We start from the raw sequence: 72,089 nt of genomic DNA, 5'->3' as shown, positions 1-72,089 counted from the left end.
TCTCATGGGTCTGCACCATTGGAACCCAACAGACATGGCCACTAAGGCTCAAACAATCACCAGACCCATCCTCAGCCTAAACAACCATACCCGATAAACTGATAAAGGCAGAAATACACTGCAACGAATCATGGTGCCAAACCATGCCATCTTCCTTAACCAGGTCCTTAGAATCCCCTAAATTTTCCTCGAGTCAAGTATAGATCCTGTGTTTCCAGTAGTACGGGCCCAATACTACCTTCCAAACCTATCGATACTTTCCTTAAGAATCATCTCGGATCCTCTAAGTAACTACTCATGTCCACATTCGTCCTATCCATTCTTATACACCCGTTCTAAAATGAATACCCATCGCTAGACAGCGCAAGCCAACCCACTAAACCACATCCTAGGCTCTCATAGGTTCCCGACCTCACCCTGCCATCAGCTGCTAAAGAACTCCTAATAATGTTTGTTTACTACTTCATGAATACAATCACATGCAACAAAGCTTAGATAATCCTTCGAGTAAAAGACTCATCCCTACAACGGTTAGAATCAAACAAGAGTTGCACAATAGGGTCAAATCCTTCACTCTAAGATTATTTAACTTATGCAACATGTGACTTAACATAATCACTTAATAGTTAACTCACATCACCAAGGGTCCCACAAAGCACAAAGCAAGCATTATTCATGCAGTAACACTCCAAGCCACAGCCAAACAGAGGACACCTCACGCTCATTTCCTACCAAAAAAGATTCCATATCTAGTATAACATCCAATTCCTCTTAGGCTACAAGGCATCACATATCAGGCCATTCCATCCAATCATCTAAAATCCATACTAGCATGCAATTCTAAAAGCTCAAACAATAAGGCATATAAAGGCATCTCTCCTACCATAATATTATGCAATCATGAGTAGATCCTTAGTCCTAATCTAACATGTGCTTCTCATATCATAGCGTAAAACATATAACATGTATGGGTATTTTAGGAAGACTTATTTGAGCTTGGTTGATTGCATGCATCTTACCCCTTTTCTTTTTTTAAATTTCCTTAGTTAAAATGTTTCTTTTTATGGAAAATCTACCAAATCCTCGATTTGAGTTCAGGCACACCCGAGAGTATGCCCGAATCCCTCAAACCAAGGCTCTGATACCAACTTCTAACATCCCAAAAATTCAAATAAAATTTTCGCTTTTAAATTCATTTCAATTATACCGTAATCATATAAAAATAATCGAGAGTATATAATAATAACATATTATCATAGCACAAAATCCCAAAATAACGTGATGCGGAAAATCATAGGTGGATGTAGTGTGATCAGGTCGGGCCCTTCCCTTTTGAGCTGGAAGTACTAGAAACATAAACAGAAAACCATAAGCACAAAGCTTAATGAGTTCCCCTAAAATACCCCATACCATACAAACATACATTCAAGCATATATGGGTGCTTGAAATCCCCTTCGGTCTATTTCAACCGGATACAGTCAAGCATATCTGGGTGCTTGCAATCCCCTTCGGTCTATTTCAACCGGATACAGTCAAGCATATATGGGTGCTTGCAATCCACTTTGGTCTATTTCAATCGGATATCGTCAAGCATATCTGGGTGCTTGCAATCCCCTTCGGTCTATTTCAACCGGATATTGAGTCTATTTCACCCCTACCACTACCACGTAATATCATAACAAAAGAATCATAGAGTCATCAAGCAAATACATGCATAACTGACAATTGTCACGAAGACAATCACCATACTACATCATAATCTAGTGGCCGACATTGGTGCCTTCGACCCACGAATACAGTGAAGGAAACTCACCTCAGATTGAAGATATCAATTCACACTCGGGCTGCTGACTCGTAAAATCCTCTCACTAGATCACAAGTATAAAAATCCTAATTAAAAATTAGGTCAATAATCTAACACGAGAGCCAAACCCTAAATCCTAGCTTTAAGGGAAAAAGTCACTTAATCCTTGTCCTATTGGGCCTAACCCACCGAGGCCCACATACAAATAGGCCCAAGGCCCAAAAGATATGCCAAGTCAGAAATGGGTCCAAGTCTAAAAGCCCATCACAGAAATACTCACGGCCCAACAAGGGCCCAAGGCCCTTAAACCCCAAAACAGCCTGAAATAAAGCCCAAGCTCCCTTCTGGTGAGTACGCTCAGCGTACTTTCAGTACGCCCGACGTACTCACGGACTTCGTACCCACGAGACTTCTTGAGCGTACGCACGGTGTACGCCTAGGTAAGCTCGGTGTACGCTGCAAATGGCCAAAGTCCACTTTCTAAGGTCTTAATCAGTTAAGACCTAACGTCCCATTTTAGATCTAAGCTTATTAAAGTGTATTAAGCCATAAAGTTGAAAATTTTATACTTTTGAATGTCTTAATGGGACCCAAAATCCGGTTTTTATCCATCTAAACCCTTAATATGGACATCAACTTAAGCATGATTCATCAACCCCCATCAAGATGATATTTTTATGGTCCAACCAACCAAGATCTAGTCTTCAAGTCTCAAAGGGACCAAAAGTGCATCTTTTCCAACTTAATCCATTAAGTCCAAGTCTCAAACTTTTAGATCTGAATTAATATGATGTTTAAATGGATAAAGTTTCCAACTTTATCCATAACAAGGTCACAAACTTTCAAGATTTAAACTTTATTCACTAAAGTGACCAAAAGCTCATAACACCCAAGAGTAGCTAGATCTATCAAATGCATCATCAAGATTCAAACTTTATACTTATATAAGAAAGATCAAGGTGAACAAAGTCTGGATCTACAAGCTCCAATGCAACTAACACTTCTCCAATGAGTTCCTTCTTCTCCAAGATGCACCAAGAACACTCCAAAGCACTTAAAAACACCTTCTTTTTGCTCACAACGTTCAAACTAGGGTTAGGGTTTCAAGGAAGGGTGTTGGAGAGGTGGAGGCTAAGAATGGAATGGGTTTGAGGAAGTTAAGGACCTTAAATAGGGCTCAAACCATGAAAATAGGGTTTGGGCACTGATCATGTACGCCCTCATACTCCAGGTACGCCCAGTGTACTCCATGAATGCCTAGTACGCCCAACGTACTCCATTTATACCTAGTACGGCCAGCGCACTCCAGGTATGCCCAGCGTACTAGACTAAGCCCCAAAACCCTCCTAACTTCAGACGGCCATAACTTCTTCGTTCCAACTCCTTTGTCGACGATCTTTATATCCACAAAAGGGTAATGAGAAGCTCTACAATCCTATAAACTCTCCTTGGCCAAAACTTTCTAAACTTAAATCCAAAATTAAAAAAAAAAGGCCCGAACTATCACTTTACGGTTATACCCATGGGCTCCAAAGCACCAACCAAACTCTCAGATCACCTAATATACATTACCCACATCCAAAGGGGCCTAAATCTCTCTCTCCCCCACGGCCCGATGCCTTATGATAATTGATCTTTGGTTCATAGCCTCGAATTATGAAACGATTCGAAACACGGGGTTACACTAAGAATTTGCCACGTCGTAGTAGCCTCGCGACAAAACAGTTGCAAGACTGCCTATCGCCACGTTATGGTAGCCAACCTACCATGTTCTGACCAGTTTAATGAGTTACGCTCTTAATCCTTCAAGCTACACATTCATACTTTCCAGAAGGCTTTCTTACACCCAATGAATCATAAAAATCAATGCTTTATAGACATGCATGTGCAATGCATGTCTTTTCCTAAACTAGGTGAAAATGAGGTCAAAACCTCATGCATGGAGCCAAAAATCAACCAAACCTCAAATCTAGATGATCAGACCTCAAAGGGACCTCAAGGAGCCAAAAAGTTGCCAACTTTATGGAATCCATCCACTCAAACGATCCCAAAAATGGAGAAAAGTGCATAAAAACCTAGATCTAGAAGAATACCAAATAAAGATTTGAACATGTGAACTTACAATGGTCTAAAATATGTGCAATAGGATTGTAGGGAAACTTGCTTGCTAGATCTTTGCCCAAAAGGCGCCTTCTTCTTCTTCAATACCACCAAAAATCTTCAAGGACTAAAAAAATTGAGGTTAGGGCTTGATTAGGTCGAAAGGGAGGTGGTGGAGGCTGAGGGTGAGCAAACTCTAGCCATCACATCCCTTAAATAGGGCTTAGTGCCTGAAAAAGTAGGGTTTTGTATGTAGGCTGCCACCACGTCGTGGCCAATACCATGTCACGTTGTGGTGCGTAAATGAAAGGCGTGATTTCATCGGGTGATTCTATGTCATGACGACTATACCACCACGTCGTAGCCACCAAGGATCTCATATTTTTAAGTCTTAAATGCTAAAATCACACGAGAAATTATACCTGGAACTTGGTGTTACAATTCTCCCCCACTTGAACTAGATTTGATCCTCAAAATCTTCATCTGAATATGGATCTTGATAGTGTCAGCACATCTCTCACTTGGGCTAACAAGTCCACTATGAGCCCTTCATGTGCTGCCATTGTACCTTGACTAAGGGCACCACCTTGCTGTGCAAGGTCTTTATCTTCCTATCAATAATCAACACTGGTATCTCCATATAGTTAAGGTGCTCATCGAACTGGATGTCATCTAATGGGACCACTGTTGAACCATCCACCAAACATTTTCACAGCTGAGAGACATGGAAAGTGTTATGAATATGATGAAGCTCCTCTTCTAAATCCAACAGGTATGCCACCTTGCCCACCCTGGACACAACCCGGAATGGTCCGATAAATCTGGGGACCAACTTGTCCCGATTCCTGAAGCATATACCATCCTTCCAGGGTGATACATTCAGCAATACCATATCCCCAACCTGAAACTCCAACTCTGATTGTCGCCTATCATCATACCTCTTTTGTCTGATCTACACCGTCTTCAACCTTTGTATGATCTGTTAGATAACTCCATCATCTGAAGTACTACCTTGGTGCTCCCCATGACCCTATCGCCGACCTCGCCCTAACATACTAGGTTCTGATACCTCCTCTTGTAAAGAACCTCGTAAGTAGGTGCACCAATGTTGGAATGATAATTGTTCGTATATGAAAACACAGCTAAATGGAGGTAGGAGTCCCAGCTCCTGCCAAAATCGATAACACATGACCTCAACATATCCCCAAGCGTCTAAATAGTATGTTCGCTCTTTCCATATGTATGTGGATGATATGTAGTACTGAAATGTAGTCGAGTACCAAGCTCATCGTGGAACCTCTTCCAAAACCGAGAAGTCAATCGGACATGTCGATCAGATACAATGGAGATAGGCACACCGTTGCGAGCAATGACCTCTCGCACATAGATATCGGCCAATTTCTCAGCTGAATAACTCTCCCGAATAGCAAGGAAATTGGCACTCATGGTCAGATGGTCGATAATCACCCAAATAGCGTCCAATCCCTTAACCGTACTTGATAATTTTGTGATAAAATTCATGGTGATCTATTCCAATTTACACATAAGAATCTCCAAAGGTTGTAACTTGCCGTGAGATCTCTGATGTTCGGTCTTGACCTTCCGACAGGTCAACCACCTCTCAACGAACCAAGTTATCTCCCTAGTCATACAAGGTCACCAGTAACTAAGCCTCATGTTTCGATACATTTTTGTGGCTCCAGGATGAATTGAGAACTTGGACTTGTGCACATCCTCCAACAATGTCTGGCAAACCCTACCCGAAACTGGAGCCCAAACTCGTCCACACTGGGTCAATAACCCCTGATTGTCGACAATAAAGTTGGAAATCTAATCACTGATCCTCTCCTTCTTCCAATTCTCCCTAATTCCCTATACTTGAGCCTCCCTGATCAAATCCATAAGTGGAGAGATGGTCATCCTCAAACATAAGTCGCGGCTAAGCACACTAACCGCCTTGCGGCTCAAAGTATCGGCGACCACATTGGCATTCCTCGGGTGGAAAAGGATCTCACAATCATAATCCTTAACTATGTTAAGCCACCTACGCTGCCTCATGTTTAGATTTGGTTGTTCCATAAGATATCTCAAACTCTTGTGATCCATGTATATAGTACAACGAACCCCATAAAGGTAATGTCGACAAATCTTGAGGGTAAACACCACTGCCCCCAAATCCAAATCATGAGTCAAATACCTAGCCTCGTGAGGCTTCAACTGCCTAGCCCTGGCAGCAGAACAAAATGTTGAATAAAGTGTGGTACCCTCGCCATAAATGGTTAGTTCTCCCCCACTTGGGGTTCGAACCATCACTAGTTGCTTCTCATAATCAATCAAGGCTCCAAATTGACTCAACCAATCAATACCCACAATCACGCACACGTCCCCCATAAGGATGGGAATCAGATCAATTGGGTAAAGCACCTCGAATATCTCCAAACTACAGTCACGAAAGACGCTCGAAGTGGAAACCTTGTTTTCATTAGCGATGGAAACTCGCAAAGGACACTCCAACTCCCCGAGGGATATATTGAAACTCATACTGAAGGACTAAGATACAAATGGCTGACTCGCATCCGAGTCGAAAAACACTACAACAGGCAATGAATTCACTAAGAAGGTACCTAATAGAAACATAATTTTAAGCATATATAAAATATCGTGACAAAAATATAAAGAAACACATACTAGTAACGACGTTCGGTGCCGCCCTGGCCTCCTATGAATTCAACTGAAACTCACAACCTCTGGCCTTCGGGGCCTCGGCCCTTGCCTGGCGGCCATCTGTGATCCGAAGAGTAGTAGGGGTCGGTGCGTGCACGGTCCTACCAGCAAGCAATGGAGAGTTGGCCTTCAAATGGCCAACATGGTCATAATGGTAACAAACTCGAGTGCTCTGTTGTGGGGGTTGCTGTTGCTACTACTAACGAAACTCTCTAGCAAAGTGGCTCTCCCTGACACACTTGTGGTAACCAGTAGCTAAATGGCAAATACCTTCTTATGCTTTCCCGCACTTGCCACAAGTGCGGGCCTTCTGGCCTCCAGATCGAGAATCAGTGGGCTTGAACCGCTTAGTTGCAGGCTAAGTCTGAATTGGGGGTCTACCTCTTCTTTCTTTTCAGAGTCTCAATCTCAATCTCCCTCTTCTGAGCAAATGATTGCAACTCTGATAGGTAACAATAATGTTGAGTTGACACAAACTCCTGAATATTAGTCTTGATCATGCTCGATTATCGTGCCATCTAAACCTGGTCTGAAGCAGCATACTCGGGGCAGAAAAGGGCACTCTCTATAAACATCTCGGTGATCTTTCTCACCTATTATCTTGTCTATTTCAGCGACAAATACTCTTGAGAAAATAACTATCTCTCAACCGGTAGAACATACTAAATATAAAACATCTATGTGAACTAATCCTAAGTCATTACGGCCCGCTCCGCGGTAGAAAACCCATGAGTCGTAAATTTCCACCAGTCCTTCGCCCCCATGTGAAGAAGGTTTTGTTCGAACTTCACCTTATGGGTCTTCGCACACGAACAAGTATAGAAACACCCCTCAACGTCAGATATCCACCTCATGGCCACAATCGGGTCTATGACCCCATCGAATTTTTGGGGATTCATGTTACTAAGCTCCCAGTATAATATCGCCCCTCCTCTCTAAAGTCTTGCAGCAATGATAGACGCAGTGGCTGTGGCAGCGATAGCCTCCGTGACAGCAGCATAGCGTTCTTCAAACATCTCAATCAATGTGGTCTTGAAAGACCCGAACACCTATAGGATCGCCTCCATGATTTCCAAAGTCACCTAAGTAGTGATCAACTCTTGGATCTCGTCATCGATGAAACCGGGTCTCTCATGACCATCAACACCCGAACCGGAACCTCTCGCAATCACCATACTGAAAAATAAACTTGAACGCGTTAGAAAATCGCATTATACCAATATACATCACTAAACAACTAATCACCCCTCGGAACTCGTGACTTCCTTGACACACGTACGAGTCATGTGCTTCCAATAGTACGGGCCCATACTGTCTTCCACACTTACCCTTATTTGCCTCAAAGGATAGCCACGAAATTCCCAGACCATGAGGCCCAAAACAACTAGGGTACACATACACCCTACACTCACTCTCTCAAGAGTAGTTACTAATTCATCACTTCTTCTAGAATTCTATCAATCACATGCCCAACCCATAATACCTTCACTAGAACTGTGATCGCCTCACGTATGCTGATCATACATAACGTCAGATTCGATAGTCAGATGAATCATCGATTCTACCCTAATCCCACAACCAAACAAGGACAAGGAGTAAGGCTAAATCAAGCATTCTAAGGCTATAAAATCCTAGTCATGTACAATCATGATGCATACACTTAGCAACTACAACAATAATGTCAGTTTCATGTAAAATAAATCAAGCAATATCCAAGGCTATCAGGCATCACAAATCAGGAAATTCTATCTTGAAATTTCTAAAGATCCCTAGCCTATAAACTAGCATGCAATTCTAACACTTAACATATCAACAATATACATATAAATTGTGTGGGTATTTTGGGGGGTAGCCTTTCTTTGAGCTCCGACTGAATGTACACATCACATCCTTCCCTTTTTAAATTTAATTTTAGAAAAACCTTTTGAAAAATCTTTTGCAGATCCATAGTTTGAGTTGTGAATCGCACGAGTGTTCATCCATATCCCTCAAACGAGGGCGCTGATACCAACTTGTAACATCCGGAAAAACACGATAAAATTTTTTATTTTACAAAATACATTTTCATAAAACCATATGTCATCAAATTCATTGTTTGAAAACATAATCATAAAATTAGATTATCAAATAACATCTCTTAAACATAAATCCACTGTATGATGTGTAAAATCACACCTTCGCCTTCCTCTGATCCTCTGAAGTACCTGAAACATTTAAATCCACAACTGTAAGCCAAATCTTAGTGAGTTCCCCAAAATACCCCACACAACAATACACATACAGTACATACACACACACGAGCCTATAGTCTGATTAGAACGCCTTGCAAGGCCTACAGTATACCTAGACCCCCCGGGTATCTTGGCTTACAACATAAATCAGGACCGCCTTAACTCAACCACAACATGTAGACATATGCAAACAAATGAACAAACAATAACCAACAATACATGTAATCAAAACAAATCTACCAGACTATCAGATCATTCCAGCATAACAACATCCTACACATAAGGATACATACTATAGTACAAAGTATAGTGAGAAACTCACCTCACAGACTAGCAGACAACAACACAGCTCTCACGAAGCAAAGACGGGTGCTACAAGCCACATATACAACATTTAGAGGTATATCCTCTATCTACAATCTAAATTCCTCAGGTGGACCAAAAGTCAACTTTGGTCAAAATTCAATGGTCAATGGTCAAAGTCAATAGTCAAAGTTCATTCAGCTGGTCACCACGTCGTGGCCAAGCATTTGCCGCACCGTAGTAGCCTCGCGAAAAATAGTCTCAAGACTGCCTACCACCACGTCGTGGTAGCCAACCCACCACATCGTGGGACCTATTTTGACCAACTTGATGAGTTAAACTTTTAATCCTTCAAGTTAAACATTCATACTTTCCAGAAGGCTTTCTTACACCCAATGAATCATAAAAATCATTGCTTTATAGATATAATGTGCAATACATAGCTAGGTCAAAATTGTGAAAGTAAGATCAAAATCTCATGCATGAAGCCAAAACACAACCAAACCTCATATATGGATCATTAGACCTCAAAGGGACCTCAAGGATCCATAAAGTTGTCAACTTTATGGAATCCATCCACTCAAACTATCCTAAACATGAAGAAAAGTGCATAAAAACCTAGATCTAGAAAAATAGCACATAAAGATTTGAATTTTTGGACTTACAATGGTTCGGAATATATGCAATAAGATGGTGTGGAAACTTGCTTGTTGGATCTTTGCTCAAAGGGAACCTTCTTCTCCTTTAATACCACCAAAAAGCTTCAAGGACTAAAAATGGTGGTTATGGCTTGATTAGGTCGAAAGAGAGGTGGTGGAGGTTGAGGGTGAGCAAACCCTAGCCACCACATCCCTTAAATAGGGCTTTGCACCCGAAAAATTAGGGTTTAGAATGCAGACCGCCACTACGTCGTGGCTAATACCATGCCACATTGTGGTGCTTAAATAAAGTGTGTGGTTCCATCTAGTGATGCCACATTGTGGCGACTATACAACCACATCGTAGCCACCAAGGATCTCATATTTTTAAGTCTTAAATGGTAAAACTCACAATGTAACATCCCGAGATTCTGTAGGTATTTCCGAATCCTCTCTTCTATTATTATTTTGTCATTTGTTGTCCCTGGGGTTAGAAGAGTCGACCCATGACGAGCCTAAGGGCTAAAGTTGCAACTTTGAGAACAAGACTAGTACGCTAAGCATACATAAGGTACGCTAAGCATACTAGGCGCGCCCTAGTACGCTGGGCGTACACTTGTGTACGCTAGCGTACTCGTGTCAGATGCAAACCCTAATATTTAGGGTTTAAGTGTTATATAAACATCCTTATGAGCTCAAAACCCTCCATCACATCAGCCCCCATAGATTTGAGCCATTTTCCCTAAACCCTAACCTCTTTCTTGAGTGTGTGAGCTAAAAGAGTGTGCTTTGAGTAGTTGGAGAAGAAGGTCTTCCATCAAGAAGTTGGAGAACAAGCTTGTAGATCTGAGGTTTCCTTGTGCTCTAGAAGCTTCAGGAGGTAAAAAGCTCCAAACTTTATTCTTGTATGATGTAGATCTTTCCATGCTAGCTTTATGGAACCATTTCTTGTCCCAAAAGTCCCAAGTTGGTGCATGTTATGATTTGAACAAGATAAGTTGTCCTTTCAGACCCTAGAAGGGGTCCTAAGTGATAAAAATAATGTCCCAATGGTTGAAAGTGTCCCATGCATGTAATAGAAAGGTCTTAATGGGTTAAGACCATGTATTAGGAACTTTCTGGACGTCCAAAGTCTTAAAGTTCAAGACTTTATGGTTCTAAGGCACTTTTGGTCGATGGATCTGGAGTTTGGGCTTAAGTGCTTAAGCCATTAAGCACTTATTAGGGTTTTGGTGAAACCTTGCGTACGCCCCCAGTAATTTCTGTACGCCCAGCGTACTGAGTCAACCACTCGGATGGTGGTCAACGCAAAACGGAAGTACGCCCAGCGTACCAGAGGAGTACGCCCCGCGTACGCCCTCTGTTGGGCTTTTGACGAATTGGGCTTCGGCATTTGGCCGCCTTTGGACTAGTTGGAGTTGGGCCTTGCTGGACGTTCTGAATAATTGGGTTTTGGGCCAGTTTTGATAATGGATCCTAGAATAAGGCCCAATTAGGGAGTTGGGCCCAATTGGGAAAATTAGGCCAATAATGGGCTTTAGATATATGGACTTTTATGATCATGGATTTGGCATCGGGCCTTGGCCCAAATTGGAGAAAAGGAAAAATGGACTATGTGGACTCTTAGTCAAGATTGATATCCCATGTATTGACTTAGTGTTTGTTATTTTGGATAGTTCGGGATTTTCGGTGAGTCGGCGATCGGGGACTTTTAGTCCAGTTCAGCACTACTTGTGAGGTGAGTTATCCTCACTATACTAAGGGGTCTAATGTACCAAGGCCGGCCCATTGGATTGATATCCTAGTAGTTATTGATATGCTGATTATGCGTTAGATATGCATGTTAGTTTGATATGCTAGTCTGGTAGACTGTAGGACTACCTGTGATACTGTATGATTATCTGTATGAACATTATCTGTTACACGTCGACATATTATGTGGGTAGGGTTGAGGTTGCATTGCTCCGTGCGGTGACCAAAAAACCTTGGAGTATGTCAGATATGAGTTGAGTGTCAGGGAGAGCATGCCAGACTCATACTGAGGACTCCTAAGCATTCCAGATGCGAGCTGAGGGCCAGGGGAGCATACCAGACTCGTACTGAGGGCTAATCATTTCATTACAGTCCAAGGACTGAGGGAGCAAGCTAGATATGAGTTGTGGGCCTGTGAGGCAAGCCAGACTCGTACTGTGGGCTTAGGGGCAATCCAGTCTGTAGAGTTGTGGACCCATTACATGTTGTTATTATGTGTACTATTTGTTATGTATCGGTATTTTGGGGGAACTCACTAAGCTTCGAGCTTACAGTTTCAGTTTTGGTTTCAAGTACTTCGGATGATCGCGGGAAGGCGAAGGCGTGATCGTACAGCTCCTCATATTTTATGATTTTGATTTCTGGGATACTCTGACATGAAACTATTTTGAAAACACTTTGTAATAATTAATGGTTTTTAATCGGTTGAAAAAGTTTTAAATTGGCTTGAATTTTTTTGATGTTACACACAAGATCAATTATACCTGGAATTTGGTGTTACAGATGGGTCATGTGTTTGAGTTTGTTAAAGCATGGGATATGTTGCAAAGAGATCCAAAATTGACTAACACTCCAACATAGACAAAGGTTTAATCTAAGAGCTATCAAAATTCGAGTTCAGTCGACGTTTCCGACGCATGGAATCACATCGAACTTAACGCCGACATCGATGAGATTCTAAATGACATCGAAGAGATCTCCCCATTACGACGCCCGATAGGATGCAACAAAGCGAAGGAAGTTGACAGAAAAGCTAGGCATATGGCGGAAGTTGAAGCAAAGTTCCAGGAACACAATTTACTTCAAAATAAAAACGATTTATGACATGAGCATTTGGATTTCCTTCATAGGCAATCACGAGAGGAGAAAGAGTGACACGAGCAAGAAAATATAACGAAGGATTTGGCAATTCTTAGGTCTAGCGAGAAAGGTTTGGCACCCGAAGATGCGGAAGTGCTACGTGTGATGAAGACGAAGATCCAGGTAAAACATTTGGGCAATTAGGACTATCGTTTTATGTTTGTATTTTTTCATCTTGTAACGTTTTTTTAATGTAAACTAGATGAGTGACCCCGCTTCGCGGGGTCCGGATTTGTGAACATTTTTTGGTCCTACATGTGGGAGATCTGGAGTGAACGTGTAATGGGAATTGGAAACCATCGGTTGAGTGTAAAACGGATCATGATCCTCACTTTTTTTTGTGCAATTGTTACACTCCAAATCGAAGTACTTAATAAACAAATATTTACTTTTTGATGCATAAAATGATAATAGAGTAAGCTACAGATTGGGTGTATGGTGATTATCCCTCCAATTCTGGTGAAATCAAGTGGTAAAATCCCACCTTCATATTACATTAAAAGTGAATAATTAGAAGCAAAAGAAAGAAAAATACATTTCAGAAAATTACAAATAAACAATGTGGGTTAAATGCAAGAAAAAGCAACACACTTCTAATTTTTTCCAATAACCGCATTGAACTTTGAAAATATATATAATTTGGAACGGAAAAATCTCCAATTCTTGATTCCATTTACCTCAGTATTTCGACTTTCATCAGCTTACTACAGATGTATTCATTTGAATTCCAGTCCCCTAAAAGAGTTACAAACCAAAAAACTATAACCTTGTGCCAAACCAATAAGTCATGTATATTCGGATAACAGGTAAGATCATAAAAATAAAATTTATGGAAAAACTGTGTAAAAAATTAATATTAAAAAAAACATAAAATTTGGAAGACAAAGTATTAGTATTCAATTTGGATAAAGGTAAATGAACAACCAATCAGTTAAACAGACCCATGAACTAACTTACCTCTTGGCAAAATCCTTGTACACGGACTGCCGCCCAAAGCCTTCCTGCAAGCATAATGGAAAAGAAAAAAAATTAATCTTAAAGATGCAAAGTTTTTCTAAAAATAATCTTGGTAAGCCGTCAAGAAATGTGCATTAAGAATCTAAAATATGTGATAACGTAATACACAATACCTTCATTTTTCTACCAAAATTGCTCTTTGTTTTCTTGTTCCTGTGTCTAGAGAATGTTTGCATACGGTCTTCAATGGTGAGTGGTAATTGCCCGAGGGGAGAATGAATCAGGTCTGTCATAAAACAAAAACACTATCAATAAGAAACAACTCAAGTTGGTCTTTTTATTGATTTTAGAATACCAGATAAGTTGGTGTTTTGCTTTACAGGACAGTGTTGTCGAGCAGTAACACAGGGAGCATAAAAAAAAACCTTAAAAATCAAGAACACATGATTGTTAGTGGTTTATACATCGTAGTTAAAAAAAATGAATTTTGAAGTATTTATAAACATAGGTAACTAATTACCGTTTTACCCTCATTCAAAAGGGTTCCTTTGGAGAGAATGATGTGTAGTTGATGATTGAGTATATAATTTAATTGGTGTTGCTGTTGCGTATGGGTGATTTCCATTGTTCTTCGTCACACCAATTGCAAAAATAACTTGGCACAAAAATAAAAACCCAGTTCATGGTTGAGTATATAATTTAATTGTTTAAGCCTTTGAAGCACCTGTTTTTGGTTAAAAGGTTGTCAACAACACATCTCCAATAAGCCCTATCAATAATACAAAAGCAGATAATTATCAATAAATGGAGTGAATAAAGTGTAAAAATTGAGTAAAAAATGATATAAAATTACCTGAAAAACACCAATGCTTTATCTAAATTCCACATATTTACAAGGGACACAGTAAAAGATCAACAACATCGTAGTGCTTGGAAATCCCTGCATCCACAGAGTACAACAGATGTAAGAAACATTAACATTTGGTTGTAACATTTCATCGAGCACTTGGTGTGCATCATCAAACTCACTTTCAAAAATTAGGGCCACTTGCCTTCAATGGAAGTACATCACAGATGCATGTGCAAGAATAAAAATACATGTACATAATATATATGGAATTAGTTCCAGCAAGAATAACGACATTAACAACTTAAGGACTTACATTTATTACAGAAGTTATGTTGATAGCATGGTATCATCACAACATTCTTGAAATATCTGTATATGAGATATACCTGGTGTATCTATACGGTATTAACCTTGTTAAGCTCCTTTTAAAGCTTCTGAAAAATGAAACCCCAATCTTTGTTGGTGACATCAGAAAATTTGTGTTGTATACTTCTCTAGTATCATGTTACCTTACTGTTTTAATAGTGATAACATGTTGTGGTTTCATCATCAAAGCTGGAAGTTTCTTTATTCTTCACTCACGTATTGGTTATTATTCCTTTAGAAATTAACCAATGAAATATTTGGTATAATCATCAACTCTGTTGCTGAAGGTTGATTTGACTAAATTATGAAACAATTAATTAGATGTCAAAATTAGAATTTCAGAGTTGAAGTGACTCAAATTACCTGAAGAAACAAAAGGATTAAATATGATTGAATCATGTAAATATATGTGGAGTTATATCATATCAGAGATATGGGACTTACCATTGTACTATGATACTTCATTCTTCATCCCTGAAACAACACATGAAATGCTTTCAAGTTTTGATATTGATCACTTGGGTTTTCGGTGTTAAAAGAAAGGGTATTTGGGTCATTATCATTACCTGCTACAAATAAGTTGTTTGTGTGTTACTCTGGAACCAGAAAAGGATCATGCTCCTAAACTGAAACATCGCATGCTTTCATTAGTATTAAAAAAGAAAAAAAAAAACAAAGCAAGACATTTCCTCAAACAGTTGGTGTTCATCTAAATTTACAATTTTTTTCAAAAAGCAAGCTTGTTTAGATGAACCTAAAGGATGCAGAACCAGCATCAATGTAAATATTTTTAGGAAAAAAAAAGATAATAACCTAGAAATTTAGTGGCCACCCTTGTCGAGCTCCAGGTGTCAAGAGAAAATGGTGATGAAACACCAACTGTTTGCCCTCCGTTACTCTTCCCATCTTACCTGTCAAACACCAAACAGTTGCCCGTTCACCACATGTTCATGATGAGAACATCAAAGCCATATGTCAGTTCCGTTTTTCCGTTCCAGTCAAGAACACAATAACAAACACCCATCAAACCCGATTGACTTACCTGGTATCGATCTGAACGACACCCAACATGCAGTCGGAACGCTCTACCACCGCCATGATAACCCACCTCTTTCTATCGGTCCTAGCAGCCTCCCCCGTCACGATGTCACAACGGAACAACCACGCTTTCTCCATTTGGGTTTGCTGCAGGACAAACCAAACAGAAGAGGAAGAAGTGGTGGAGCCGCCTACTGCCGCCGCTGAGTGTCGATCCCCATACCCCTGTTCGTCAATCACCATCGAGACCAAGTCTCTTTTCCCTTTTCCTTCTCTTCGGCCCCATCGGAGACCTTTTCTCCCCACTAATTGAACCCCGTCGCACCCACATCTTCATCTTCTGTCGAGCAAAACTCTACCGAAGACCACGTCTTCGTCACTGCTGCTGCTCGCGTCCCCCTTCGCTGCCTCTTCCTTTTGCCTCGTCAAACCCCAGAGATCCCTTCCCCACTACCTCTCTTCCCAAATCAAAATTTCATCGGAGCCCTTATTTACAGAGAAAGCTGCAGCGGATGATGCTTGCATCAATAAAAAAAAAACAGGATCAAGTAATATAAAAACAAACCAAAAACATAATCGAGACATAAACCCTTGGAAAAAAAAACGGAACACGAACCTGAAGCAGCAAGGAACGAAGCAGGGAAAGCAAAGACACTCGATGATTTCCTTTTGATTTTGGATTTTCTTTTATCTGGAAACACATGAAACACCTACTGAAAAAACCTGTTCGTCTTTCCCATTCCCTCTCAATTTGCGGTGTGGAAGGATCTGGAAGATAAACATGAAATAGAGTCACACAGCAGCAACGACGATGAGTGTACAGACAATACAATGATGACTTTGAAATTATTTGGTGTTATAATATGGTGATTATTTCATACGATGATGTTATAACACTATGAGTGATATGATATGTGAGGCAACATTTTTTTGGTGTTATAACAACATTTCCATACCCACTAGTCTTAGAGACATATTGCATACCGATAAGTTAGTTGACTTCATTCAATTGTTCTTGACACAAAATAATAATGGAGGCTACGAAGGAGACAAAGATGACAAAGCAGGCTAGTTTTATGTTTTATTTTATGTTTGGTGTATGTTTTAAGTTTGTGTAACAAATAATTTTATATATTAATAATTTATTTTTCTGCATTAATGCATTTGATACTATTTTTGTTTTTTAATAACAGGTTTTATGTGTTTTTTAGCTATTGTAATAAATAAATAAATAAAAACATTATTAGCGGCGATGACAATATCGACAACACTACTAATAGCGATGCAGAAGACATTAGTTGCAACAGTCTTTAGTCGCAACGGTATTAAAACGATAAGGGCAATAGTGGCCACACTGTCAACGACAACATATGAGTAACACTTGTGACATGTCGCAATTTAGGGACTTTAAGATGAAAATGTTGTCTCTAGTGGATTCTTGTGGTTGGGACTTAGTAAATCATTTTTGACCAAAATTATACAAATGGTATAAGTATTGTATGGATATTCAATTTCTCCTTTATTATTTTGTTAAGCATGCAAGGTGTGACCTACGGAACTGTATGTATTGTCCTACTTGAGGACATGGGCGGATTTAAGGGGTTCTCGAGGTGGCTGGTGTCACCCATCAAATTTTGCAGCACAATATAATTTTCTTGAGAATTTTCACCTATAAGATTTTGTCGTCCGTCACTACTACGTCATCCCTTACATATCCTTTACATCGTAGCACTAATTAAATTATGTTATTAATAAGTGTATTCGAAGAATTTAATAGTGACATAACGGTTGACAATAAAGGTTAAAATAAAAATAAAAATAAAATAAAAAATAAAAAAATATAAAACGTCAACATGATATTATTTATGCAACAATAGTTATAAAATGTCTAAATTAGAGGTAGGTACATGTGAGCATACGTGGATCTCCAAACATAAGAAACATTATCTTTTTCCGTATTTTTATTGTAATATTTTTCTACTACACTATGTCTTGTATACTCAGTAAACCAAAGTCAAAATGTATGAATCCTTTAATTATTAACATGTCATTTCCGGTTTTTTATTTAGTAATGGGAAATAAAACAATGTTTGTGTTAGGATTTTTTACACCTCCATTAAACGATGCCACTCGGAGTAATAAATATAAAACAAATAAGAACATAACAATTTATATAGTTCACACGATCATAATGATCAGCTACGTCCACAACAAACACGAAAGATATTTTATTATTTCTACCGAATCTGGGTCGATGATACATTATGTTACACAAATTCAATGAATATAAGTACTAGTTGTTTGACCTAAAATTGTCAATAAATTCATGTTTGATCTTGTCTAGCGGTTGTACGGTCAAAAGGTGTAACGTCCTAAAAATACAAGGTAAAAATTTCATTTTTCCAACAACCAAACCATTCATTCAATCATTCAAAAGATAATAAGAATATAATGTATTCTCAAAACATCAGAGTAAAGTCATAAAATAAATAGTGCGGAAAACTCCAAGGGATACGGTGCGATCAAATCGGGCACTTCCCTTTAGAACCAGAAGTACCTGAAACATTTAAACATAAAATCATAAGCACAAAGTTTAGTGAGTTCCCCAAAATGCCACATACTATACATAATATAACAAGTTTATTTCAACCACAAGTGAATGTTATGGGTCAAATCATAGTCTTCCAATCACTTCCTGCCATGGACCAAATCATGGTCTTTTCATGTAATGCCAAGGGCCAGATCCCGGTCTTACATACAAGTGCAAGGTCCAAATCCTGGTCTTTCATGCATTTGTCAGGGGTCAGATCCTGGTCTTTCATACAATTACCAGGGCCAGATCCTGGTCTTTAATGCAAGAGTCATAAAGATAACTAGCAGCCTACATAGTATAGTGAAAATACTCACCTCACAGACGAAAGGTTTGTGCTACACGCCACCTAAAGAAACACATAAAGCCAAACTTTAGTCTACTAACCAAAAATAGCAATTTCACCAAAATCCATCTCTCACGATCAGAATTAGCTCATTCTTCTTAAGCTTTCTTTTTTCTCTTAGATCCCGCAATACCATCAAAATGTGATCATGACATCATGTATTAAGAATCTATGAATAGGAACTTGTTAAGATAATAGAGTTAGATAATGTATGTACCTGAAGTAGAGTCACGTGACTTGACTTTACCATCTCTGAGATGTTTCAGGTAGTCTGGGTAGCTTCGCAAATGTCCCTTCAATTGACAATAGAAACATATGAACCTTTTAATATCAGCACATGGAACTATCTCAAAACTAGCCTTTCTCTTTACCAAACGATTAAAGGGTTTGACCTTGGTCGGTCCCTTTCCATTGGGAAGAGAAATCTTTTCTGGACCACCATTGTCACCATTGTCATTTTCCATGGAAATTTTGGAATTAGATCCTTCAAACACTTTTGCTTCACTTGTGTTCTTAAGCATTTTTGCTTCAGCAACAATCAACATATGTGTCAGATCAATTAGGGTCACGTCGTGGTTGCTCATATAAAAGTTCCCAATGAACTGACTATATGACTTAGGAAGTGAAAGGAGAAGCAAATCAATGGCTTGCTCCCTTGGGAAAACGATACCCAAACTATCCAATTTGTGAATGTACGATTTCATTTCCAGAACATGCGCATACACAGAATTTTCGTCTCGATGTTTACATGCCAATAGTGCTTCAGTAATTTCGTATATTTCGACTTGAAGGAATTGTGACGTGGGGAGAGACACTAAAGGAGGAGGAGGAAGAGTTGGAGAAGCGTGATATCCATTTCCACCATTGCTCGAAGAAGGAAACATTCTTTAACCTTCATCAGAATGTGGAAGATCATCTTCAGAAGGTAGAGGAAAACCATTTCCAAAAGAACGAGGAAGACCATTGTTGTCTTGACTAGACATATATAAAGGGAGAAGAGAATTCAAGTTATTTGATTTTAATCCTTAATTATTATCCCATAAATATAAATTAAGGCCAGGATCTATATTTTCGATTCGAACTTTGAAGAGGGATGTCGTAATCAAATTCGAATATATTTTCGATAGGTAAGCCTTTTACCAATTTCAATCTTATGAGACTCCTAGATCTTTTGAGATTCATTGAATCTAATCAATGGCATGTTTAATCTCAGAATATGCTCTTACTTTTGTGACTAGGATGCCGAGGATCACAAATAAGATGTGAATAACCATGCAAATTAGTTTGGCACTCTCGATGTCATTTATCATCTCGTTTTAATGTACCGGTTAACCACATACGCTCCATTAATCAACGATAATTTTCGAGACACCTATTACCATTCTTTATTAGTCCCCCATTAGTGCGTCGGTTAACCACACGCGCTCCACTAACGACTTATAAAGTGCAATGTGCAATTTCATGGACTAGCATACAAATTCACATTTTCCTAAAGTAACTAAGAGTGGAATTTTTAAAAATAGTTTAGTTACTTTATATCATTATACTTTTAATGAGGTTAATTGCCCTATCAAACCCATTCGGCTAACGACCCTCCACCATACAAGAAAGCGGTGGGTAAGAGTATATACCCAATGGCGGTCATTTTATAGGTCGCTTCTTTAAACTCCCCTTATAGTATGGCTTCGTGAATGAGGCGTACTAGCGACTTGAATGACTATTTTTATACATATAATATATATTAAACCTTTATATATATATATATATATATATATATATATATATATATATATATATATATATATATATATATATATATATATATATATATATATTGTATAAGGTGTATTTTAAAACATTTTAAAGTAGCAAGGGTTTAATGTATTAATAAATTAAGCTTTTAATTTAATTAAATTTAAACCTTTTATGGATTTATTAATTATCTTTTAAGTAATTACTTAATTAAATTAATAATAAGATCCATAGGGATGTATTTTAAACTTTTCAAAATACCAAATATTATTTGACATTAATTATTAAGTTAAATTAATATATATATTTATTATTTATACACTTAAAAAATCAATCATATTAATCACAAAACAATTAATCGCGTCAAATACTAATCTCCTAACTTCTAGTTTTTTATATTATTATCATAGATACATCAAAATCGGATTTGGGGATAAACATAGCAAGTAGATATCACATAAAAGTTGTTAAGGCAGATTAGACATAAAATCCCGTCCAGACTGAGCTCACGTCGTGAGCTGCGATAGATCCAAAACAGGTTTCTTTTCTGATTCACCAATGCGCAAATACATGAAAGACAACCCTTGGCTATGATACCACTGATGGGTTTGTAGGGTTACAAGTTCAATGCCATAAGCAGAAAAATAATCAAAAACAATTTCAATTAATTAGCGCTCATGCAACCTAAAAGCATCTGTGTCTTTCACATATAACAACATACTATGAATGGTTATCTTACAAAACTTTTCTATGAAGAAATTGTTAATAAGATAAGAAAACTAACCTTAAAGATTGTTATAGCAAACAATCTTGAATTCCTCCTTGAAAGACTCTTGGAAGCAAGCGCCACAAGTGTCGCGCCTCTAATGGTTCACACCCAAACCCTAGCAACCAAGGAGATTTAAGAAAGAGAAGAGGAGAAGAATAATTTCGGCCCTAAGCCTCTAGGAAGAGTCATGAACGAAATTCTTAACCCTTAGGGGTTTATATAGGAGCCTAGGAAGGAGTTGGATAAGACATGTATCTCCAAGATAACCATAATCCCTTAGCTTCCTCCCTAAGCATCCAATGCACCCTTAGAGCCCAAGGAAACCCTAGAAGGCTTCTTGTGACAACCGGAAAATTTGGAATAATCAAGGTTTAAACTGTAACCGTGTACACGTGAATTCACAATGAGCCTTGTTGTAATAGAAATTTGAAAGCCAAAAGAGCATTAGTTGGATATATATATATATATATATATATATATATATATATATATATATATATATATATATATATACATACTTTAAAAATCATGTTTGTAGTAAGCACTTAAAAGTCAAGTAAAGCCAAATCGTTGGAACATAAAATCATGAATTTAAAACATTACTTTATAGTTTTTGGCCTAGTACCCCACCCACCTTGGGATTTCGGTTGTAAGGAGGCCGAAATCTCCCCACCTAGAACACCCTAGGCTGAAAAACCCAAGATCCAAATCACAAAGGCCGAAAACAACATTTGTGGGAAATTAGAACCGAAATCACAAAGGGAAACAAGGTGATTTCGGTCATGCCTTGGCCGAAATCACAAATGTGACCCACCCAAGGTGATTTCAGTGGATAAAGAAAAGGTGGGGTGTTGACTTTGTGACTTGATGGCTATCCTCCTTTCCCATGCAAAATATTAACCATCAGTAACCCATGTAAAATTCAACAGGTAACTAGGCAACCATCCAATCCATTTCTTCCCTTCTTAAAAACAGCAGGAACACCCACAAATCCCACTATTTCCATTTCTCCATTTTAGTCTAAGTTCTCTCAAGGGTTAAGCACAAATCCTCCAAGGATTTATTTCTCAAGCTTGCTCTTAACATTTTGGTAAGCTTTTCTCACCAATCTAGTGTTTTAGCACTCTTTTACACTAGTCTTATTTTATTTGTACACATTATTATGTGTTAAAACTCTTAGGATAAGATCATTTCCAAGAAAATTCATCAACCACACTCAAATGTTTAGGCTTGAAGATCTTCACACCATCTTCTCAAACAACCCACAAATCCACTCAAGGTGAGTTAATACCCCCACATTTTTGAGATTTTCCATGTTTTAGGGAGGGAATACAAGTCAAAATTTGCTTATCATACAAATACTTGAATGTTTCATCTTTATGTTAAAGTATAAGCCATTATTTGCATAAGATGTGATTATTACTAACTTTTGCACAAATAGTTGTGATATATTAGTTTTCAAATGCAAAACTAACAAAAACAAAGCATGATCTATGTTCTAAAAATCATGAGAAAAATTGTAATTTGCAAAACTACAAGGTTTTTGGAAGCTTTTTACCAAAATATAAGCTTTTCCAACAAAACGGAGTACACACAAGTTATTTCACTATTTTGTGGGTTAAAACCCAAAATATGAAGTTGGATCTTACATTTTGAAACTAATCAAGATGATTACTATGTATTTATATAAATGAGTATATAATGTTTTTGACAAATAAACATGATAAACTATAACTGGTATAGTTTGGGAGTCACAAAACTACACTAACATTACAGAAGAAACATCTAATTATTTAAAGGTATAATTAGTCCATCTAAAATAAAAAGGAGTCTTCAGTTCACATAAATCGATAAATACTGGTTGTGAGACATTTGGCTTCATCGTACCCACCAGAGTACACATACTAAGACATGTATTATAACCAGAGTCTCTTGTAGGGAGAACATGACACTTGTGTATAGATCTATACGTGATTGACAACCCCACACCTAAACTGTTAGCTACAGTTAGACCAGGAGGTCTGGGGTGACAAATGTCGTAACAGTTCCGACGTCCGAAGCGCGTCGTTCAGGCAACTAGTCGCATTAGTATGGTTATAATAACTCACATAGGGTATCAATAACACATTTGATTTACGGGGTAACGTACATTTCAAGTAGTTTTATATAAAGATAAAACTTCATTACTTCATTTACAATATAGTATTACTTACATTTCTAGTCTTGGTACTTAAGACTTACAGCTCATTTTTAAGAAAATATTGGATTTTTTGGAAGTATACACTATCATTTTCACGAAACATTACAAACCCTTTTTCATACAAAATGCTTATGAACTCACCAACATAATTGTTGACACTTTTCAAAATCACCTGTATTCTCAGGAAACCGGTAAACAGGTAACCACAAGGGATTTTGGTGGATGGGACGTCGTCGCATCTCGTTATTTCATTTTTGTCACATGCATTTGATATCATGTAAACAATATTTTTGAGCACAATGTAAACATATTAAATATTCAATGAAATTGTTGTAAGGCTTTGATCTCTATTATTCAATTGTTATGATACTGTAAGGCTTTGATATTGTTATGATATTGTTTATAGTGAACTAAGTATATCAAACCATGTAAGATATACAACTATAAATACAATGGGGCAAAAACACTCTGACTAAAAGTATACTTTTAAAATATAAATATTTTTATAAAAGTATACATACATGCATGCATATTAGAAACAACATCGTAATAAGAACCATATAAAAGTATTTAAATAAGTTAAACATTGCGATTAAGTCTGGGCAGTTATGTAATCATATATGGGATAAATATAGCATGATCAACTATATTTATACGAGATATGACCAACATGTGTCTAGGAATGGTCGTAGTGGGTATCGAATCTAAAACTTACCAACCCTAAATACCAAGAAACCCTAGAATCAAACATAAAGATTAAAAATACTATAAGAGTATTTTAGAATACTACAAGATCATACACTTAAGTATTTCATGTATTTCTCACATCTCCATTCTCGCACAGACATATTGGCAGGATTTCACATGCCCGAAGACCCCTATTTCCTTAACCAGGGAAATGGTGGTGGATCGAAGAGGATCCTGAGGAACTAATGGAAGAAGAACCCGAGGAAGAACCCGAAGAGGATCCCGAAGAGGATCCAGGGAGGAAGAAGACGAGGAAGAGGAAGAGGAAGAGGAGGACTCTGACGCAGAGTCCAAAGTCATAAACCCTCCTTACGTTGCTCGAGTCCTGCACACCGCTTGGGCTACCATGGACCCACGCCTCGCTGGGCAGACGACCTGGAAAGACGGAGCCGACAGCAACATCAGCGCTCGCCATACGACATGCAACGAGGTTTCTACAACCTCATCCATGGAGAACAGGAAGACAGGGCCCTCCCTGTTATGGTACAATGAATCTCACACCTCGGAGATCAGACTAGGGCGTCGGCCAACCGGATCACGGAGTTAGGAGCCGCTACTGAGGTCGCTGACGCACGGACTCGATTTTTGGAGAGGGACTACCCTTGGACATGTCATCTCATTGACAGTCTCTATGAGGACCTTACCACCGCCCGAGCGGAAGTGAGAGAGTATCAGGAGAGGCACACGGCTCTCGAGGAAAGAGTGATTGCAACAGAGCGTCGGATAGCAGAGTTACCGGGCGCCTCGACTTCATCTTCTGGCCCACATGAGACTACTCGCCGTAAGTAGGACATGTACTACTCATATCTTGTTTTATTTACGAGTAAGCGATAGTGCTACTCTTTCATGTAGACCTTATCAAAGGTCAAATTTTCAAAAACTATGTACTAGTACTGTAATATTAATGGAATGAGTATGCATTTTTATTTCATTAGATGTTGTTATATGTTATGCAATTGTTTACTTGTTATATTAAGATCCATTATGAATTACTTTCAATTTTCAATAACAAGTAGAATCGATGTACAAAATAAGGGATTGCATTTCAGTGATGCCCGATTCATAACTTTCTCGAAAACTTATCGTCATTCCACCTTTAAAATTTATGGCTGAAGTATGCCACCAAGGAAGTCAAATAGGCGCAAGAACAACACACCAACAACCCCACCACCTCTACAAATGGATTCTGCTATGTTCCACGCAGCCGTAACAGCTATTGTGGCTACTGTTGTGGCCCAAATTAGCAGCAATAGCAACGGAGGCGGAAACGGGATTGACAGTTCCAATCAAGGAGAAAACCAAGATCACCCGCGAATGTGCTTATACAAAGAATTCACTGTAAACCAAGGACGTACCATGGAGACGGGGGAGTTGTTACTCTGACGAGATGGTTTGAGAAAACTGAGTCCATCTTTGAAATCTGCGCCTGCCCAAATGAGTTCAAGGTCAAGTATGTCGCATGTACATTTGCGGACTTAGCCTTGTCGTGGTGGAACGACCACGTTAAAACTTTGACTCTAGCTGTTGCCAACTACATGAGTTGGGATGACTTGAAAGTGATGATGCTCGCTGAATACTGTCCAAGGAGCGAAATGCAAAAGCTTGAACAGAAACTGTGGGAACACTACATGAAGGGCTCCGACATTGCCACCTACACTTCCCGATTTAACGAACTGGCAACCCTGTGCCCGAGAATGATCACTCTGGAGGCCAAGAAAGTGGAATGTTACATTTGGGGCTATCCCCTCAAATCTAGGGAATGGTCATATATGCCAACCCGAGCACCCTCGACAGCGCCAAGCGATTGGCGCAAACTCTTGTCGACCAGGGAGTTCGTCAAGGCATCATAACTCCCACGTCCGAATATCCAAAAGGAAGTGACAACAAGAAGAAGTTTTGGAACAAAAAGAAAGGCCAACCTGCTCAAGACATAGCCAAAAAGCAACAACCAGTGGTTGTACATGCCATCACCGCCCCTACCGCTCCTACTGCCCCTGCACCAGCCAAGCAATATGTTAGGAATCTTCCAAAGTGTGACAAGTGCAGCTACCACCACCATGGTGCCTGCCAAGATTGAAGATGTAACAACTGCAACAAGAAGGGACACACCGCTCGTTACTGCAGGGCACCGGCACAACAAACCACCCAAGCCGCTAATGCTGGGGTGAGCCGCGCATGCTACGGTTGCGGTGAGACCGGGTATTTCAAGAGGGACTGTCCAAAGGCACAAAATAGAAGTAGTGGGGTCGTGGGAAGGGTTCTAACAATGGGACATGAGGAGGCAGTGAGGGATCCCACCGTGGTTACTGGTATGTTCCTTCTAAACGACTCATATGCATGCATACTATTTGATAGTGGTGTGGAGAAAAACTTTGTGAGCCACCAGTTGAAACACTTACTCAATCAGAAACCCCAACCACTAAGTCAAACATTCACCATAGAAATGGCCAATGGAAAGACAGAAAGCACTAATGATATATTCGTAGGATGCACACTAACTCTAAACAATCATTCTTTCTGAATCGACCTTATGTCGGTCACAATAAGTAGTTTTGATGTCATCATCGGCATGGATTGGTTGACCCCTTACCATGCCGATATTCTGTGTTACGAAAAGGCCGTTCGCCTCAACCTACCAAATAACGAAACCCTCGTCATTTATGGCGACAAACCCGACATGAACCTACAAATCATCTCCTGCATTAAGGCTCAGAAGTATCTACGTAAGGAATACCAAGCCTTCTTAAAGATTGATCTAAGGTCGGGGTACCACCAATTACGAATTCAGGAGGAGGATATTCCAAAGACGGCATGCAGAACTCGCTACGGTCACTACGAGTTTGTAGTGATGCCCTTCGGCCTGACTAATGCACCGGCGGTGTTCATGGACTTAATGAACCGTGTGTGCCGGTCATATCTTGATAAATTAGTGATAGTATTCATCCACGACATACTAATTTATTCATGAAGTAGAGAGGAGAATAGTCAGCATCTATGACAAGTCTTGGAGACGTTCAGGGCAGAAAAGTTATACGCCAAATTCTCAAAATGCGAATTTTGGATCCGAAAGCTAGATTTCTTAGGGCATGTATTCAGCAAGGAAGGGATACACGTGGATCCTTCCAAGGTCAAGGCGATTGCGAACTGGGCAACACCAAGAACGCTGACGAAGATACGCCAGTTTTTGGGCCTTGTCGGCTACTACCGAAGGCTTATACAAAACTTTTCTAAGATCGTGAAGTCGCTCACTACATTGACTCAGAAGGGAGTGACCTTCAGCTGGGTAAATAAACAAGAAGCCGCTTTCTAAATGCTTAAACAAGCCCTATGCAGTGCTCCAATCTTGTCTCTCCCGGAAGGAACCGAAGACTTTGTGGTCTATTGTGATGCATCCAAGCAGGGCCTAGGATGTGTGCTCATGCAACGAGGAAAGGTCATCGCCTATGCCTCGAGACAACTCAAGACTCATGAGGTCAATTACAGCACACATGACCTCGAATTAGGGGCAGTGGTGTTCGACCTAAAGATCTGGAGACACTACATGTACGACACCAAATACACCATCTTCATAGATCATAAGAGTCTTCAGCACATTCTCAATCAAAAGGAGCTCAACATGAGGCAACAACGATGGGTTGAACTACTAAATGACTACGAATGTGAAATTCGTTATCATCCAGGCAAGGCCAACGTAGTAGCAGACGCCCTGAGTCGGAAAGAATACTCGGGTCGCCAAGTAAAGTCATTAACCATGACCATCCATTCACACCTGTCCGCACAAATCAAGGAAGCACAACTAGAAGCTTTAAAACTTGAGAACGTTGTAGGGGAAGCCTTACGGGGAATGGATAAAAACTTTAAAGTTAAGGATGACGGAGCTTACTATATCATGAATCGCATCTGGACACCGAAGTTTGGAGGGTACAGAGACGTTGTCATGAATGAGGCTCACAAGACAAAATACTTCGTTCATCCCGGTTCAGACGAGATGTATCTGGAACTCAAGAAACTTTATTGGTGGCCGAACATGAAGGCAGAGATCGCTACCTATGTGGGAAAGTGTCTGACTTGTGCCAAGGTCAAGGTAGAATATCAAAAGCCCTCGGGTTTGCTTCAGCAACCGGACATACCCGAGTGGAAGTGGGAGCGGATAACCATGGACTTCATAACCAAGTTGCACAAGACGATGGGTGGACTTGACACTATCTGGGTGATCGTTGACAGGTTAACCAAATTCACACACTTCCTACCAATAAAGGATACCGACAAGATGGAGAAGCTCACAAGGACGTACATTAAGGAAATCGTGCGACTAGGCCGAAATCTCGCCACCTAGAACACCCTAGGCCGAAAACACCCAAGTCCAAATCACTAAGGCCGAAAAAAACATTTGTGGGAAATTAGAACCAAAATCACAAAGGGAGACAAGGTGATTTCGGTTATGCCTTGGCCGAATCACCAATGTGACCCACCCAAGGTGATTTCGATGGATAAAGAAAAGGTGGGGTGTTGACTTTGTGACTTGATGACTATCCTCCTTTCCCATGCAAAATATTAACCATCAGTAACCCATGTAAAATCCAACAGGTAACTAGGCAACCATCCAATCCATTTCTTCCCTTCTTAAAAACGGCAGGAACACCCACAAATCCCACCATTTCCAGTTCTCCATTTTACTCTAAGTTCTCTTAAGGGTTAAGAACAAAGCCTCCAAGGATTTATTTCTCAAGCTTGCTGTTAACATTTTGGTAAGCTTTTCTCACTAATCTAGTGTTTGAACACTCTTTTACACTAGTCTTATTTTATTTATACACATTATTATGTGTTAAAACTCTTAGGATAAGATCCTTCACTCTAAGATTATCTAACATTTGTAACATGTAAGTTAACATATTCATTTAATAGTTAACTCACATTAATATGAGTCCTACAAAGCATAAAGCAAGCAACATTCGAGCAGTGAAACCGACTGGCTCTAAGACATAATAAAATCAGACAGACCCTTGCATGTAATTCCTGACCACTAGGACGAAGCATCTAGGATACACATTCATCATGTTGGCTTGCTACACCCACATACTCACTCATGAAACTCTCACCAACCATGTAGCCACTCGTACATGCTAATCATACCTAGAGTTGGATTCCATAGACAGTCGAATACTTGATTCTACCCTAAGCCCTTTATCAGACAAGAATAGGAAATAAGACTAAATCAAATATTCTCAGGCTATAGAATCTTAGTTATGTACAACTATGATGCACAGACTAAGCAACTACAGTAATAACGTCAATTTCATCTAGCATATCTCATCCTTCCTTGGTCACTTTTGTAAAACAAATTGAAAATAATTTTGAAAGCTTTTACAGATCCTTAGTTCGAGTATGGATTCACATGAATGTTCATCCAGTTCTCTCAAATCAGGCCTTTGATACCAACTTGTGACATTCCAAAAATAAAGGTAAAATTTTTTATTTTAAAATCCAACCAAAAGTCGTAGTTGTTTACAAAACGTTGTTCCCAAAACTAATAATCACATATCAGAGTATCCCAAGATCAAACATCATAAAAATTAGAAGGATGTGCATGATCACGCCTTTCCTTTCCCCCGATCATCTGAAGTACCTGAAATATAAAACCTGAAACATAAAACTTAAACCATACTACAAAGCTTAGTGATTTCCCCCAAAGTACCACACACAACCAATACAAACAAAAGCATGCATACGTGAGCCTTCAGCATGACTGGACCGCCTCGCCGGGCCTACAACATATCTGGACCGTTCTCCGAGCCTTTAGCCTGACTGGACCGCCTCGCAGGGCCTACAAGCTGTTGTGATATGTCTCTGGCTTAACTCTGTCTCTTTGAAGGATGGAATGAAGGGCCTAAGAATCACAACAAAGGAAACAAGATCATCAGTCTTCGTCCGGGAGGCGGTTCCGGAATGAAGCTCCGACGATCAAGTCAGTTCGTCTCTTAGAGAGAAGGTGAAAAAGTGTTAGGCAGATGTTTAAGGGTTTCTTTTTTATCCCTTCTCTTGGACGATAAGGGACCTTTTTATACCTGTGGTCGGGGGGACAGATCCCCGATGGTATCTTTTACATTTTCAAGTTTGGTAGGGATAGACGGCCTTTGATTGGTAGATCGTGCTCCACGAGTAGTCGTTTTCCATTGGTGCAGGGTTCCCAGGAGCAACGTTTTGAGCGCTACACATGTCGCTCTAAGAGGAGATTGGTACTATTTTGTCTTGACACTGGCTTTAACGATTGGGCGCCAAGGAATGAATATGGGATCACGAGAGCGAGAGCGAGTGCGAGGACCCGGCGTTAGGCATAGGCCGCTCTTTTCCCAAACCATCTATCAGGCTGATGGTTCCGCTATTTTTGACGTATCCCGGTGGGATACGTTAACACAACTTATCCGGACCGCTCTCCAAGCCTTCAGCCTGAGTGGATGTAACGCCCCTATTCCCGAGTATCAATTTATGGTTATAAGTTCTCATGATTTCAAGGTCTACTCGACGAGTTGGTTTCCTGACTCGCCGAGTAGCAGCGGGTTGGTCCACGTGTTTAAAAGACCTACTCACCGAGTCCAAGAAGGGACTCGACGAGTAGGAGCTGGAGAATGAAACCCTAATTCCGGGGTTTTACACCCTATTTAAAGGTCCTCATCTTTGCTTCCCATCCTCCCTTGTCACCTTCACGTCCAGAGAAACCCTAATAGCTAGCTAGTATCTATTCTTGAGTGTGTGAGAACAAAAGAGAGTGTATTGGAGCATTTCTTGAAGAGTTGAGAGCTTGGGACAAGAAACAGCTTGTAGATCCAACCTTTCCAATTTTGTGGCATCAAGATTAAGGTATAAAGCTACCACCTTTACATTTCATTGCTTAGATCTCCCCTTTGTGGAAGAGAATGGTCATTTCTAGGGCAAGATAGAGTCATTTTCGGGTTTGAGCTTGTCACAAGGGCAAAGTTTCAGATATTGACTCCCCTAGGCTTTGTGGACAGAAAGCCTCAAGCTTTATGAAGCTTTGACCCTCCTTCATGTCCAAAACCTTCTCCTAATGCTAGTTATGAGTGTTTTAGTTCCATAGAGCCTTGCATGCACTTAAAGTTAGCAACTTTACGTGATAACAACACCCTAGGAGCCTAGATCTACAGTTTGGAGCCTTGGTTTCACGAAGAAGCTTCTGTATGGATGAAGGATTGAAGGGACTCGGCGAGTTGCATGGTCAACTCGGCGAGTCCGATGAAGATTGGCGTGGACTCGGTGAGTCATATTAGTGACTCGGCGAGTCGGCTAGGGTTTTCCCAACCTTTGGACATGTATGAACTAGGCGAGTTGCAAGGGAGACTCGACGAGTCGGTCAAGGAGTTTACGACCGCAAACCTTATGAACTCGACGAGTCACTCTAGTGACTCGATGAGCTGGCGAGTTATGCAAGGAACTCGACGAGTAGCTAAGGGTAATCGACGAGTTGAGGTCAACATGGACTGTTGACCTTGACCGTTAACTTTGACTTTGACCAAGGGTTGACCAGTTTGACTTTTGAGGATAATTGGTAAGCGGGTATTTATGAATTGGATCATTGATGGTTATAGGTGTTGGAGTTTGGGGCAGTGTTTCGGGAGCGTGATTTCGTGGTTCAGTCCGGCATTGCAAGGTGAGTTATCCTCACTATATCAACAGGGTCTACGGCACCAAGGCCGGCCCTTTATGATTTACAGCTTGGTTTAGGATGGGTGCTATGTTATTGTTATGCTAGAATTCATCCTGATTTAGGATGGTTGCTATGTTACTGCTATGTTAGATTACATCCTGGTTTAGGATGGTTACCATGATTAGTGATCTGTTAGATCTGCATGTTTGTTGGTTTGGGGAAAGGGTTGAGGCAGGTCCTGCTGTGTGCAGTAGGCCAAGACACCCTGGGCGGACCGGGTAGACTGCAGGCCCGGGCCGAGCAAATCTAGTCAGACCGAAGGCCCGGCGAGCGGTCCGGATAGGCTGAAGGCCCCGAGAAGGGCGGTCTAGACGTGCCGAGGGCTCGGAGAGCGGTCCAGATAGACTGAGGACCGGGATTCGGTCCAGTCAGACTGATGGCTTATTATGCATGTTGTTCGCTTATATGTTTATATGATATCGTTATATCTGTATGGCGTTGGTATTTTGGGGGTAACTCACTAAGCCTTCGAGCTTACATTTATCGATTATTGTTTCAGGTACTTTTGATGATCGCGGGAAGGAAAAGGCGTGATCGTACCGCTCCTCACATTTTATGATTTTACGATTTGATTCTGGGATTCTCTGACTATATACTATTTTGAAAACACGTTTTGTAATAATCATGGGTTTTGGAAATGTTTTAAAAAGTTTAAATTTGGCATGATTTTTATGGATGTTACACTGGACCGCCTCGCAGGGCCTACAACCTATCTGGACTGCTCTTCAGGCCTTCGACCTGACTCGACCACCTTGCAGGGCCTTTAGTCTATCCGGACCCCCCCGTGTATCTTGGCCTTCAACACAAAGCTGGATCGCCTCAACCCAACAAACCATAACATGTCGACATATACAATAACAATCAAGAATCAGCAATACAGGTAATCATACAGATCTACCAATCTAACGCATATTAGTAATCATCAGGTAATCATACAAATCTACCTATCTAACGCATGTCAGTAATCATCAGGTAATCATACAAATCTACCAATCTAATGATCTCAGTAATTATCAGGTAATCATACAGATCTACCACATACTTGGCATAACCTTAATCAATATATCAGGATATCAAATCCAGTGGGTCAGCCTTGGTGCCTTCGACCCACAAGTGCAGTGAGGAACAATAACCTCATAGTTTAATGAAATAGTTGAACAATATGTTGCTCTGAATACTAGCTCTACCGGTCACCTTTACAACAAACAGTGACCAAACTCAGACTATAGCTCCAAAATACCCATAGGTCAAACTTGGTCAAATTCAATGGTCAAAAGTCAAAGTCAACCTAGCTAGTCGCCATGTCGTGGCCATCCTAGCCCACGTCGTGGCCACAAACCGACAAAACAGGCGGGTCTCAACCCAATCGCCACACCGTGGCAGCCTGAGCCACACTGTGGTGACTGGTCAGGGCAGCTTAAACCATTAAGTCATTTTCCTTCAACTACAAGATCTCCAAACCTCAGATCTGGTCCTTCCCATGGTCTTGATGGATAAAGTTTCCAACTTTATTCCTCAAGACCCCTCAATAAGTCAAAATCCCAAACCCTAACCACTAGGGATAAATTAGTGCATCAAGACTCTCATTAAGTACCCAATCCTTAGAGTTTCACCTCCAAAGTTTCTAGAGGGGCTTCATACTCCTAAGAAACCTTAAAAATCATGGCTTTATGGACATGCATGTCCAATGCATGTCATTTCCATTTTAGGTCAAAAGCTAGGGTTCAATGGCCAAAACACCATGAAAGACATCAAAACTCGTTCCTAGCCTATATCCAAAACACTAAATACTCCCAATGGCATGGAGATCCATAAAGTTTCAAACTTTGATAGATCTAACCCAAATTAACAAGACATAAAGAAAAAGGGCAAAAAAAATCTAGAGATCTAGGAATTAACTCGTGAAGTTCCAAGCTTTTACCTCCTGGAGATGCTTGAGGAGAACAAACTTCTGGATCTAGGCTGCCTTGAACTTCCAAGATGATCTACCAATCTCCTTCTTCCTTCACAAGCACCAAAAACACACACTTTTAGGTTCAAATCTCACACAAATGCTCTAGAGTTTGTAATGAACGTTTCTAAGGAATGGAGGCTGATGGGAAGAAGGATACAAGGGTTTAAGGGTGTTTAAATGGTTCCCAAACCCTAAACTTTAAGGTTTACACCAACAGGGCTGCCACGCCGTGGTGGCTCATTAAAACATGTGGCCCATATAATATTTTCACGTCGTGGTAAGGCTCTACCACGTCGTGGCAACCCAGAAAGACATTTGACATTGCGAAGTAAATTCGTACCTGGAATGGGTGTTACAACCTTAATGGATTAAGCCACTGATCTGTTAAGTCCTTCCCTCATACTTTCCAAAAAGCTTTTAGGCACCTAGATGATCCATAAAAATCTTTGCTTTATCGTTATGCATGTCCAATGCATGACACACCCTAAGTTAGGTCAAAAGGGAAGGAAATGGGGTTCAAAATCATGTATGGCTTCAAAACAACCTCAAAGTCCAGAGCTATAACATATGTTTCTCAAGGGACCTCAATGATCAATAAAGTTGCCAACTTTATTGGATCGATCCAACCATTCAAACCAACCCAACGTAAAGAAATAAGATTTATAACCTAGATCTAGAGAGATGGAATCATAAAGGTAGGAGCTTGAGGACTTAAAAAAAGTATGGAAAGTGCACAATGAGGTGGAGATGAGTTGCTTGTTGGATCTTTGCACTAAAAGTTTCTTCTTCTTCCTTCAAAGATCACCAAAAACCACTCAAATGAGTTCAAAAGCTTTAACGGGGGCTAGGGTTGATGAGGGAGTATTTTGGAGGTGATGGAGGTTGACGGTGGTCAAACCCTAGTCCCCATATTCCTTAAATAGGGCCCAAAGCCCAAAACTTTGAGTTTTGTGCAACATGAGGCGTCGCGCCGTGACATTTAAAAGGTATCGCGTTGTGGTGATGTGGCATCACCACGCCATGGAAACATATAAACCATGCCGCGGACGGAACAATTTCCAAATTCAAGTCTTCAAAAGTAAAAGAATAATACATTGATAATACGGGTGTTACAAAAGATGAACCACTCTCTACAACTTTAACAGGTTAGTGATCACTTGCATATTCTAAAAGAAAACGGTAATTAAAAAGGAAAACTTGATCTAATTATGTTTCATAATCTGTTTGAAGGACGTTTAATATAGAGTATAAACAATGTTAGTTGAAAGATTCACGGTTGACACTAGATTCATTATATATATATATATATATATATATATATATATATATATATATATATATATATATATATATATATATATATATATATATATATCGACAAGACTGATTAAAGCACCATTATGACAACATCCTAAGTTAATTTTTTTTATTATCTTTTTTTTAGATTGAAAGGTAAGATTGGTTTGTATGTTTTTATATATGCGTTTATGTTGACTCTTCTTGTAGTCGATGTCTTAATGTATCCCGTACGATGTACAAGTCTGGCTTCCTATTTTGTAAGTGACTAGAGGCCTAGAGTATTATCATATTTGGATAAGACCCTTTAGTTATATATGGAGAAAAGGGTCTACCGGTACCAACTTCGATTGATTAAAGCACTGTTATGACAACATCCTATGCCCACTTTTTAATTTTTTAATTTTTTAATTTTTTTTTTCTTTTTGTGCTTTTCTGTAAGATTGGTTTATATGTTTTATATATTGGTTTATGTCGACTTTCCTTGTAGTCGAAGTCATAATGTATCCCGTACGATATGATGTACAAGTCTTGCTTCATATGTTGCAAGTCACTAGCTTCGGTTATATATCATCACTTTATATTCTCTTAGCAAAAAAAATTCCCATCAACCGTGAACATTTTTAGAAGATGGTTTGATGGAAATAACAAGTGCTAACTGAATCGAATTGTGTCGATTTCATTTCTTCATATTGTTGTTGGTGCATGTTTACAAGTGCTAACTGAATCGAATTGAAGTTATGGGGTTCGAAGAGACGTTTACGGCTTATTTGGTGGGGAAGGATCTGATCAACAAGAGCTTTCATTTTGAGTACAATAGGTTCAAAAATGATTTGAACTTTTGCAGGCATCATAGACATAATGAAGCTTCCGTTGATTCTCATGGTGATGATTTCAATCAGACACAATGCCACAGTAAGCTTCCTGTTTCGTTTCTTCTTTTTGGTTTTATTGTATTTCATTATCATGAGCTCTTAAATGACTGCTCCCATGCATAAGAGAAGTGGAAACAAAGATTACGTGTTATTTGATGCGTATGGATAAACAGTTCCTCATGGTTCTTGTGGTACCTTACGGGTGTTTTAGGGTGTGAATGGATGTTCACTGAATTAACAACAAAAGCTACCAAGATGAGTGATTATTTTGGTTTGAGAGTAGGGCAGCTTGTTCATCTTCATTTCTCTCCTGGTATGCGAAGATTCTTAGCAGGCCCGTTTACCTATTTCAAAGATGATCATGAAGCAGCACTCCTACACAAGGGATGGATGCTAATCCAATTTGCTGTTATGAATGCTATCGCCCTGAGGAAGATTCTTAAGAAATATGATAAAGTAAGCTCCCTGGTCACTGAATTACATCGGTGTTCCTTGTTCTTGAATCTTGATTATATATATGTACCATGCACAGGTTCACGAATCTGAAAGCGTTATCAACTTTAAATCCAAACTACAAGCCAAGCACTTGGATATTATGCAATCACCATGGTTGATTGAATTAGTAGCTATGTATATGAATCTTAAAGGTTCAGACAGTTTGATCTCAGATGAGCTTTTTGGTCCACTCTCTTGTGATCTCAACATCTCAAATCAAGGGTCTGCACTGACTTTAACCCTTCTAGGGTCCGAGAAATTGGAATGCAATCTCACGTGTCCTATTTGCTTGGTATGGCCTTAATTAAATGAACGTTAACGCAATTTAATGTTAGATAAAGAGGATCATTTAAATCTTTCTAAAAAAATTATTTAAAAGTTCTTCTTGGTAAGCATATATGATTTCACAGGGTTCAATGGCATAATGGTCAGTACTATACTTGTATTGGTTCAGGACATTGTTTTCCAACCATATGCTTTGAGCTGCGGACACATTTTTTGCAAGTCTTGTGCTTGTTTAGCTGGGCATGCATTGATCATTGAAGGCTTCAAATCCGCAAGCCCTGAGTCCAAATGTCCAGTTTGCCGAGAGGTCAGTACAGTTTCTAACTACATATTGTAAAGTAATATATCTCATTTTTACTTAATTTTAAAGCTAAGTTGATTAGCAAATAGGTTCGATACTTATTCAGATATATATTTTGATCAGCATATCGTTCAAATGCAATAACATCTATAAATGCTGCGACTGAAATTTTAGCATATTAAAAACATGCTGCAGTCTCGATCATCCGAAATTCCCAAATAGAAATTTGTTTTGCTCATCAATCAGCGTACGTGGTGGGAGTAACATTGAATTTTAAACGTCGAACTACTAGTAGTTACTACTCCTTATATCTTGATACCACTCGGGATATATAATTTGTAAACCACAAGCCACGGCTAATGTTTTCCTTTTGTTACTTTGTTTTTGCAGAGTGGTGTGTATGACAAACCAGTTTGCATGTCTGAACTAGGTTGGCTCTTAAAACGAAGGTAATCTCTTTTATTTTGATATTAATTTACAATAGAGCATGGAAGTATTTTTAGCTTGGGTTTAACCATCACCAAGGCCAAGTTGGTTGTGAAGGACGACATTGTAAGCACCCCCGAGGACTAGTGACCCAAGTTTAAATCTCGTCTAAGGCACAAAAATAAGGGTTTGTGACGTGTTAAGGTGTCTTACCATATTGATGTTGGGCATTCAACAAAACAAATTAAGCACTTTAGACAAAACGGTAAATGATTTCGGTAACATGGGTGGAGTAAAACTACTGAAAACCTGCAAACGAAAAAAACTATAAATAACACATATCTAGAATGGTTCGGTCTAATCTGACCTACATTCACTGCCGAACGAGAGAGAGAATATTTTATTATCACCCAGAAAATTACAATTATATAAGGCTAAACCACACCTGTAATCGGATCATTCACTGTCACTCATATTTTTGGCTGCAAAAAATAAGGCTCTATCCAGATGAAACTATCTCACTCGGTGTTTTCTATATGCATGGTGTATCTATGCTCTGTTCTGATTGGTGTATTTCTCTCTCTGCTTCCTTCTTCTATATACACTAAAATAAAATAGGTATGTATGTATGTACACACACCAATTATCGTATGATGGGGGAAAAAAACACATTTCAATACCGTAAATTTAGGAGTAAATTGAGAATTGGTGTTGCATTCAAGATGTCTTCTACTTTATAATATTTTTTTTACCACCAAACCTAACAATCTCTCACTCGGTGGCTTGAACAACTTAGTCTTTCTCTGCCATCCAAAACCTTACAACGTCTCTCTCTCTCTCTCTCTCTCTCTCTCTCTCTCTCTCTCTCTCTCCTCAAACTTATAAAAGGCCAATTAAAGTCATACAAAACTTCAACTTCTCAATGGTAACCACCTTGGTGAACATATCTATTAGGTTCTTCGTTCTAAGGATTTTCTTTAGATTTAGAGTTTCGTCATTAATTAACTCTCAAATGAATTGGCGCCTCATCAAAATGTGTTTCATTCTATTGTGAAACACCATATTCTTTTCCAGGTAAACTGCACTTTGGTTGTCACAGTGCAATACATAATCCTCCTATTGCATTCCAAGTTCCTATAAGAAGTTCTTTCACCATATAAGCTATTTGGTTGCTTCTACAATAGCCATATACTTTGCTTCTATGGTTGAGAGTGTAACACTATTCTTTAACCTAGACATCTAATTGATTGATGTACCTCCGATTGTGAACATGTAACCTATTGTGCTCTTTCCTAAATCCATACATCCACCCAAATCTACATCAGTGAACCCTTCTAAGACGAACCCATTTCTTCTGAAAAATAGGGCAACCTTTGATGTTCCTTTCAGGTAGCGTAACAGCCACTTTCCTCCATCCCAGTGATCTTTTCCTGGATTTGATAAGAACCTACTCACAACTCCCACTACATGAGCAATGTGTGGTCTAGTTCATACCATAACATACAGCAAACTACCAACCACAAATAAGTAGGGAATTTCAGCCATTTGTTCCTTGTCTTCTTCCATTTTTGGGGGATTGCTTCTTTGAGAGTCTCAACTAACTACCCAAATGTGCACTTCTGGCCTTAGCATCTCTCATATTGAACTTTACTAAAACTTTCTTAATGTACGAGATTTGTGAAAGCTGAACCAGTAATAAAAAATTGGTTCGGTTTATTGGGCCAGTTAAAAAACCCGTTAGCTTTCAAAATTGTTCAAAAAATATAATTCAAGTTTAGTCAGCAAAAAAATAACAGTGACCTAAGGTCTTTGTACATAAAATACCATCTAAGTACACGTTTCGTTCAGATTACACATGATGATAATCGACCGGATTTTAATAGTAAAAATAATTAAATGGAAAATAATGAACTATGTGGCTTGGACTGAACAGGGAAATGAATTAGGAAAGTAAATAAGTTTCAAATTTGTTCAAAAACATCATTTAAGTTTATACAATGCAAAAAATACCAGTAAAGTAAGGTCTCTGTACACATAATACCATCCAAGTACACGTTTTGTTCAAATCACATTATATACTAGTTGGTTCAGGCAAGTGCTTTAGGCTAACTTGTACACATAATACCATCCAATGTTTAGAGATTTGATAAAACCTGGTGAGATGTATAGGGTTTTCAAGCCCATAAAAATTTAATGATAATAATTAATATCATTCATGTAAACAATGATGTCAGATTAACTACACCGCTAGGGGAGTCCTTGGCCAATGTAAATCATATAAAGGCAACCAATGTTTAGAGATCTGATAAATATGGTATCCCATTTTATCTACTTTCATAGCTATAATTCCATGCTAGCAACGTAATTCACTAGACCGCCTAGAATAGTCAAGTGTTGTCATCTACTTTGGTCGATAACCCATACATACTTGCTAGTTGTCTGACCTGACCCATCATTTCTAGTCATCAAAGAAAGAGGAGGAATACGACACTCCGCTATCTAAGCTCACACGCTACCCCGTAATGAGACCTGTCTAATGTCCAGCTTATTGGGAACTAAACACCTTTTACAAGTCCTATTGTAACTAATTCAGACTTATGCTAAAGGCAATATGTGTCCAATACATTTCCTAATCCAATAGTACTATCATATTTATACGAGTAGCACATAACATAGATAATACATGTAAACACTTAATGTCGCTTATAAATAATACATTTAATTCAATATTATGTTCATAATAGTAACTACATACTCACCTGACAAAGTGTCTGGTGATTGGCGAATCGAGCAGAGCTTCGCCTTACACCTTTTCCAAAAGACCTAGATGTATATAACACTAAGTGTAGGGTTTCAAAGTACTCCATGGATTATGGCAATGGGCCCCCTTGATGAAATGTAGGTTAAAATCCCAAGACTTGTCTTTTCCCTATAAATAGTCATGTACTATTCATAATTAGGGTTACGAGTGAGGCAAAATGTAGCCGCCAAACATTGTGAGGTTTTTTATGTAGAGTTAGATTCCTTAGTCTATTCTGAAAGTGTAATCTATTCCTCATGTTTTGAATAAATCGAGTGATCATTCGACATATCTTCTTATTTGTGTTTGTTCTTATTTTCCGATCTTGTTCATCAAACCACAATTAAGGTTTTAATCCTAACACTAAGTCTTAGTCTAGTTCCATGATTATTATCCTACGGGTTTATCTTCAATAATCTCAATTAATACTGAGAGTTTTATCAAATAAGGATAAGCCTTGCAAGAAAGTTGGAAAGCAGGACCATTTCGGTGTATAGCCTTTCGGAAATCCAACAACCAAACCAACATGACCATTCTAGAAACCTTTCCCGTAAGTAGATCAATCAGTATAACTACTTGGAATCATTGATAAATCTTAATTATAAGTTCCTAGTGACGACTTATAACTATAATCGTAAATTATACGGAAGCAGAGTAAGTGTAGCTCACTTACAGAGTGGTCTTGATGAAAATCGGGAACTAAGCAGGTATAATACTGACTCGGGAACTTCTAGTCGAAGGTTGAAACTAGCTGAGCACTCAGGGGTGTCGCAGGGCTTCCCTATAGACTAAAACTACGTGACAACAGGCTAAAAGTCGAAGAATATCGAGAGATAAAATTTGTAGGGGTGAGGGACATAGACTAGAGACTGAATGCTATTTATAGGAGAGAGAATTGGCTTGTGCACCGCACACAGACCAGGTGCGTGCCAAGTACTGGTCTGGTTGGCCCTCTCAAAGGTTGACACGTGTTCGAATATGGGTGGGGCTATGTGGCAGCTTCTAGAACGCTCTATGTGTCGCGCGCACGCGTGCCTTTTTTCAGATTTTCAAAATTGTGTATCTTATTCATAAGAGCTCCATTTTTATGTTTTTTATATCCCCGGAAAGCTCTCGACGAGATATACAACTTTCATTTAGACTATGTCGGCTAATTTTGACTTTAATTTTTTCACACAGGTTAAATCCCGTATAAAATGCATAACTTTCTCCTCTGGAGTCCAATTTCGACTGTCCTTATATCGTTGGGATCCTATTAACGAGATATTCAACTCTTGTTCAGATTGTTTCGGCTAATAATCAACCGATCTAAAATTTGATTTATGTGTCCGCACTGATATGAATGAATTTATGAGTTTAGATTTTTCTGTATTATGCTTCGACTTAAAAGTATCTTGCATGCAATTCATAAAGAAAGTCCATATGAATGAATTTATGAGTTTAGTAGTGACCCAAATGTAATCTTGTGATTTGTTCCATGCCTGATCTCCTCCTAAGATCACTCGACATATACCAATCGTGTGTAATTAAGGTTTGATAGGCCGTTGAACTTAATGAGTCTGCCCTGAACCCACAACCAAACAAGGAACAGGACCCAAGGCGGACTCACCATTTCTAAATCGATCGCCTCTGAATTACACATAACCTTGAGGTATACATTAAGTACTTTTAGAGTCATCATAAGCAAATCGTTTGTAATACCTTGTTATGAAATGTGTGGTAAACTCCCAATGAAATAAAATGCATGCCAAATTTTATTGATATACTCTAGTTCATAGAGTTCAGGAAAGTTTGACCTTATAATAGGTCTACGTTTTTGTTAATGTAAGGAAAAACTTTGACGGTGATCTTGGTGGTAGTGCCAACCCCCATGATTTCGGCTGACCGATGCTCGTGTTTGTACGCTGAAGTGAATGATGCAGCGAATTATGACGAGGAGAGCCTTGTCTACTAATCCTCCTTGATTGAGGTTGTAGAAGCCTCATCCATGTCATGGGGAGGGTGTCAATCTTGTTCCTAACTCCGTCTCTGTAGATCTACAGCTTATCGAGGTGTCAGATCATGGAGGCCTCGTCGGGGTGTGGCGACTGGAGGGTGTATTGTAGACCTCGGGCTCTTCGTCAGAGTCTTCTCCTATTTCTTCTTTGTCTTTGCCTTCTTTTTGGTTTCGCTTCCTCCGGATCTTTATCTGAATTGTCTTTGGGTCTTACTCTATTATTTCCTCAGGGTCCTCTCCGGGGCTTTCTTCGTTCTAACCACCATCTTCCTGGGTAGGAGAATAGGGGTCTCCTGGTAGTTGAGCTCTTGCCATGTTGCTTGTGCGAGAATAGGGGTAGAAGAGATAATTAATAGGCGTCTAATCCTATAATTACTTATAGGGGTGATCCTTATCAGTCATGTCTATATCACATAGTGCATACCAGTTATACATAATCTGAGATGGAATAGACCTTCGAATAAATGACTCAACTCTAAGTCCACAACCAAACAAGGAACAGGAAGTAGAGCAATAGTCATAGATTATGAGTCTATAATATCTTTAATTATGTATAACCTTAGCGTATGCACTCAGTCATTATAGACCTACTAATAGGGGTCTTTAGTTTTCACATAAGTTGGTTATAATAGCACAAAATACTCCTATAGTATTTTAAATGTTTGACTTATGTTCTTAATGTTTCTTGGTAGGTAGAGTTGGTAAGGTTTTAGACTTGTTGCAACACCACAACCATTCCCGGGCATATGCTAATAACTTCTGGGTTAGACATAGTTGATCAGGCTATGTCATTCCCAGACCTGACTATACATCCCCAAGTCTACTTGTGTCATTCAACAATCATTACTTTTGTTTTGTCCTAGTATGATGCTGACCTTAGTATGTATGCATGTATGTATACTTTTAACACGAAACTATTTATTTCTAAAAGTATAGTCTTTTGAAAATGTTTAATCAGAGACTTTAGTCCCAATGCATTTATAGTTTGTATATCTTATGTGGTTCGATATACTTAGTTCACTATAAACAATGCTCTGATACCAATCTGTCACACCCCCAAACCAAGGATGGCGGAAACGTCCGGGGGTGGAGGACTTCATGTAAAGTATCACAACAATGAGTATAATAGTGCTCAAAGTAAATACAACCATCATAAATATAATTGAAAAGGTTACACCATAGTATATGTCTACATGTTTCAAAATCAATTACATTATGATGACAAAATAAACTGTTTGACGGTTTAACGTCTCATCCTCAAAGTGCTGATGTTTTCCTGTTTCATTGATTTCCTGAGAATACAAGTAGTTTTGAAAAAGTGTCAACAATTAAGTTGGTGAATTCATAAGAGTTTTGTTTGAGGAAGAAATCATTTTTCTTGTAAAAGCGATAGAGTATGATTTCCAGAAAATCCAATATTTTCTTAGTTAAGTGTGAAATGAATGCTCCTATGTTATGCGATAATGAACCATAGAAAGAACCATAGATTCCTTCTATAATCACTCAGCGTATATAAGTTATATAAAATTTGAGTTAAATAAACCGTTGAATATAATGGGTCTGCCCTAGGTCCACAACCAAACAAGGAACAGGAGATAAGGCGGGCCCACCAATTCTAAGTCGATTTCAATTCAATTTTATATAACTCTAACATGGACACTTAGTAATTATAGCTGAAAACTAACAATTCTAACGATATGTAGTTTTAATATCATAAAAACCATTTTGTGTAGACCTGGTACTTTGTATTTGTACCCCTTTTTGTATAAATCCGGTACTTTGTATTTGTACCCCTTTTTGTATGAACCCGGTACTTTGTATTTGTACCCCTTTTTGTATGAACCCGGTACTTTGTATTTGTACCCCTTTTTGCATGAATCTGGTACTTTGTATGTGTACCTCTTTTTGTATAAAAACCCGGTACTTTATATTTGTACCCCTTTTTGTATAAAAACCTTTTGTAATGTAAATGAACATAAACTATACCTATTATAATTTATCAAAATGTTTGTAATGTATATGCAACCTAACTATACCTATTATAGTTTAGCATGTTTGTTTGTGGTGTATAAGAACCCTTTTCTGTGTAAGTCGAATGTATAGCAAAAATTATAACTATGTTTATCATGCCTTGTTTTGTACTAATGGTAATGGTGGAGGATTATTACAATTCAGTGAGTATTTTCTAATATATATATATATATATATAATTATACCACAACAAGAAACACATGTAAAATATGAAATCCTCAAAGATTAACACTTTGCTCAACAAGTTACAAAGTGTGATGAAAGTTATAAGCTGTTATCTAGATTTTTGACCTTTCTACAATGTTTTAGAAAAATCATAGAAAACTCATACGAAGTCGAAAACTGAATCCGTAAATTCTGAGAGTTCACAAAATCTGTTTAGTTTATTCATAATTTTTATTATGATTTTTAGAAGTCTTTAACTTGTGTTCAAATGTTCATATTCACAGCCTGGTCCGAATTCGTTTATGAAACGATAGGCAGTTTTGTAAAAATCACCATAAATCGTAGGAAAATCGTATGGAGATGTGCAAGTAGTCATTTTAAAGGTATGAACCTGAACTATTTGCATATTAAACAGTTTTGAAACATATTAAGTTCAAGATAGTCAAAACAGTCCATGAATAAGACTCAACTTTTCTGATGAAAGCTGTTGTTTGAGTTTAGTTAAGTTTTTGGTGTTTTAACTTGTATTCCCCCCCTAAAACTTGAAGAAAACATGAAAATGTAGGGGTATGAACTCACATTGAGTGATTTCAGTAGATGGATGATGAAGAAAGGAAGTGTTCAACTCAAGAACACTTAGAAGATTGCTTGAAGATTCGAAGTTCTAACACAAATATGATGAAGTTTGTGTAAGAAACCTATGATTTGAGTAGAAAGGAGTGAAATAATCATATGGAGGATGATAATACTTACCAAAAGTAGAAGAAAAGCTTGGAGAATATCCTTGAATCTAGAAATTTAGAGAGAGAAAGTGAGAGAGAATGAAGTTTGTTCTTTGGTGGAAAATGAGAGAAATGTGAGGAGAGAGGGGAGTTTTCCAGCCTTTGATCAAGGATGTGGCTGGAAAGATGATGGAAAGAGTACAATGAAAGGACTAGGTATGGGTGAATAGTGACTAGGGGTTGGTCATTGAGTGGGTATGGGGTGATTGCTTGTGTCATACACTAAGGCAAAGTCAACACTCCACCAATAATATCCCACCCACTCTTCTTGGATAAGGATTATACCCCAAAAACGTGATTAATTATGAAGTATGGGGTTCTATATGTTAAAATATGATTTTGGGTGAAAATCCCGCGTTAAAATCATGTAAAACGAGCCTAAAATGAAGTCGTAGTCGAAAACCGGATGAAAATTGCCAAATTCCGAAATTCAGGGCCGAAGGTGCGAAGGTTCGGCTCCTTAGGAGCATAGAACCGAAGGTTGATGGGGGAACCAAGAGTAGGGTTCGGCTCCTTAGGCTGTGCATCTCGGACCGAAGGTGAAGGGTTAGACCGAAGGTAGTCCTCTCGGACCGAAGGTGGCCTCTCGGACCGAAGGTTACTTTCGGTTCCTTAGTAGTCTCGGTTCTCAGGAGGTTCGGTTCTCAGGAGGTTCGGTTCCTAAGAAGGTTCGGTTCCTGAAAAGGTTCGGTTCCTAAGAAGGTCCGGCTCCTTAAGGCTGTTTTTCACGTAGACTTCCGTTTTCGAGCTGTTTTCGTCTAATTCGAGGGTCGGGATGCCCCGAGTGATTATAAGAAGTTGAGAGAGATTTTGAGAGAGATTTGGGAGAGATTTGACATACTTGGAGAGATTTGACATACAGAGAGAGATTTGGGAGAGATTTCACATACTTGGAGAGATTTGAGAGAGATTTCACATACTTAGAGAGATTTCTCATTCAGAGAAAGATTTGGGAGAGATTTCACATACTTGGAGAGATTTCTCATTCAGAGAGAGATTTGGGAGAGATTTCACATACTTGGAGAGATTTCTCATTCAGATAGAGATTTGGGAGAGATTTCACATACTTGGAGAGATTTGGGAGAGATTTCACATACTTAGAGAGATTTGGGAGAGATTTGAGGTAGAGAGAGATAGAGTGAAAGAGATTGGGAGAGACTTCTTTTGTGACCTTTTTGAGTGTTTGGCTTCGTAACGCAAGGTTTGGAAACCTCGTTAAGTCTCGTTATGATTGTTATATGCCCCCGAGGGTTAAGGAATAATGTTTTATCGAGTAGTTTCACCACTTGCCCTGATTAGGGTTTAGAATTTCCGAACACGTGAAAACTCTAAGTGATACTTTGTATTAAGATTGCGAGTTGTTCAATAAGAAACATAATGGAAACCCTAATATACAAGGGTTAGATGAGTTGACCGGTTTGACTCGTTGACTTTAGTTGACTTTTACTTGGCCAAAGTTGACGGTTGTCACAGTCATCCTAGCTACCAGGAAACTCTAAGGCACACGCCCACAACATATCTTCCAAGGTTTGGATAGTTCTCCCACTCTATCCGTCCGTTTGTAGACGATTGGCATTACTCAAACACAACTTCATGCCCATTGCTTCCTGCAAATTTTTTCACAATATGGAAGTGAATCGAATGTCCCTATCTGACACGATAGATAATGGTACTCCATGTATCCTGATTATTTCCTCTACATATGTCTCAACCAACTTTTCCATAGACCAATTCTCTCGTGTGGATATGAAATGCGCACTCTTTGTAAGTCGGTCTACTACAACCCAGATCATATTGTGACCTCTCTTTGTGTTTGGAAACTTTGTTATAAAATCCATGGTAACATCATCCCACTTCCCTATCAGTTTCGGTCCAAATCCCTGTATGGCTTTTGATGGTGTGCCTTTACTCTTACACAAGTTACGCATGTTGCAACGTAAGTTGTCACATCGACCTTCATTTTCGGCCATCAATAATAGGATTTTAAGTCTAAATACATTTTGGTGCTACCTAGGTGTATAGAATACATCGTCTTATGAGATTCCTCCATAAGAAGAGCTTGTATACCACCCAACTTTGGTACCCAAATGCGATTCTTTAACTTCTTTAACCCTTGTTTGTCTTCTTCGAATACAAACATCATATATAGACGTTCTTCCTTCTTATCACCGTCTGTCAGAGCCCTAGTCTGAGCTTCCTTGATTTGTTCCACAATCATTCAGATCATTTCGATCTTCAACGATCTAGCTATTTTCCCTTCTGGAATCACATTTCTACTTAAGGCATCGGCTACGATGTTCGCTTTATCTGGTTGGTGAAGTATCTTGCAATCTTAGTCCTTGGGTAGCTCCATCCATCGCCTTTGTCTCATGTTTAATTCTTTCTGAGAAAAGACATATTGAAGGTTTTTATGATCTATATAGAGTTTGCATTTGGTTCTGTAAATATAGTGTCTCCAAATCTTTAGGGAAAAAACCATTGTTGAAAGCTCTAGATTATGCGGATAATTCTGCTCGTGGGGCTTCAATTGTCTCGAGGCGTAAGCTACTACTTTATCCCTTTAGGTAAGGACACATCCCAATCCAATCTTAGAAGTGTAACCAAAAATAGCAAATTCATCAGTTCCTTCTAGTAGGATGAAGATTGGTGCTTGACACAACCTCTTCTTTAATTCACCAAAAGCTTTTCTTGCTTCTCGCTCCAAGTATAGGCAACTCCCTTTTTGGTTAGATCTGTCAATGGAGCTATGATAGAAGAGAAATTTTGGATGAATCTGATGGGTTTTGAGCATTCTAACACTCCTATGGTGTGCATGCAACCCTAGAAACCTTGGATCTATGTTTTCTCTATTATACATGCAAATATTCATTTTCCAAGGTTTCATCCTAACTAGCATGTGATTGGGGGTACATGTAATATAAAAACTAGTAGAATGACATACCTTTCTTGGTGCTTGGATTCCTTAAGACCTTGTGAGCCTAGCACCCTAAATGTGATGCCTCAAATGCTTCACACAACACCACAACTCTTGGAATAACTTGAGAGAAGTACACTTGTGCACAAATTCGGCTAGCCCTCACCCTTATGTCTTAGTTGCCGATTTTGCTCCATATAAGGCTTTTTATATAGTGTGCCACATGTAGGGTTACACCATGTAAACCCTAATGTGCATGGATTTTCATTTCCTCCATTATCCATGGGTTTTAACCTCCATGGAGCACCCAATGAGACTTAGCCCAATCTAGTGAATCATGGATCATGAGCCCACTATATAAGAATGAATGCTTTACATAATCAATCCCCATAAATTTAATTAGTCTCTTTTGATCACAAAATTAATTCCAAATTAATTCTTGATCAATACTAATTAAATAATATGATTTCATATTAATATATTAGAACTTATAATAAATTAACAAATCATAAGTGTCTTTTTCTCATTTTGTCTATCCAATTGTTGCAATGCCATGCAACCCAAATGGACCATGCCAAGTCGGGTCAAGTACATACCAAATATAGTTATCGACTTAGACACCTTATCCAACAGAATCTTCGATAGTAACCCGCCAATCCCATAAAACTACAAATTTCAGTGGGAGTCTTTGGCGTCTCCCATTTCATCACAGCTTCTATCTTTGTTGGGTCAACCATAATGCCTTCCTGGTTAACTATATGACCCAAGAATTGTATCTCCTGTATCCAAAAGTCACACTTGGAGAACTTTGCATAAAGCTTCTCCCTCTTTATGACTTCCAGTACTTCTCAGAGATGTTTACCATGATCTTGCTTGTTTTTTTAAGTAAATCAAGATATCATCAATGAACATTATTACTGATTTATCGAGAAAAGGTTTACAAACCTGATGCATCAAATCCATGAATGCTGTTGGAGAATTTATTAGTTCAAAGGACATAACAAGGAATTCATAGTGTCCATACCTTGTTCTAAAGGTTGTCTTTTCGATGTCTTGCTCTCTTATCTTTAACCAGTGATAGCTTGACCTGAGATCAATCTTGGAGAAGACAGTTTCTCCCTGCAATTGATTGAACAAGTCATATATCATGGGTAAAGGATACCTATTTTTGATCATAGCTTCGTTTAGCTCTCTATAATCAATGCACATTCTCATTATACTATCCTTCTTTACGAACAGTATTGGAGCTCCTCAGGGTGATGAACTAGGTCTTATAAAACCTTTGTCCAATAATTCCTGGAGTTGTTTCATTAACTCTTTCATCTCTGTGGGTGCTAAATGATAAGGTGCTTTCGCAATCGGCGTCGTGTCTAGCAATAAGTCGATTCTGAATTCTACCTGTCTCTCTGGTGGTAACCCTGGAAATTCATCTGGAAATACCTCAATAAAATCTCACACCACAGGAATATAAGTCATTTCCTTCTTCTCCTTCTTCGCGTCTATCACATATTCTAAGAAGTCATAGATCCCTTGACTAGGCATTTTCTGTCTTTGATTCTAGACTTCACTCTACTCTTATCCCCATACACCACGAATGGCTCTCTCCCAGGGGGATTAATACGCACCATCTTTCTTCCACATAGGATTTCTGTAAGGTTTTCTCCCAACCAGTCCATGCCAAGAATTATGTCTAACTCACTTAACTCGAAAGGTAAAAGCTCATGATGAAATTCATTTCCGTTCAGGTTAATGGTTACAGCCTCTAATCTATTGCTAACAAATACATTCCTACCACCAGCTACTTCTACTAAGATAGGGGTACTTAGTTTAAGCGGTGATAATCTAAGTTTCCTACCAAATTCATGCGATACAAATGAATGAACTGCTCCATAATCAAATAATATATTTGCAGGGATTTGATTAACTAAGAATGTACCTAAAGTAACATTGGCCTCTTCCTTTCCTTCATTAAGGGTTATCTCATAGCTTCGACCCTTGGGCTTTGGTGGCATGATCCTTGGGATTGGTTTCTCAACTTTTGGGCACTCTGCATTCATTTGTCCCTCCTCTCCACAATTAAAACAACCTTTTCCTTTCACTAGGCAATTTGTAGAAATATGCCATGGCTTCTTGCACTTGAAGCAGATAACACAGTCTCCAAAATGCTTCTTATTGCACTGGTCGCACCATTTCCCTTCATGGTTTCTTCCAGTCTTGTTGTTTGACTTTGAGAACTTCTTCGTCTTACTATTGTTGTTGTTGCTTCCCTCAGCCTTCCTCTTTTCACCGACTTTCGCTCTTTCGGTAGTCCTTTTCTTAATCATACCATCCACAGATTTTGCATCCCAAACTGTCGCTTCGAAAGTAGGTGCCTTCTTAACTAGAATCGTATACTCCCATGGCAATCATTTTGAATACCTATCAGCCTTGGTCAAATCATCAGGGATGACTCACGGTAAAAATTCCATCTTATCAGTGAAAGCGTTGGTGTACTCATCAATTGACATGCTTCCTTTCATTAAAGCTAGGAATTGATTCTCCAATTCCATCAGGTTCTCAGCTGATCTGAACTTCCTCTTGAAATGGGTCACTAATTTGTCCCATGTCAGCGAGAGTGGCTTGTTGGGGCTCAACATATTTCCTAACGTGTTCCACCAACGAAGTGATGTTCCCTTGAATTATCTCACACCATAGGTGGTTTGTAGCTTTCTCGTGCAGCCACATGTGATGAAAGCTAACTCCATTTCCGAGATCCAATCCATTACTCCCACTGGATCCTCCTTCCTGTTAAATGATGATGGATTGCAAGTCTTGAAATCCTTATACTTGCAATAGCCTCTGGTTTCACCATTTCTTCGAATCTTCGAGTCTTCCGGAGGAGGGAGTAGTCCTTGATGACTTTATGAGTCATCATTTCCTTCCTGGACCGTCATTGGATGAGAGGGAATCGGTTCGTTGTTGACTTGTTCAACAACTACCGGCTTGTTGCTAGCAGGCACTCCTCCTCTAGCATTAGCTGATCTTGAGCCAAGAGTTCCCTAAACTCACATCATCGTTGTTCGAGCATTTCTTGCATCATCGCTCTAGCTTCATTGATCGAAATTTGAGCAGTAGCTACTCCGACGTTCTGAGGTAATGGACATCCTTCGTTATTGGCGACTCTTCCACTCCTAGTGATCGTCATGACGTTCTATAGTCATAAAAGTGAGTATTTTTACAAGGTAATGTAATACTTATTACACATACATATATAAACATTTAGTATATAATTAGCAGTTAAGGCATCTTCCTATAATATGTTGGTGCTAGAGACTAAAGCAACAAAGGTATATATCATAAAGTAATCTATCACACACCGCTCTGGTCATACTTAGATTCTAAGTTTAATTCTAGAACTACCTAAATCCCTAGTTCGCTTAAACTAATGCTCTGATACCAACTGTGACATCCCCCATTTTTCAGAACCAATTAAAACATTTTCTTTACACTTTATAAAATGAGATGCGAAAATTCTCAGTTAAACAAAATATTTATGAGATAACAAAATTTTTTTCAATTATTTAAAACTTTGAGGATGGCAGGAGAGTGAATTCTATTTATAGAAGGGAGATTTGGCTTGCGCGTCACGCACAGACCACATACACGTCGCGTACTGGTCTAGTCGGCCCTCTCAGAAGCCGGCACGTGTTCGAATATGAGTGGGACTACGTGGTGGCTTCTAGAACGCTCTGCTCGTCGCACATGTTGTTTTTTATATTTTCAAATTTATGTATCTTCTTCATACGAGCTCCGTTTTTTACGTTCTTTATATCCCCAGAAAGCCCTCGATGAGATCTACAACTTTACTTTAGACTCTGTCTGCTAATTTTGACTTTATTTTTTTAACACATGTATAAATTTCTCATCCGGAGTCCATTTTCGACTGTCGTTATATCATTGGGCTCCTGTTAACGAGATCTTCAACTCTCATATATATTGTTTCGGCTAAAAATCAACCAATCTAAAATTCGATTTCTATGTCCACACTGATACACTGAAACTTCAAAAAATCATAACTTCCTCTAATGAAGTCAGATTTAGACGTTCTTTATATGCATATTCTCGGTTTAATGACTACTATGACTTTCGTTTAGATCACTTAGGCTAGAATGTAGTTTACCAAAAATTTAAATTTTATGATATGCAGAGTCGTGTTGGTTTAATCGCGAAACTTCGAAGAAGTTTAACTTCTTCATACGAAGTCAGATTCGAACGTTCCTTATATCTCTGGAATCTTTATAGCATATACTACAACTTGATTCAGGCTATTTATCTTAAATAATCTGTTATTTTTTATGGATATTTTAATCTTATTTATTTTATTATTAAATACTTATATAATTCGCATAAAATAACATATAAAACACATAAACACATAAATATATGAATAACCTTTCTTATTCATTCATATAAATATTACAGACTATGACTAAACTTGAATGATGTTTTTTGAGCAAATTTTAAACTTAGTTACCCTTCTAAGTCATTTTCATTATAAGTCCAAACCATGTAATTCATAATTTTTCATTTAACTAATTTACCAATAATATTAACCTAATCAGTCGGTTACCATAATATGTAGTTTGAACAAAACGTGTACTTCGATGGTATTTTGTGTACAACATCCTTAGTTCATTGGTATTTTTTATACTGACTACAATTGAATAATATTTTTTGAACAATTTTAAAACTAAATTACCCACCTAAGTCATTTTCCCTACAATGATATGCCATGCATGCTAAAAACATAACTTTACATCTTTAGCAATTTCTTTGCATCATTATGCATATTCATATAAATACATTTTCTACATGAATGTGGACATCATGATGAAAATACATAATGCTATGACATACATAGTATCGAAAACGTTATGTACTCACCAATAAGAGTAAGAAGTATTTGATTTTAATCCTCTCACCAGATATTTAATTTGATCAAAACTATATCATTCACCAATTTTGGTGTTTGGTGTCATTAAAGGATTCCAATATACTTTTTCTTAATGTTTAGAATAAACTTTCGATTTACAACCATTTCATTCACAATATATAATACAAGGAATGGAGGAAATACATGAAACAATAAATACAACATAATACGTTCCTAGTTTAAAAGATTCTATGAGATATCCTTATTATCCTTAATAACTCCCCCCCCCCCCACAAACGAATTGGTGGAGGTCCAACATGAAGCTTGGAGCGAAAATGTTCAAATAACGGCATTGGGAGACTCTTAGTAAAACTGTTCGCCAATTACAGCTTGCAAGGCACAAAACGAGTGTAAAGCTTGCCAGAGGAAACAAGTTCCCGAACGAAATGATAATCAATGTCGATGTTCTTGTCACGCTTATGTGAAACAAGATTTTGACTGAGAAAATAGCATTATGATTATCACACAGGAGCGTTGGTCGATCAGGAGGCATGAAGTTCACAAAGAAAATGAGTGACCCATACAATCTCAACGGTAGTGTTCTTCATGGAATGATATTATGATTCACAACTTGAACGAGAGACAGTAGGTTGTTTCTTTGCACTCCATGAAATGAGATTGCACCTAGAAAAATAGAGTATCCATAGGTAGATCGACCGGTTTCTAGACAATGAGCCCAATCAGCATCCAAATATCCAAGTACTTTTGGATCGAAAGAATGTGTGAACATCAAACCATAAGAAATTATGCCTATTACATACTTTAATAGTTGTTTAACCGCCTGAAAGTGATCAACGGTTAGAGCATGTAGAAACTGACTTGCCTGATTTACTGCATAAGATAAATCAGGACGTGTAATGGTAAGATATTGTAGAGCACCAACAAGTGATCGTTAAATAGTAGGATCAGAGAAATGATTCCAAGCACTTGAGAGATAATAATTTGTAAAAATTGGAGTGGAAATTGGCTTGGTATTTAACAAACTGACTCGAACAAGAACAGCATGGGCAGATTTTGATTGGCTTATGAACAAACCATCACTATTATATATAACCTCAAGACCTAGAAAGTAACTAATATGAACAAGATCGTTAATTGCAAACTCTTGATTTAGCCAAGAAATAAATTTTTGTATGGTGTGTGGTTGGTTGTCGATGAGAATAAGATCATCAACATAAACTAGAAGATATATAATACAAGAGCACTAATGAAAAAATAAGGATGTATCTGCTTGACTGCATGTAAAACCGGGTTTATCAAGGAAACAATATTTGAAACTAGGAGTGAGGTGCTTGCTTTAGACCATACAAAGCTTTCTTGAGACGAAAAACATGTTTTGGAAAACGGGGGTCGACAAAACCAGGTGGCTCCTCCATAAATTCCATTGCATATAGTTTATCGTTTTAGAAAGCATTTTTGACATCGAGTTGATGAACAGGCTATTTGTTGAGAACCACAAGAGATAAAACAATATGCACATTAGATGCCTTGACAACCGAACAAAAGGTAATATAATAATCAAGGCCAGGTACTTGTGTAAATCCTTGAGCAACAAGACGATCTTTAAGGCGTTCAATGGAGCCATCCGAGTGGTATTTGGTACGAAATACCCATTTGGAACCAACAATATTAGAACCAGCAGGACATGGGACAAGATCCCAAGTAGATTTATTTTGCAGCTCTTTTAGTTCATCATACATTGCACAGAGCCAGATGGGATCCTTAGTTGCACATTTAAAATCTTTTGGTTCTTTATTGGAAAAAAGAGCAGTATGGAGAGCATGGTGGGTTAGTGCAGCGAAATCCGCAATATAGTGAGGTTTAAAAATACCAATGTATGTGCGAGTAACCGTAAGATATGTCATGACAGTTGCATCATGCGAGGGGGCACCATGTTGTGCTTGTAGTATTGGGTCTTGCACAGGTGGTTTGAAGGTTGAGCAAAGTCGACAAGAAACTAGACTAGACGTTAATGGGCTAGGTGTTGATGAGCTAGGCATTAATGGTACAAACGTTGGACTAGGTGGTGATACTGGTGGTGCATTGGGATATAAATCAATTGCGGAGTTGAGCCCAAGGGGGCATCCGATGAACAGGGTGCTTGTGGAGCAGGTTGAGAATGTTCAATCTCATTCGTGAAATTATTCAAGTTTAACAAGTTAGGATCAATGTCGGATGAGGAATCCGTGAAGGGAAAAATGGTTTCATCAAATTGTGAATGCCTTGTATAGATCTTGGACGTGGATAAGTCGCGGAAACGATAACCCTTGTACTGAAGATCATACCAGATAAACATACAAGGAATGCTTCTTGGAGCAAGCATGTGAGTAGAATAGTCTCATATGTAAGGGAACACATGACAACCAAATATACAAAAATTCCCATAGTTTGGTGGTGTATCAAAAAGAACTTCAAACGGACTTTTGTGTTCAAATATCATGGTCGGGAGTCTATTGATGATATAAGTGGCATATGTAAAGGCATCAATCCAAAATGATGCTGGAGCATGAGAATTACATCGAAGTGTAAGGCCTGTTTCTGTTAGATGAAGATGTTTATGTTCGGCTCAACCATTTTGTTAAGGTGTATAAGGGCAAGAGACACGATGATGAGTGCCATTTTGAACAAAAAGAGCACGAACTCTAGAATTCAAAAATCCAGTACCACCATCACTTTGAAAAATCTTAATTTTATGTGAGAACTGAGTTTGCACAAGGTTCATAAAAGATGAGATTATTGTAAAAACCTCATATTTGGATTTGAATAGGTAAAACCATGTGAATCTTGAATCAACAAAGATAATATAATAAAGATAACCATCATTAGACATAACTAGTGCATGACCCCACAAATCATAATGAACAAGATCTAAGACATGCAATGAACGTTTAGGATTAATATCAAAAGGTAAACGTTTGATTTTGGAAAGATGACAAGAAGAACATAAATTTGGTGTTGGTAACAATGAAGTAAGAAACAAATGATCTATTTTAGCTAAAAAATAAATAACATCAGAAGCTGCATGTCCTAAACGATTGTGCCAAAGCTCAAAGAAAGCAAGAAGTCGATTGGAGGAGAGCTTATCCAAAAGCGAATTATGACCTTGCTCTAGAATGTAAAGACCATGTTTAACCCGACCTCGAGTTAGGATTTCCTGGATGAGACAATTCTGAAGAGCAAAGAAAGAATCAGAGAACAAAATGTCAATAGGTTGATCATTTGTGAGTTTGGTGATAGAAAAAAGGTTTTTATGGAGATGAGGAACAACAAGGATATCTAACAGTTTAATATTATTTGGAAGAGAAGAGTAACATATATGAGAAACACGTAGAGATGTACCATTACCAAATGTGACATGATCCTTGCCTTTATATGAATTGACATTGTCAAGGTTGGAAGAGGAAGGTTTCATATGAGCAGTTGCTCCGAAATCGACATACCAATCTGGAGAGCTATCATGAACATAGCACTGAGAGTGTAAATCAGTGGCAAGGTTTGTATATGCTTGGGGTGATTGAGTTACAAAAGAGCTAAGATCGGGACACTGAATTTCATAGTGACCTTCCTTACAACACACCTGACAATGAGGGTGACGACAACCACGACCTCATCCTCTGGAAAAATCATCATGATTATTCTCCGACCACAACCACAGTTTGAGGGTTGAGAGCGAGTTTGAGTTGCAGTAAAAGCAACAGGTGGTGGAGTGGAGCCATGAATAGATTGCAAGAAATAACTCATGACCCTCAGTTTGAGAGAGAAGATCGTGAAAGGTAGGACAAGGTTTGACAACACTATGGATAGTGGAAAACGTCTCAAATGATGACCCAAGATCACATAAGAACCAATGGGATTTATCTATATCATCAACAGACTGACCAATCGTATATAGTTGATCGTAAATATTCTTAAATTTATGATCGTGTTCAGTGACAGAGGAGTTATGTTTTTTGCAAACTACAGAGAAAATCGCGTAGAGTCTGCATGCGTTCCACGGAGTCATGGATGTAGGCTGCTTTAAGGGCACGCCAAACGGAACGAGCATCATCAATACCTAAGACTTGTGACAAAGCTTCTTCAAAAGCGAAGAGTGGATACTAATGAGATCACGTTGATCCGAATGAGGCCAAGTAACATAGGTTGGATTGGGAGCAGGGGCGACGTTGGTGGTGATTGTGAGAGAGGGATTGACGGTGGAGTCGTCGATGTGACCAGAAAGCTTCAGATATGAGTGAAGGGCTAAAATTTGTTTCTTACAAAGAAGATAATTAATGAAAGAGATATTGATGGTAAGCATGTGAAGAAGGGTCGGGAGGGAGAGGGAAGAATCGTCGCCAACTGCCGTGAGGAAAAAAGGAGAGAGACGACGATTATGGTTTTAGGAGGATCAAAGTTAGCGATTAGGGTTTTTGGAGGATCAAAGTTAGATTGATACCATGTAAGGGAGGATAAATTCACCACACATTGTGGAGGATATTTCATTAACAATATATAATGCAAGGAATGGAGAAATTACAGGAAACAATAAATACAACATAATACATTACTAGTTTGAAATATTATATGAGATATCCTTAATATCCTTAATAACATGTCCTTATTTTTTTCTTGTTTTGGCAACTTACTTTCAATTATGTTGATTAGGTTCCAATAAGCTAATGCGTATATGTTTTAGGGATTTTTAGATTACCATAAACATATTTCAAGTCACAAAATCATCAACTTTTGGTAAATTTATCACCATATTTACCAATAGTAGCAATCTAGTTTCAGAATTAGTATATTATTCAAATTATGGTGTTTACAATAGTCAGAAAAGTACCATTTTTACGTATACAACTGCATAGCTATTGAGTCGACCTCCATCACCAATATTTTCATATTATAGTTAATATATTTCACTACCAGAAACTTTAACAACAATTTGTGAGATGTATTCGTTATTTATTACCATACTATGTTATAGTCTGTGGGAACTACGGTTATAAAAATAATTAAAATTTTATAGTAAAACTCATAATTATTAATCAATTATTTTCAATAAATTATTAATTAGACAAGATTTTGTAGGATTTTTAATATAGAAATACAATTAATTGTTGGCAATCATAATTAAAATTTATTCAAGACGAATTTAAATGTCACCTAAAAATCAGGGATCAATTTGTCTAACTTATTACTAACATCAATACATTTTTAAAAAATAAAAAATGAAGAGAAAATGACAAGTGTCATTTTTATAGAGTACTAGGCGAATCGCCGCGCGTTGTGCGAGAATATAATTATATAGTTAAAATAATAACTTTTACCAAATTATTATTTAATATTTCTACTTTGAAACAAAATGTTAGTAGTAACGCAAACTAATATAGTTAACATATTAGTTTTATTAAATATTATAGTTTAATTTTTAAGTCATTGTGATATATACAATTATTTGATAATTTTATAAACCGTTTAAAATTGTGTAAATTATATATCAAATGAATGATAATATAACGGGTAACAAAACGTATGAACAAAAATATGAACTGCAACTTTTAGTAACATAAAAATATAAAAACATCTATTATAACATTTGTAAAGATATATATACAACGAATAATAAAAAATATGAAAAATAAACATTATAACTTTTAATAACATAAAAACACTAAAACATCTATTATAACATTTATATTAACTCTTCATATTTAAATCACAAATCTCTTCAAATACATTAATGTTTTTAATGAGCAAAACTTTACAACATTATAAAAGAAAGGAAAATAAAAAGTTATTAGTGATTACTAATTAATAATCATAAGTTAAAAACTCTTGAGTTGTAACTAATAAATATACATAAATTAGAAAACTCTTGAGTTGTAGTGTGAGTTTCAAATGAATGCGGTACTTGGAAATGTATTATTATTATTATTATTATTATTATTATTATTATTATTATTATTATATTCGTCTAAATAATTGGTTTTGATGCATCATTTTAATCTCTTCAATTATTAAACATAAAGATATTTAATTATAAATTTATAACATACATAGGTGCATATATATATTAAAAAAATCACATATAATATATATATTTTCGTAAATGTCATATGTCATTCTTGTCGTAGTAATATGGATAAATTACTTTCATATGAAGAACATATCATGATAAGTCTATCATAATTACATATCAAATGTTCAAAATTATGTTATCTTTGAAATATTGTCTTTTAAATATGTTGTGTAGGATAACCCAACAAAAAAATAATAGAAAATAAACATAATCAAAATAGAAAAACTACAATCAAATAAATAAGAGCATTGGGTGGTTGAATATATAAATAAAGATGTTACATAAACATACATTTAAATCAAAAGAAAAAACTAACATTCGTCAACTTTGCTCAAACAAAAAAACCTATATCCATTTTATGAATCTTCTTTCTTCATTTAACACCATTCAACCATAGAAACTTGATGACAATTCTTCACTAACCTGCAATCAAAATATTTTTCTTGAAAAAGAAGAATCAGAAAGATATACCAAGCAAAACATTGATGTTTGGAGAGTCACATTGTAATACACACAAATCACATATAAAGATAAAATGAGAAACTGAATATAAAGAAAGAATAAAAAAAGCTTCATTTGTTTTGGTTGAAAGAAAAAATCACATTACAATTACCATCGATGCGACAAAACCCATTTCTTCAAATCATCATATTTGGATCATGAATGCTTCAACTATATGAAAACTTTTGAATCACAATATCTTCAAATCCTTCTTACATGTAAGATTTTATATAACACAAAAGACACAAAAGATTGGCCTTTTTATAGTAAACTTTTCACTAAATGCTAATTAAACATAATATAAGTTATAAAACTTTTGAGTGTTAAATCATAATTAAGAAAACTTTTGAGTTGCATTAGTTAAAAAAGGGGGATATGAAAAGAAAACATAAATTATGAGAAAATGACAAATGGCATTAATAACTATTTTTTTATTAGATAAGAGGTTATGAGTCCAATTTCATTATCTTTTAGCTCATAAACTAAGAATTGGACTTTCTTTAATTTATGAAGTTCACTATAAATCTTCATTCGTTTAAAGCTTTATGTCTTATTTCACCACAAATCACCACTGGACTTGACAGAAATGTTGTGTGTGAAAATGATGTAAATAGTAGCTTTCTCATATTATCTATTGTCTCGATTAGCGAAGTAAACGGTTCATGTGACATGCATGTTGCACGTCGTAACTTATGACGTGGTTTTAACAAGGGATCTATCTCGTGTTCAGTATAGCAGCTGAAATGGAGATGTTTTTTACATAACCTGACAGTGTCCAACTTCCACATGAGGTACATGTCATGTTGCATATTGTAGGAACTAACATGAAATCATGATTAATATTTTTAACACGTTATTGCATTACATATTATAAAATTAAGGATGGTGCAGCTTATAAAGTAACTCTAGCGATTGCGCTTATAATGTTAGCCAATATTAAATAGCTAGAAGCATGGGAAGCGCTATTGGCGATGAACATGGGAGTTGAGCTAGTAAATGAAGCTAAAGTACACAACATGAGAAACGACTTCCAAGTGACCTAGATGAAGGACGATGAGTCAGGTGGATTCTTTTTTCATGAGATGGAATATATTTAACTAATATTCAATCTCCAAGAGAAGATATCGAGGAGATTACGTTGATGAAAAAGTTTCTTCATGCCATCTTGAAACTATGTATGCAATTAATCGTGACATCAATCGAATAATTTTAGAAATTGAAGAATATAATAGTAGAAGAAGTTATGACAATACCTATGAAGAGAAGCTATGATACTATAAAGAACAACTGAAAGAACCTTTTAGGAATAATAGGATTCTTATGATATATGTAATATCCATAAAATTCAAGAAAATTTAAAACTTTTTCAAGCATTCAAAAACCATTAATTATTACAAAATGTTTTCAAAATAGTTTCATATCAGAGTATCCCAGAAATCAAATCATAAAAATGTGAGGAGGTGCACAATCACGCCTTCGCCTTTTCGCGATCATCTGAAGTACCTGAAACAAAATCCAAAACTATAAGCCCGAAGCTTAGTGAGTTCCCCCAAAATACCAACGCCATACAACATAATCATATCATAGCAAATAAACAGCATGCATATTGAGCCATCTGCCTGACTGGATCGCCTCGCAGGGCCATCAGCCTATCTGGACCGCTCTCCGAGCCATCAGCACGTCTGGACCGGCTCGCGGGCCTTCAGCCTATCCGGGCCGCTCGTCGGGCCTCCGTCCTGACTAGTACGCCCTTACCGGGTTTGCAGTCTATCCGGGCCGCCCTGGGTATGTTGTCCTAGAGCACAAAGCAGAGACCGCTTCAACCCATCCCCAATCACACAATCAACACATAAATTTCAAATGCTAGCATATACAAAAGTCAGACCGGTCTAACAGATCACTAATCATAGCATCATCCTATATACCATGATACCGACCTAACAGGTCACTAACATAGCGTCATCTTATATATCAGGATACCGACCTAACAGGTCACTAAGCATATCAACATGCAATAAACCCGGATACAAATCCAAAAAGGGTCGGCATTGGTGCGTTCGACCCTGTTAGTATAGTGAGGACAACTCACCTCACAATGTCGATCTATAATGATAAAATCAAACTCCTGAATCACAGCCACGAACTCCACCACCTATAACCACCATCGGACCAAGTCCATCAAAATCCCAAATTACCAAAATACCCTCAGAAGTCAGACTGGTCAACCCTTGGTCAAATTCAAAGTCAACGGTCAAGGTCAACAGTCCATGTTGACCCAACTCGTCGAGTGCAGCTTACTGACTCGTCGAGTTCCTTCAGAACTCAAAGAATCATGAAAACCCCATTTGACTCGCCGAGTTTCCAGACAAATCTTCGAGTCCATTTAGTGTCCAAAATGTCGGAAAAACCCTAACCAACTCGTCGAGTTATCTCCCTAACTCGCCAAGTTCATGTAGAATACAGAAAGCGGGAAACGCTCATCCAACTCGTCGAGTTGGCTATGCAAATCGTTGAGTTCCTTCAGTCCTTTTCTCATTCAGACGCTTTTAAGTGAAACCAAGGCTCCAAACTGTGGATCTAGCCTCCTAGGGTGTAGTTATCACGTAAAGTTGCAAACTTTACGTGCATGCAAGGCTCCATGGAGCTAAAACACGCAATACTAGCCTTAGGAAGAGGTTTTGGACATGGAAAAGGGCCAAAGCTTCATAAAGCTTGAGGCTTTATGTCCATAAGGCCTAGAGAAGTCCAGATCTGAAACCATGCCCTTGTAACAAGCTCAAATCCGAAAGTGGCTCCATTTTTGCACTAAAATGCCCATATACTAACATAAGAAGAGATCTAAGAAATGGAAAGCCATGGTAAGGACTTTTTACCTTCCACTGGATGCCAACATGATGTAGATACTGTATCTACAAGCTTCTCCTCGTTCCAAGCCTCTAAATCTTCAAGCCTCTGCAAGAAATGCACCAAACACACACTTTTAGCCTCACACACTCAAAAGTAGGGTTAGATCGATTAGGGTTTGCTCCTGGACGTGAAAAGTGGCAAGGGTGGCTGGGGGAAAGGACTTAAGGTCCTTTAAATAGGGTGCAAACCCTAAAAATTAAGGTTTTCGTGCACAGCCTCTACTCGTCGAGTTGGGGTCCTCCAACTCGTCGAGTAGGTCCTAGAATCTACACGGCCATAACCGTCTCTACACGACGAGTTGGGGCAACCAAGTCGTCGAGTAGGCCTCTAAAAATGAATATAAAACTTTAAAATTTATACATGGGAGTCGGGGTGTTACAATATAGGACTATAGGAGATTGTGATCAATTTAAATCAGTCTTATTGGTATCCACACAAAGAGATAATTAACAAGAACAACTTCTAGACACGCAATCTTCAAAGTAAATTACCACCTTCTTTTTCCCTTTCTATGGTCGAACAAACACACCAAGGAAAGAGGAGAGGGGCTACACATGTAATGTGGGAGATGGAGGAGGCAATTTAAATAATTGGTTCAATAATAAACTAATAGTTGCCTTCTTTATAAACGTGTTGGTTTGGATGGGTTTTAGAAAATCATTTTCATTTCAATAAACAAAAAGCATATATCCATATAATCAATTACTTTAATTATTTATTTCTAAATATATAAACTATTTTATTTATTTAATAATTTTTTTTATTTTGCTTTTGTACAAATTAAATAGTTATTTATTTTATCATTTATTTATTTTGATTTGTAAATAATAACTTAGACTTATACTTAAAATAAAAAATATAAAAATAAAAACTAATGTCATGTAAATGCTGAACACGGTTAGAAGGCTCTCTCCATGGCAAATTTGGTTTTATATCGGTTCGTTGGAAATGCCCTTATAATATAATTAATAATGTTTGTGGTTATAACATCACATGAATTTTGTTGTGAACATGTTTTAAATGCATTTTTTGCTTGGTATATCTCTTATAGGTACAAAGATGGATATAAGGAGAGATTAATTGAAGAAAGAAAAAAGATATTGAAGCAAACTAAAGAATATTGGGAGTTGCAAACAAGTTATATGATTGGGATATGATATTGGACGTCGGCACGTCGCAAACAAGTTATATGATCGGGTTATCACAAACATCTTCAATCCAACATCATATCCTATTTCTATGTCATTCGTTTTAAATCCAATGTCGTTTATTGCTCCAAATGAATGTAATCGAATAATGTAACACATAAATTTGAGTTATACTATTCATTTATATAACATTTGTTGTTAAACCTTCATGTGTATCCTTCAAGTATATGTTTGGTCATTTCCAATTAATGGAGTTATATAAATGTAATATTCGTTTATTTGTAATAATATTATGTATATATATAAAGTTATATTAGTTAATCATGTATATTTTATTTAATATTTATGTTTCTAATTCATATAAACATTTGTATACTCATAATAATAGAAAAACTGTAAGCTTAACTTCTAAAAACTAATAAATATAAAGGAACTTAAAAAAATCTATAAAAGTTGAGAAGAATAATGCACATGCTTTTGAAGAAAAAATTCGGATAATTGGTTAGATATGAACTATTGTACCAAATAGTACACCATTTTTAAAAAGATTTTGTAGGGTTTTGATAAAAATCACTTTTGTGGAGGATATTTGATTAACAATATATAATACAAGGAATGTAGAAAATACAGGAAACGATAAATATAACAAAATATATTCCTAGTTTAAGGTTCCTTAATATCCTTAATACCCCCCCCCCCCTCAAGCGAATTGTTGGAGGTCCAACACGAAGCTTGGAACGAAAATGTTCAGAAAGTGGATTAGGGAGACTCTTAGTAAAAAGCCAATTGCAACTTCGTAGGCACAAAGAGTGTAAAGCTTGCCAGAAGATACAAGTTCCCGAACAAAATGATAATCAATGTCGATGTGCTTGACGCGCTTATGTGCAACAGGATTCTGACTGAGAAAAATAGCAGTCTGATTATCAAACAGAAGTGTTGGTCGATTAGTAGGTAAGACATGAAGTTCACGAAGCAAATGGGTCACCCAAACAATCTCAGCAGCGGTGTTAGCCATGGCACGATATTCTGATTCACAACTCGAATGAGAAACTGTAGGTTGTTTCTTTGCATTCCAAGAAATTAGATTACCACCCAAAAAAAAGAATATCCATAGGTAGACCGTTGAGTTTCAAGACAACGAGCCCAATCAACATTCAAATATCCAAGTATCATTGGAGCAGAAGAATGTGTGAACATTAAACCATAGGAAATTATGCCTTTTACATACCATAATATCCGTTTAACCGCCTGAAAATGGTCGGTTGTTGGAGCATGTAAGAACTGACTCACCTGATTCACGAAATAAGATAAATCAGGACGTGTAATGGTTAGATACTTAAGAGCTCCAATCAGTGATCAGTAAGTAGCGGGATCAGAGAAAGGAGTCCTTGTACTTGAGAGATAATAAATTGTAGAAAGCGGAGTGGCAATTGGCTTGGCATGTAACAAACCGGCGCGAACAAGAACATCATGGGCATCAAGGTCGGTGATAGGCAGGGGCAATATGGGCATGTGCACATGGCCCATTTCTTTCAAGGGACCCAATTTTTTTTATACTACTTTCTGCTGATCGACTAACAAAATCATCAATTCATCATCATCTTCGACCAGTATACCACGCACCACCACCACCACCACCAGAAGTCATATTCCAAAATTCAGTTGAGAAGATGACCTAATTAGCGAAACTAGTTCCAGTTGCGTGTTCTGAAGACTAAAATCAACGATATTCCGGTAAAAGTTTTCTATTTTTCTTTTTGTTCCAGTTTAGCAGGCTTGAATCGGATATTGGGTTTTTGTTCCAATTGGAAGCCTTGAATCAGAAATCACTATAATCAGTAGTATTTAGTAATGTTAATGTGTATCAGTTTATCACTTATCAGATTATGATTATCACTTTATCAGAAATATGAAATTATAATTTCTTTGGTGAATTGATCCTTAGTAGATGTATTTGGTGATTTCATGAAGTGAGTTAAGGCAATAGCAGTTGCTAAGCTAAACATCGTACAGTTGCTGTCACAGAGGGTTCCAACCGAGGTAATTACTTATTTACCCTAAAAGAATACAAACGGAGTGATTAGTTATATTGATGATGTTTCATGGTGATTTTTGCAGAGGGTCAACTTGGTTATACTTCTGTTGATAGTCAAGCGACCCTAAGAAGGGTTAGCCCATTAAGGTCAAAGATAGTTGCTATTATTGTAGCAAACAAGTATATTGTTGTTGTTTCTGATTCGGGTGAGGTTTTCACGTGGGGATGCAATAAATAAGGTTAACTTGGTAATGGAACTTCAAACTCAGGCTCAAATTACACCCCGAGGCTCGTTGAGTATTTAAAAGGAAAAGTTTTCATTCTCGTGTTAGTAGCCAAGTATCACATTGCGGTTTCAGGAGCCGATGGAAAGGTACCTTGTTAGAAAAAAATTAAAAAAAAAGAATGAAAATTGTTGCAGGGATTATAATTTTCTAGGTTTTATTTTCCTCCACGTATTGCACTCCTTTAAAGTTTCACCGGTCAGAACAGCTTCATGTGGTTTCAATTGTTGTAGGGATGATGCATATAGCATGGCTCTTACCCATGATGGTGCATTGTTTTATTGGGTGTCTTCTGATCCCGATCTTAGATGCCAACAGGTCCATCAATCATCAATCTTTAATCATGTCTCTCTTATTCCTTGTTTTTTTGATGTAGTTATACGGGCTTTGTGGGAAAAGTATGGTTAGCGTGTCTACTGGAAAGTATTGATAGCTGGAATTATAGCATCTGGTGATGCAACAAATAGTAACATACTTTCACTTCATTTCTATTTTGGTCATTAGACTTTAAAAATTGTTTCTAAAAAGTTTATTGTTATAAAGTTTATCGTTGTTTTAAAAAAAAACTTTAATTTATATAATTTAATTTGTTACACGTTAGGGCCTAAGGGTCTTTTTTCCGGCTCGTCCTAGGCATTTGAATCCTCAGGACCGGCTGTGATGGGCATATTTAGATTGGTTTAGAAACAGACTAGTACTATTGTATGTAAGTTCGAGACCAAGAAAGTAGTTGAGACGACCAAGATTTTTAATTTCAAACTCTTGATTTAGCCGAGAAATAAAGGTGTTTATGGTGTCTGGTTGGCTGCCCATGAGAATAAGATCATCAACATAAACTATAAGATATAGAATACAAGATCCTTGATGAAAAACAAACAAGGATGTATTTGCTCGACTACATGCAAATCCAATTTCAACAAGGAAATCACCTAATCGTTGAAACCAGACTCAAGGTACTTGCTTTTTCTTGAGACGACAAACGTGGTTTGGAAAGCATGGGTCGAAAAAATGATATGGACATATTTAGTTATAAAACTCATGCATTATCTTAATACTTTATGTTGATTTTATCTCATTTAATGAACAAAAGATGCTTAATTAGTTTTAAAATCTCATTCCAGCAACAAAGACATGTTCGGAAGGAAAGGGAAGCGGAATTGGCGATTGGAAGCTTGGATCTTGGATTTTAAAGAAAGAAGGATGTTGTTGGACAACTTGACCCCTCGTCAGTGTTTTTGCCATATCTCATGGCTCATAACTCCGATTGACGAGATTCAAAATGTTCTGAAAACTAGACACTATTTCGGACGACTTTTGTGTTTTGAGAAAATGTTGATTCCAAACGAATTCGACGAGTTGGGTCCAAAAACTCGAAGAGTTGAGATGAAAATTCCCGATAAATTAGTGTCTTGTCGTACATGTGTTTTAAGTAAAAAACTTGGCGAGTTTGTCCCAAAAACTCGACGAGTGTGAGCTGATTTTTGGAATATATATATATATAGAACGTTTATTCCCGAAACCCTAACTGGTGTTGGAGGCTTTTGGCGACTTTTGGAGACCAGAGACATTACCAAGAGGCTTTGGGAACCAGGATTCAACTAGAAGCCAATTTTGAAGAGATTAAAGGCAAACAACATTACTTTTCTCTTAATCTTTTGTGTGAACCATGTTTGAACCATTAGATTTCGATTTTAGTGATTTATTTGATGTAGTTATGAGCTAAAAACTTCATACTTCTATTTAGACTAGATGATCTTATGAATATGGTTTGATTGAGTGGCTTGGATTATATAGATTTGGTTATTTATCTTGTTAAGCTTGTTAAAAGATCCTTGCATGTTAATGATAATTATTTTCTGTTAATAACTAAGTAATTGAGTTGCACGAACATCTTCTTGATTGCTTGAATCTTATAGTTTTGTGAAAACAAGATTGTATGCCTATTATTAGTGAACATGAACCTAGGTTTAACTAGAAAATAAGTAAGTTAATGTGTGACCATATGTGATGACCAAACTCATATGAGTTAATTAAACCAACCATTTTCATTAACTAATGTTACAAGTCTTACTTGATTCGAACTAAACACTAGGAAACTTGTTAGTTTAATCAACTGACCATTGTTTGAATTAACTTGTTTGCTAAAGGATTAGTAATAGTGAACATGAACCTAATCACATTAGAAATCGGTAACCAATGACATATTAAACTATTGCACTTGCCACGAAATCAACCATAGGAATAAGTGAATCCAATCTAAACGGAAGTCTCTTTAATTTGATTGAATCTAGTTGTCTTTTGTTCCTCTTTTAGTTGTTAATTGCCTTTTTGCTAAAGTGTTTAGGAAGTTACTTAAGTTTCTAGTCTTGTAAAACTAGAGAAAACCCCCCATTTTAATTAATTGATTTATTTGGATAACATTAGCATTAATTTTGATTGTTTACCGTTCCATGTGTTCGATACCCTACTTGCTTAAACTAAACTGATATCGATAGGTACACTGCCTACGTGTGTTTATTTTTATTTGAGTTTGTTATGATTAAAGCTAGTATACTTTACACACATAAAAAAACTAGGTGGTTGCTCCATAAACACCATTTCAGAAAGTTGACCGTTTAGAAAGGCATTTTTACATTGAGTTGATGAAGAGTTCATTTGTTGAGAACAGCAAGAGATAATACAATATGTACAACAGATGCCTTGACAACCGGACTGAATGTAGGAGAATAGTCAAAGCTAGGACTTGTGTAAATCCTTAAGCAACAAGACGTGCTTTAAGGCGTTCAATAGAGACATCCGAGTAATATTTGGTGAAAAATACCCATTTGGAACCAATAATATTAGAACCAGCAGGACGTAGAACAAGATCCCGAGTGGAGTTCATTTGCAGCGCTTTTATTTCATCGTGCATTACACAGAGCCAGCCCGGATCCTTAGCTGCACTTTTAAAACCTTTGGGCTTTTAGTATAAAAAGAGTATCATGAAGAGCATGATGAGTGAGCGTAGCAAAGTCAGTAATATAGCAAGGTTTAAAAATGCTAGCACGTGAATGAGTAACCATAGAATGGGTCGAGACAGATGCACCATGAGACGGAGCACTACCTTGTGTTTGTACTACCAGGTGTTACACATGTGGTATAGGATTTGGGATAGGAGAAACTGGCTATAAATCGGATGCTAAGCAAAGTCGACAAGAGACTGGACTTGGTGCTAATGGGTCAGGCGATGATGGGTTGAATGATGACACAAGAGCAGCATTGTGTTGTGAAGTGGTGACCGGAGTTAAACCCAATGGAGCATCCGGTGTCGTGGGGGATTGGGGGTTTGTTGATAAGGTGAAAACTCATCCACGAAACTGGTAAAAGTTAATAAGTTGGGATCAAGACCGGATGACGAATTTGTAAAGGGAAAGATAGTTTCATCAAAATGGCATGCCTTGTTGTATAGATCCTAGAGGTAGATAAGTCGAGGGAACGGTAACCTTTATTGTAGATCATATCCGATAAACACACAAGGAGTGCTTCGTGGAGCAAGCTTGTGGGCAGAATAGTCTCCTAGGTAGGGGAATACACGACAACCAAACATACGAACATTTTCATAGTTTGGTGGTGTATTAAAGAGAACTTTAAATGAGCTTTTGTTGGCAAGAATCTTGGTCGGGATTCTATTTATAATATAAGTAGCACATACAAAGGCATTGTCCCAAAACATTGTTGGAGCATGAGCATTAAATAGAAGGGCAAGACATGTTTCTGTGAGATGACAATGTTTACGTTCGGCTCTACCATTTTGCCGAGGTGTATACGGGAAAGAGAGACGATGATCAGCGCCGTTTTTGACAAAAAGATCACGAACTCTAGAGTTCAAAAATTCAGTGCCACCATCACATTGAAAGATCTTAATTTTGCATGAGAATTGAGTTTGCACAAGGTTCGTGAAGGATGAGATTATTGTAAAGACCTCATATTTGGATTTTAACGAGTAAAACCAAGTAAATCTAGAGTGATCATAAAAAAAGATAATATAGTAACGATAACCATCAGGGTACGGGGCCCCACAAATCATAATGAACAAGATCCAAGACATGCAATGAACGTTTAGAATTAACATCAAAAGGTAAACGTTTGCTTTTGGAAAGTTGACAAGAAGAGAACAAAGTTGGTGTAGGTAACAATGAAATAATAGACAAATAATTTGTTTTAGCTAAAAAAGAAATAAGATGCATGTCCTAAATGGTTGTGCCAAAGTTTAAAGGAAGCAAGGAGCAAATTTGAGGAGAGCTTAGGCAAAAGAGACGTGTGACCTTGCTCCATAATGTAAAGACCATGTTCAACCCGACCTTGAGTTGGGATGTTCTTGGTGAAACAATTATGAATATTAAAGAAATAATTAAAGAATAAAATGTCAATAGGTTGATCATGTGTAAGTTTACATATCGAAAGAAGGTTTTATTGAGATAAGGAACAACAAGAAAATCCAACAGTTTTATATTATTTGGAATAGAATAGTGACCTTTGTGAGAAACATGGAGAGATGTACCATTACCAAATGTGACATGATCATTGCCTTTTCATGCTTTTACATTGTCAAGATTGGAAGAGGAAAGTTTAATATGAGTAGTTGCTCCATAATCAACATACCAATCAGGAGAGTTATCATGAATGTGGCAATGAGAGTGAAAAGCAGCGGCAAGGTTTGCATCGGCTTGGAGTGATCAAGTTGCAAACGAGCTGAGATCGGGACACTAAGTTGCATAATGACCTTCCTTGCGACTAAGCTGACAATGACGAGAACGACAGCCATGACCTCATCCTCCAGAAAGAGCACCAAGATTATTAGATCTCCAACCATGGCCATGGTTTGAAGGTTGGGAGCGAGTTGTAGTTGCAGTAAAAGCAACTTGTGGTGGAGTAGAGCCATGAATGAATTATAGGAAGAGTTCATGAACCTCATCTTGAGAGAGTAGATCATAAAAGGAAGGCCAAGGTTTAACAGCACGGTGAGCAGTCGAAACGTATCAAAGGAAGACCCAAGACCACATAATAACCAATGGGATTTGTCTGTATCTTTGTATCATCAACAGAGTGACCAATTATAGATAGTCAATCACAAATATTCTTAAATTTACTCCCGTATTTAGCAACATAGGAGTTACCTTTTTGAAAACTTCGTAGAGAATCACGTAGATTCTGCATGTGTTTCAAAGAATCATGGTTGTAGGCTGCTTCAAGGGAACGCCAAATAGAACAGTCATCCTTAAGACCTAATACTTGAGACAAAGCTTCTTCAGAAAGTGAAGAATGGATAATAATGAGAGCACGTTGATCCAAATGGATCCAAGTAGCATAGGCTGGATTGGGAGCAGCAGCATCATTAACAATGAAGTAAGAGACAAATGATTTATTTTAGCTAAAAAAATAAATAACATCAAAAGTTGCATGTCCTAAATGGTTGTGCCAAAGTTCAAAGGAAACAAGGAGCCAATTTGAGAAGAGCTTAGCCAAAAGAGACATGTGACCTTGCTCCAAAATGTAAAGACCACGTTCAACCCGACCCTGAGCTAGGATGTTCTTGGTGAAACGATTATGAAGATTAAAGAAAGAATCAGAGAATAAAATGTCAATAGGTCGATCATGTGTAATTTTACCTATATAAAGAAGAGGTTGGATTGGGAGCAGCAACATCGTTAACGGTGATGGTGGGAGAGGGTTTGACAGTGGAACCATCAATGTGACCAGAAAACTTTTGATACGGGAGAAAGGGCAATATTTGTTTCTTCAAAATAAGATAGTTGTTGGAAGAGAGATTAATGGTAAGCATGTGCAAAAG

The 72,089-nt window shown here is 37.8% G+C and overlaps 1 protein-coding gene across 1 annotated transcript; it reads left to right on the top strand.

Moving 5' to 3' along the window:
* The first annotated feature begins 35,899 nt into the window (after positions 1–35,899).
* LOC145122615 (putative E3 ubiquitin-protein ligase BAH1-like) lies at positions 35,900–64,062 on the top strand. Its single transcript, XM_079058182.1, has 6 exons — positions 35,900–36,196; positions 36,368–36,612; positions 36,689–36,943; positions 37,106–37,243; positions 37,628–37,686; positions 63,844–64,062. The coding sequence occupies exons 1-6, from the start codon at positions 36,022–36,024 to the stop codon at positions 63,947–63,949; spliced, it is 978 nt and encodes a 325-aa protein (XP_078914308.1). The 5' UTR covers positions 35,900–36,021; the 3' UTR covers positions 63,950–64,062.
* The last annotated feature ends 8,027 nt before the right edge of the window (positions 64,063–72,089 follow it).

Source organism: Lactuca virosa, chromosome 6 (assembly GCF_052849685.1).
Source record: "Lactuca virosa cultivar CGN04683 chromosome 6, Lactuca_virosa_CGN04683_v6, whole genome shotgun sequence".
NCBI classification, from domain to species: Eukaryota; Viridiplantae; Streptophyta; class Magnoliopsida; order Asterales; family Asteraceae; genus Lactuca; species Lactuca virosa.
The sequence above is the reverse complement of the archived record's forward strand: the minus strand, read 5'-3'. Positions and strand labels throughout refer to the sequence as shown.

Coding starts and splice junctions, on each gene's coding strand:
- LOC145122615 (XM_079058182.1), top strand. CDS start 36,022: ATGGGGTTCGAAGAGACGTTTACGGCTTATTTGGTGGGGAAGGATCTG. Junction 36,613..36,688: donor TTCTTAAGAAATATGATAAA/GTAAGCTCCCTG, acceptor TACCATGCACAG/GTTCACGAATCTGAAAGCGT. Junction 37,244..37,627: donor AATGTCCAGTTTGCCGAGAG/GTCAGTACAGTT, acceptor TTGTTTTTGCAG/AGTGGTGTGTATGACAAACC.